The sequence below is a fragment of the Telmatherina bonti genome (assembly GCF_933228915.1).
Source record: "Telmatherina bonti genome assembly, chromosome: 6".
NCBI lineage: Eukaryota > Metazoa > Chordata > Actinopteri > Atheriniformes > Telmatherinidae > Telmatherina > Telmatherina bonti.
The window spans coordinates 32,578,371-32,633,077 of NC_136624.1; the positions used below are offsets into that span (position 1 = coordinate 32,578,371).

General features: G+C 37.3%; 5 protein-coding genes across 8 annotated transcripts; 3 read left to right on the top strand and 2 right to left on the bottom strand.

Annotated features, from left to right (window-relative positions):
* Nucleotides 1–2,084: 2,084 nt before the first annotated feature.
* Nucleotides 2,085–4,114, top strand: LOC306756653 (small ribosomal subunit protein eS26). The gene is made up of 4 exons (XM_079241472.1): nucleotides 2,085–2,148; nucleotides 2,971–3,148; nucleotides 3,634–3,764; nucleotides 4,023–4,114. The coding sequence occupies exons 1-4, from the start codon at nucleotides 2,146–2,148 to the stop codon at nucleotides 4,056–4,058; spliced, it is 348 nt and encodes a 115-aa protein (XP_079097598.1). The 5' UTR covers nucleotides 2,085–2,145; the 3' UTR covers nucleotides 4,059–4,114.
* Nucleotides 4,115–4,353: 239 nt separating this feature from the next.
* On the bottom strand, nucleotides 4,354–13,255 carry LOC306756695 (zinc finger protein Eos-like). 4 transcript variants are annotated; one of them, XM_079241526.1, is made up of 8 exons: nucleotides 13,203–13,255; nucleotides 12,172–12,229; nucleotides 11,979–12,083; nucleotides 11,345–11,596; nucleotides 9,610–9,777; nucleotides 9,371–9,520; nucleotides 8,978–9,109; nucleotides 4,354–8,338 (listed from the first exon to the last, which is right to left on the bottom strand). In XM_079241526.1, exons 2-8 carry the CDS (start codon nucleotides 12,209–12,211, stop codon nucleotides 7,458–7,460), a joined length of 1,728 nt encoding a protein of 575 aa, XP_079097652.1. In that variant the 5' UTR covers nucleotides 12,212–12,229; nucleotides 13,203–13,255; the 3' UTR covers nucleotides 4,354–7,457. The 4 variants fall into 4 exon arrangements, with proteins under 4 accessions (XP_079097652.1, XP_079097650.1, XP_079097653.1 ...); XM_079241524.1 differs by lacking the exon at nucleotides 13,203–13,255 and adding an exon at nucleotides 12,552–12,959; XM_079241527.1 differs by lacking the exons at nucleotides 8,978–9,109; nucleotides 13,203–13,255 and adding an exon at nucleotides 12,552–12,959.
* A 2,706-nt stretch (nucleotides 13,256–15,961) lies between these two features.
* LOC306756805 (GTP-binding protein Rheb-like) lies at nucleotides 15,962–25,290 on the top strand. The gene is made up of 8 exons (XM_079241678.1): nucleotides 15,962–16,350; nucleotides 18,837–18,908; nucleotides 19,015–19,082; nucleotides 19,261–19,343; nucleotides 19,587–19,643; nucleotides 19,738–19,785; nucleotides 22,611–22,692; nucleotides 23,691–25,290. Exons 1-8 carry the CDS (start codon nucleotides 16,299–16,301, stop codon nucleotides 23,781–23,783), a joined length of 555 nt encoding a protein of 184 aa, XP_079097804.1. The 5' UTR covers nucleotides 15,962–16,298; the 3' UTR covers nucleotides 23,784–25,290.
* A 3,267-nt stretch (nucleotides 25,291–28,557) lies between these two features.
* Nucleotides 28,558–35,842, top strand: prkag1 (protein kinase, AMP-activated, gamma 1 non-catalytic subunit). Its single transcript, XM_079241746.1, has 13 exons — nucleotides 28,558–28,676; nucleotides 31,146–31,197; nucleotides 31,276–31,376; nucleotides 31,465–31,546; nucleotides 31,639–31,697; nucleotides 31,847–31,892; nucleotides 32,121–32,175; nucleotides 32,443–32,569; nucleotides 32,727–32,892; nucleotides 32,992–33,029; nucleotides 33,222–33,368; nucleotides 33,967–34,066; nucleotides 34,225–35,842. Exons 1-13 carry the CDS (start codon nucleotides 28,668–28,670, stop codon nucleotides 34,233–34,235), a joined length of 993 nt encoding a protein of 330 aa, XP_079097872.1. The 5' UTR covers nucleotides 28,558–28,667; the 3' UTR covers nucleotides 34,236–35,842.
* Nucleotides 35,843–47,940: 12,098 nt separating this feature from the next.
* On the bottom strand, nucleotides 47,941–51,538 carry ankrd33ab (ankyrin repeat domain 33Ab; the record flags this gene model as incomplete). Its single annotated transcript, XM_079242125.1, has 4 exons — nucleotides 47,941–48,767; nucleotides 50,779–50,919; nucleotides 51,064–51,193; nucleotides 51,278–51,538. The coding sequence occupies 4 exons, from the start codon at nucleotides 51,536–51,538 to the stop codon at nucleotides 47,941–47,943; spliced, it is 1,359 nt and encodes a 452-aa protein (XP_079098251.1).
* Nucleotides 51,539–54,707: the final 3,169 nt, after the last annotated feature.

Below are 54,707 nucleotides of genomic sequence, written 5' to 3' on the forward strand. Positions count from 1 at the left end.
AAACTGAACATCTCAAGAGAAGTAGAGATTTACTGTTTCTTTGTAGTTAGTATTTGAGCTGTTGACTCACAGACTTATAGGTTAGAGTAGAAGGAATGCAGCATTTTAGAAAACATCCCTGACAAAAATATTACCCTGAACAAAAACATGCTTTTGACAAGCAGGACAGGATGTTAGTGCAAGGAAATTGAATGTAACTAAATGCCTTTGTAACAGCTTATCTGAGTTTTATTTTGTAGGAAAAAGAGAATTAATCTTTTATAAACAAAACAAAAAAAAAAACCCAACAATCAATGAAAGTAAAATGTGTACTGAAAAACTGTTGACAACAATTGACAGCAAATACTGTAAAACATAACTATTAGATTAAAAGAAAACTACAGCAAGAATCGTACAGTTTCAGATCTGGGTGTTTGGTATCGGGAACTGAGTATCCAGGGTGTGTTTGATCCTTCCTGTCCTCTGCAGTGCAGCTGACGAACCACACTGCAGCAAATATGTTTTATGCTTTAAGTAGTAGCTTTGTAAAAGTTAATCAGCAGATAGGTGGAGTTTCAGCTTCCTGAGGAAGTTAAGGCCCTGTTGAGCACCTGGTGGTCCAGATGAGGTCAGCTGTGATGTGGACTCTAAAGAACTTAGAGCTCTCCACTCTCTCAGCTTCCTGTCCTCTAATGAGGAGCAAAGTATTCTTAGATTTCCTAAAGTCTATAAGTTCTTTGGTCTTGGAAGTGATGAGATCCTTGTAATTGTGCAGACAGCTGTTTGTCAGGTGTTGGACTTCCTCGCTGTAGGCTGACTTGTCATTTCTTTCTAATCAGGCTTACAATGGTGGTGTCGTCATCAAACTTGTTGATGATGATGTTGGTGGGATGAATAGAGGAGTTGTCATGGGTACAGAGGGAGAAGAGCAGGGGGCTGAAAACACATCCCTGTGGGGTCTAAGTGTTCAGGATCAAAATAGAGAATGTGCAGTCTCCCATCTTGATATGCTGAGGTCTGTTGCTGAGGAAATCCAGCGCCCATGGACACAAGCCAAAGCTGCTCCGTCTTGTGATCAGTTTATTGAGACATGACTTTATAAATGCAGAACTAAAGTCTACAAACATCAACCTAAATGTATGTCCATAATACCCAATGATATGCTTGATTTATTATTATTATATCACTTATTTCAGTTGCAGTGTAGGTATTCATTTATATCACTATCCAACACAGATGGGCTCAATCACTCTCTGACACATTCAAGCACACACCAAGCAAAAAAAACCAAAAATGCATGACCTTTGACCAGGGCTTAACCTTTTTGGGCCTTGCACTAATGCCACAGTCCAGCAGGTTCTCGCTTTATCCCTCCTTCAACATATACCCTACTCAAATTAAGGATGCATAACGGGAACTTTATAAGCTGTTTAATCCATCTGATTTTAAGAAAGTGTGCAGGAGCAGGGATACATCGAAAACCCACAGTACTGAAACGAGGATCTCCTGTGAGCCAATCATAGGGCCCAGCATAAAAGTACCATAGACCAGTGCTTTTCCAACCACTGTCGTGGCACCCTAGTGTGCTGTGGGAGATCATCAGGTGTGCCATGAGAAATTTCACCTAATTGTTCTAAAAAGCAGCTATGTGTTCATTCAATTGGCCCTGGCCCAGGTGAAAGATAATAAAATTCCTTTTTCTTGTGTTTATCTGATTTATTTCAAGACACTTTGACTAGATGGGTCTTATATTAATAATATAGGCTTTAGAAAATTGTTGGTGGTGTGCCTTGTGATTTTTTTCAGTGGAAAAAAGTGTACCTTGGCTTAAAAAAAGGTTGAAAAACGCTGCCATGGACCAGAGGGCTCAAAGCAGGGCGGCTTTACTCAGAGTGACATTATAAACTGCCTGAGATATCCCTCCGCGGCTCACAGGCGTTTTTGTTCATATACAAAGAGAAGAGTAGTGTAGTTGTACGTATTATAAACTGGTTGTGGGCGACAGAATCGTACAACATTAAAGAAAAAACTGAATAAGTAGTCAGCAATTTATTGTGCGTGGAAAAAAAAAGAAAAGAAGAAGAGAAAAATTCAAAGGGCGGAGCAGACAGCGTTTGTTCTGGCGGTACAACCTCTTCCGGTCCTCTTTCCAGCTTCCCGTGCATCATGGTGAGTAAGAAACACGGGCAGCGGCCGGGCAAATACAGAATAAAGATATCTTTTATTCGAATACTGACATAAAAATCATATTGTTTTGTTATAATAAACACACAACCCAATCACAGTGTAGAAAACTTAACGAAACATCACTCAGAAGTACCAGAAAATATAAGCGGGCCTGTTGCTAACTGTTAGCAGGCTAGCTGTTTGGTGCATGTGTTCCGTGAGCTAGCCAAGCATTTTGCGGCTGCTAACATATAATGAGACGCATTGAACGGGTTTGGCTCTAAGCATGTGTGTAGTCTTTTAAAATTTTAATCACTTTAAATTAACCAAGTACAGAGATGCAATCTACAGTTTAACGTGAATAATGTAATGGTATTTGTTAAAAGGACTGCGGTCATACCACGCATATCATATCGCAAACGAGACGTTTTCGTTAATCGGGTTTTTCGTGTATTCAATAAAGATGATTTACAAAAAACATTCAAAAGCTTATGGTTATTTTCAGTGTTGCCATATTATCGTCTGAATTATGTGTCTTATAAGGCTTTGTGGAAACATGGTTTTGGGCTGAAGTTGTGTAATTGGCTTGTAAAGTGTCAGGAGTCTTTTCAGTAGCAATGAATGCAGAGTACCCTAACATTATACACTAAAGTCTACCCTGTTCTGCTGGTAGTTTTTACTACAGTATTTTGGAGTAAAAAGAATTAAGATTGAGCTGGCATTGCCCTTGACACATCAGATGGCATATAAACACAATACTGTAAAATTCCACTGATATTGTGTAGGCTTGGATATAGCTTATTTTAACTGTCCAATGTTTTACAGACCAAGAAGAGGAGAAACAACGGTCGTGCCAAGAAGGGCCGCGGGCACGTGCAGCCAATCCGCTGCACCAACTGTGCCCGATGTGTCCCAAAGGACAAGGCCATCAAGAAGTTTGTCATCAGGAACATTGTGGAGGCGGCAGCCGTGAGAGACATCTCAGAGGCCAGTGTCTTTGATTGTGAGTATGGTTCCTCAACTAAAGTGCTTTGAAACTTTGGTTGTTGTCAGCGTGCCATGGTATTCTGCATATTTAGGCTTCCTTTTAAAATTGTAATTTGTTAGGAATACTATTTATTTTCATGTTGGACTGCCAGTGCTATGTGTTCATTTACTGGCTTAAAAACTGCACCATGTAAAATAAACTGAAATCAAGAATTAGTCAAGATGACCCAAAAAGTAATCCCCCCCCCCCAAAAAAACTATAATCAGTGAGTTTAAAGCTGCTGTAACTCTACTGCACTGAAAATTTACTTTAAAAAGTTAAAAAAGTACATCCTTACCAACCTTAATCACCTGGCAGTGAATGTATTCAGATGCTGTTGACTGAAGCTTTGAAGCCCTAAAGATATCTGGCATAGCCCCAATATTCTTTTTTGTTGTGTAATAGTGTTTTGTTTGCATCTCGGTATTTTATTCTCATCTGTGCAATCCTCTACTTTGCAGCGTATGCTCTTCCTAAGCTCTATGTGAAGCTGCACTACTGTGTCAGCTGTGCCATCCACAGTAAGGTGGTGAGGAACCGTTCCCGTGAGGCCAGGAAAGACCGCACCCCACCACCCAGATTCAGGCCCACTGTAAGTATTTTCCAAAACAGAGAAACAGTTGGTTGTCACATCTTTTCAGACTAGTTCTACAAAGATGTTTTAATATGTCACACTGTGCGGCTGATAAAATTGACTGGTCATTGCAAGTAGCACACAGGTGTAAGTATGAAGAACTAAAAATGGCTTACTCCAGATCAATAAATTGTTCAGACTAGATGAGTTGTGTGTGTTGTTGTCGCATGTTGCCCAAGTACAGTTGAAGCAATACTTTTTCTTTCTCTCTCCCAGGCTGGTGCACCAAGAGCTCCTCCAAAACCCATGTAAAGGAGAAAATGAAGATGCTGTACATCTGACAAGGAAATAAAAAATCTTTACAAATACTTGAATGGTTAAAGTCATTCATCTGTCATGTTGTTGTAAAGACCATAAGATCAAGTATTTTTATTCGGAATAGACTCTGACAGTACAAAGCATACAGTAGTTTAAGATCAAATAAAGCAAATCTATAATATGATACATTTATAAAGGCTGTGCAGTTATTTAAAGCAACATTAGACAATAGTGCTGAGATTACAAAACTTCAGGGACCATATAATGTTTCAAAGAAAACATACCCCAAATTTGGGAACATTTTTACAAACATGGTTTTGCAATGAGGTAAATTTTATTTGGTCGTCTGAGATTTAAAATAAGGGTGACAGCTGAAAAGTAAACTTGCATTACGTTGAGAAACTCATTACTGTCCAGCAAATGACACAATGTGAATCTCCAAAACTGACTTATGAATGAAAATGAACAGACTAATCACTGTAGTGACATCTGCTGCTTGTGGATGTATGTCATGTTTTTAAACTGAGCAGAATCAGTTTTAGCTGGGTGTTGTCTGGTGTTAATTGCTAGTGTCTAGCATTACAACGTCTTCGCCCAATCAGTCAATATTCTTGACTAATGACAAGTGGATCTGACCAATAACTGGGTTGTTGGGATAATCTAAGATGGGACAGAATGATGTCCACCGTGATAGCACTGTTTTAACACACACTTGCAAATGTTTGAGGAAAAAATGTTAAAGCCCTCCAGCTAAAGGCACAACAGCAAAACGGACTTCATACACACCACACCAACTGGAAAGGAGTCTCGCATAGCGCACACAGTGAAGCAGAGTCATTGGTCAAAGCAACCCCCAGCCAAAAGAATACTAGGATGTTTCATTTGAGTTATTCATGCAATCAGTAAAATATCTCACACCTCTTCAGTCACAATCTGATCAAACAAGTCTTCTCATGAAGGCAAGACAATTTGATAAGTGACTTCAGAGGATATGGATTATTACTGTTACTTTGAAACCTAAACTTGCTGTAAAATGTTTTATGTAATTTTTAAAGAACCAAAAGTAAGAGAAGATAAACATCTGAAATGCTTTAATGGTCCTTTTCTTGTTCTCAAATGTTAATTCATGTTTAATTTTCCACCTTGCAACAATAATGAGAAAAAGGGCTGAACATTAGGAAACAATGGTTCTTTGGCTGATCTATAAAAATATTTGGTGCTGTGGAACCACACTTATGCCAATTTAATATTAAACCAGACTACTTTTGTTCTTTCCATTACACATAAAGCGAGGAGGACTGCACATCTAGACAACTAATGAAACTAATGATCCTCTTAAGAACTGGGTTCTGTACGACAAAACTAGGATCAAATCACCAAACTAAAGCCACTGTCAATATTCAGTAAGAGTTTCGAGCAGTCAAGTGGTTTCAGTGCAGCTTGAGCAAATTTTATCAAAAGAAAACATTCTTGAAGCTGAAAGAAAACAGATGAATTCAGATATGATAACAGTAACATGCAACATCGGGAAATATGCATAACTTATTGCACAAAAGCTCGAATTGGCTAAACATTTAAATTATTCAAAGCCATTTTCTGATTTAAGCCTTGTCATTTTACACTTTTCCTTAAATGAAAGATATGAAATGGGTCACACTCTTTACTGCCAACAATATCTGGAGAATTATGGATCAAACATCAAGTTGTGATCCTTGTATCCAAGTCAATGTGTCTAATAAGGGTTCAAACTGTCTGGACAGTAAACACTTTGTACTTCAACCTTGTAATGTCAAACGTTAGTTACTAGATAAGTAAAGCAGGTTATAACATGTAAACTAAGGGAATCAAGGGTGGGTGTGCTGCGAAAATACATTTCTCTTGGTGAGTATGTAATTTTGTACAGATTACCCAAATAATTTGTCATGGATCAGAAGAAAAATGTTGATTGTATTAATGTAGGATGACTAGGATGGAAAAATCTACTGTTCTAAAAAAGAAATGTTTTTACTTGTGATGACAGTAGTGGACTGTCACATCACTGCACTCAGGTCATAGCAGCAAATAGAGCATTGCATGCAGATTTAGCCTTAAATGAGCCTATTGACAAAATCAACCCAACTTTTTTGTTTAACAGCCTACTGTCAACTACAGACAACACACTGTGGAGCGTCTGGTAAACAACTTGAATGCTTAAATTATTTTGTCACTCAACCTCAAGCATCTCAAGACATTTTTCAAGACCCGTTGTGTTTGGTGACCAAGGTGAAGAAAGGCACAATACAATGACGTTACACCAAAATCATGTTTAAATATACCATAAATAAGAGTTGTTATATATATTAGTGTTGCTTTGCAGTTTAATTTAGTTTTAAAAGGGAAAGTACAAAAACCATAAACTTCATTAATCTCTTAAAATTGTGGCAGTGATGTCTGAACCCCTTTTCTGTGAGCAGAACGTTCCACAAGCTTTTTCTTTTTTTTTTTTTCACATTTTGAGAGTAATGTGCAGATCATTAATGTTTTCTATAAAATAGTTTAATATAATAATAGAATTCTGGCAGGTATCAGTGCAACAAAAGCAGACATAGAAGAGAGAAAAGAAACAATGCATACGCCGTCCCACATGGCATCAACACAAATAAAAGGCCATCATTTATCACTTTCACAAAACACTGAATCTATCAGCTTCTCTCACACTCAAACACTAACACTAACACACACACACATAGATCTTTTCATATCAACTCCTGTAAAAACCAAAGTGCAATTTTAATTCAAGGACAGACCCCATAAACATATGTCTATTTCATTTTGACCTGGTTTGAGTTTGGTCTGCACTTTGAATTATCTGAGGCAATGACTGTACAAGAATCCAGAGTTAAAAAATAAAAGAAACAAAACTTGATTGTGATTTCTTTTCAAAACCTTCTTCATAACAATCTCTTTCGATTCCACTAAGCTTCTCAAGGTGGCTTTTGACACCATCTTTGCTTAAGTGTATAAAAAGGACATTTAGAGGTAATGGACCAAAGTTTACCACAATTTGTGCATCCAGTCTGAATCCTGAATTTTAGAGCAAGGCACATCTGTGGTTGAAAAAGTGCATTAGCTCTACGTATACTCTAAAACAACTTCAATTAAAAGTGAATTTTAAATACATTTCTTGTTGAAGTACTACTGAAAATTAAGACTATTATTAACTTTTTAAAAATATAGAAATGTATTTTTCAAAGCCTTTTCTTGCCAAGTGTGCCAGCGCCTCTTCGAATATTCACAATCAGCTTCATGCCATCAGTTGGCTCCCTTTAGATGAAGTGCAGAACAAACCCAGCCAGATCCTTGTCTCAGTGTAAAAACATCTCTAGGTGAAGCTGGTCGTCCAGTTTTTTGTCCTCAATCAATGATATGCTCTCCACGGACGATATGTGAAGAAAATTCATAGCGGTCCTGGCAGCGATGGCCACAGATGTTGCACTCAAAAGGCTGGCGAAAACCATGACAGCCCATGTGGATGGTAAACATGACATGGTCCAAGAAAAGCACCCGGCAGTGCTCACAACGAAAAGAATGCACAGCCCTACCTTCCCCGTCTACAACCCGAAAAGCCTCCCTGGACGTTGAGGAAGGTGCTGTGGGTGAGCTGGGGGTTGGAGCATGGGAAGGTGGGAGGGCTGAGTGCCCTCCATTTTCTCTTTCCACCTCTCGGTCTTTGGCATGGCTTGTGTTGTGTTTGTCCCAGTTCCTATGGTGCGAAGTGGGAGGAGGTCTTGGGATGTGGTTGTTGGAGCGGAACAGGTGATGCCCGTTGTTACTGTGCAGGGTGGGAATAGGACCTGTGCTGTTGCATGGCTCATCTGGCATGCTTTCTGTGTCCGTAGAGTCCTGGCAACCATTGCTAGGTGATGCTGCATGACTTTGAGCAGCTGGAAGGTCTTCATGGCCCTCAGCTGCCTCCCTCCCACCTACACCAACATCTCCCAGCCCAATGCCAGTCCCTGTGCAATCCAACCTTGGACCTAGAGCAACTGTGTGAGTGGAACTGTGGGAAGGCCTGAGTTCTGATAAACATGAAAGGTGAGTGGTGGGAAAGTGTAGGGGCCTTAATGTGTCTGATACCCCTCCACCTCCATTACCTGCTACACCTGCATATTCTCCTCCAAGGCCAGTAAAGTGTGGGGCTTCAAGGTCCCCTGTATTCATGTCCCCATCTTTATCCAAACTAGCTGGCAGCTCGTAAGGTGCATCTGCAAGACTGAGGCGTAGGTGCTTCTGTCCTGCAACACCAAACACAAGCCATCTTATATTCTCTGCACTATTTATTGTAAATAGACCAATAATTGTAATGCTGTCGAAGGCAAATGAACAGCCTAATAAGACGTTTGCGTTCATTGTGATGATTCTAATGATGGTTGCTGGTATATTACCACATCACTCACTTATTAAAGCATCACTAAAGAGTCACCTTTTTTCCACTGGCTTATAACACATCTTAAGTGGTTGACTTTTTTATGTTTTATTTGATCCTGTTTTTTTGTTTTATAAACATGTTACTGTCACTAGTAATTTTATTTTTTTCATCGCATATTATTTTATTTTTTGCTATAATGATTTGTATTGGTTGTAAAGCCCGGGATTGTGTGCAGCACTTTGGTAAATAAATAAAGTTGGATTGGATCACTCGTGTATTACTTCTGTTTGAGTACAGTGATCTGCATATTTGGGTGAGCTCTGCTAAAAACAAATACTGCTGGCAAGTTATGCCAAACCACACTTTGACATTACATAGGGAAAACTGGTGGTCACATCATGATGACAAATAGATTACACATTATTTGCTGGGTATCTTATTTCAAGCTGATGAATGCTGCTTACTTAGTTTCCCAAAACAATCCACACTCACACCAAATGCTCACCTACAAATTTTTGTGGTGTGGATCTCTTGCGTTTGGTGATGCTGTTGGCCAGCCGATCGATAAACACCATCTTGTCTGAGGAGGGTGGTAGAAGAGAGTCTGGTATAAACCCTAGTTCTCTCATCTCCTCCCCTGCAGAGTACAAACAAACTGCAACGTTATTTTGGAGTTTTTTTAAAACCCAAACAGAATTTCTTGTAAAATTGTACACTGCCTCAAAACTTAAACCACCCTTTGAAACTCAAAATTATTATGACCACAGGATTCTTTGCTTCACCTTTTTAAGGAGGTAGGCTTCATTTCTCACTACTAATAGATACTATTAAAATCCCTTTCAGACGTGGATGTTGATGTATTACCATTTTGTGAATGTAGTAACAGTTTATACCACACCTGGATTCTGTGCACTGTTTGGTCGTTGTGACTCCATACTCTGTAAGTAGCTGTGGCAGCGCTCACGATGCTCCTCCAAGGTACTCTGCTGCTTGTAACTACGCCCGCAGTAGCTACATTTATACGGTTTCCCTACAGTTGGAGAGGAAACTGGGGAAGAAAGAATAAGATGGCACGATAAGTACATTTTGTCACTTATTGTAGAAAAGCAGCTATTACAAGACTTGAATATCTCCTACCTGCATGGGTACGAAGATGGCCAGTGAGGGCATCTCGTCGTCGGCAGGCATAGCTGCAGAAGGGGCATTTGAAAGGTTTCTCCCCCGAGTGCAGCTTGATATGACGGAGCAGGTTACCCTTTTGGGTGAATGAGGCACCACACTGATTACACTGAAATGGTCTCTCGCCTGTGGATCAGTCCAATCTGTCAGCCCAACTTCTGCAACTACATCCTCACTGACTGGCATTCAGTTTACATACACCAAGAAAAATGTCATAAATTGCAAGTGTATAAGGACATTTAACATCGTTGTTTAGTGTATAAGGACATTTAACATAGTTGTTTCCCCCCCCATCTTCTTGTGTAAAGACTCCCTCAAATGATATTCAACTTGGAAATACACTTTCTATCACCGTGTAGAGAGAGAGAGATCAATAGATCCATGAATACTGATCTATTCATTAAATCTATGCACTGTCAAATATTTATTAAACTAAAAAGAAGCCTCTCAAAAAATACACTCAAGAAAAACGTAAAACTCCTCAGTAAAAACTTTTTTTTTTTTTTTAGCAATAACCTAAGAACAACTAATCTGACTCCATAACTGCACAAATGCAAAATGTGATTTATAATATAAAATATGTAGAATTACACTGAAAACATTTTAAGATATAAAAAGATTATTAATTCCACTGAACAAAGAATTTAGAATCAAGATAAACATTGATGAGTTTTTAGAGGTTAAACCTGAAGATGAGTTTAGTAACTTATTTTAACATGGTTATCTCAGAAAGGCTTTTCATAAATACAGTACGTATGTATATGTCATTTATTTTCCACATATTCCTGATAGGATTGTAAACATACCTTATACGAAGGTAAATTCTTTGTACATGAGCAAATATGATCACAGAAGCATATTCAGAAATAGATGTCTGACATTAGGGCTGGGCGATATGACCTTTTAGTAATATCCCGATATTTTTATGGCAAGTCACGATATACGATATATATCTCGATACTTACCTTAGCCTTGAATTAATGCTTTGGTGCATACAATCACATCAGTAAGATGATTTTGTGTCTACATTAAAACATAACTGTTCATACTGCATTAAGATATGCTGATTTTAATCATTCATGCCAAAAGGATGAAATTGTAAATTCAACTGTATTTATGGAACAGTTAAAGCAGTGGCAGAAACATGTAATTTTAAATTTGTGGTACTACTACCTTTTGTGGCGACATTTTTACAACATACTTTGCATAGAACAGTTGTTTGGTCAACACCCTCTCTCCGGTATCCAAACCACCGCCAGATGATGGATCCTGTACTATTTTTCTTCCGGACAAATTCTTCCTCCAGTTTTTGTAACTCGCGCTGCTACTGCTACTGGAGTTCTCTGCAAGAAAAGCGGCTACACGCTTCCTCTCATGATGCAGCACGTAGCTCACGTTATGTACGTAACTAGGTGCGCTTGCTTTAACTTCTGTGCAAAGCGGTGCAGAGAGTCGAGGAGGAGTGAGAAAACCCTGCCAACAGCTAAAAACAACTCCAAGACAACAGGCTACTCGAATATGATGAATATAGACATTTTCTATATCCCACAGGGACTAGCCACGATATCTTGAGTATATTTGATATTTCGCCCAGCCCTATCTGACATGTGTAAATTTCTTGTATAAACTTTGTTTTTCGTAAAAGTAAAAGTACATCTTTTCACAAAAACAAGAAACTACAGAGATTACTTACCTGTATGGCTACGTTTGTGAACCATAAGAACATTAGGTCCAATGCAGATCATTCCACAGATATTGCATTTTAGCTTTCCATTTGGCAATCTGATGGCTCCAGGTGGCATGGTTTCAGGATAAGCAGGTTCTCTGTAGCCTCCACTAGACTCAGAACCCTGACCTGCATCTCTTTCTACCCGCTCTCCTCTTTCATCCTCTGTACCGTGACCTGGGTCTTCATCGCTGTACAACTCCACTTTAATGGAATTGGCTACAGAAGCACAGGAACCACGTTGAAGATTAGACACATCACATGAGCTTCCATAGTAACTTCATCACCTCTGCCAAGGAGGTTATGTTTTTACCAGCGTTTATCTGTTTGTTTGTCTGTTTGTGTTCAAGATAACTAAAAAATTTAAGGATGGATTTTCATTAAATTTTCAGAAGTTGTTGGAAATGTGAAAAGGAAGAACTGATTTAATTTTGGTAGTGATCTGGATCTCCATTTGGATCCAAGAATTTTTTAAAGGTCTTGGCGGAAGTTTGCACTTTCACAAGTGCTTTTCTAGTTAAACCATATATTTAATTTTAGAGTAATATACTATATAAAATATTATGGTACACTTTACAGGAATAATTAGTTTCCCACTGACCACTGATGCAACGACTTGGAGAGTTCTCCTTGCTATTTGGAGTGCTCACTGTTGGACCTCCAAGGGCTCCAGAAAACTCTCTTTCCATTGAAGAATCTCCACTGCCTGCAACCACAAAGAATACGACAGCAAGACCTCTCATTTCAATATCATACCAATCTTATAAAGTGGCTGTATGTAATTAAACTTTTACCTGATATGTAGGACCGTCCATTACAGTCATCAAGCTCCATACTAGCTCAGGCTGAATCCTGATATGACATTATTACCATAAGTAATCTTTCTCACAAACTCATTTTCTCACACAGAATGTAAAACACTGATTCACGGAAGAGTTTCATTTAAAGTAAAACATGGATCACGAAGGGCAATTTCACATCTCAGCTGGCATTCCCAAATATATAATAACTTAAATTGCCATGTATAACATAAGTCTTACTTCAACAGTCACTTCCACCAGCCAAAATGAACATTTAAACACTTACACAAATAATTAAACTATAAGAAACACAGCATACATCTGAAAAATTCTTGATGCAAATCTATGAAATCTTGATCCGAATCTAATCTTACCATTTAAAGACAATGCTCAACAACATAGAAACCATACAAAAGGGGAACTTCAGTTAAGATAATCTCATATCAGGTTTATCTCTAAACACTTCGTCTATCATTTAGATACAAAGAAATTGTATTGCCAGCGTTTACATAACGGTAAACGCTGAGATAACCTAAGTTTACGGCCTAGGAGGCTAACGTTAGCATGTGATAAAAATGATCGCTTGCTAACTTAGCTAAAATCAACACTACAGTGTAACAGCAGTTGGCGATAATCGTCAGCTTCCTAAAAATAAAAAAGCATTACAACCAAGTATTGAAAGCAATTATGCAAAGAAATACGTATGGTGTGTGTGACATTAACATACGACTGCTAAACTGGAAATTCAAGTCTTTTCGACGTCATGTTTAAGGCTAGCATAACAAACCACCGTTAGCTTGAACTCTGTGCACGAGCTAACGAGCGCAGACGCGACTGTTTCTCTGACGGTTGCTATGGCACCCACCGCCACCCTAAATGCTACAGCTAGCCAGCTAGTGGTTTGGCTGGTAGCTAACCCTAACTGAATCTAAACTGACTTGTTTTAAGGGGGGGGACAGAAGAAAAAGCACAAAAAGGTAACCATAAAGTAAAACTGCCCGATTCAGCAATGTTTGTGGCATTACCTGTCCCTGTCACGGCCGCGTCAGTGAGGTTATTCTGGATTTTCATCTGCCTGTTTAGGTCGGCAACATATACCGGATGGTTTTACCTCCAGCCTAAAATAATTTCCGGGTCATCCCTGAAAAGCAGCAAATAATTATTATTAAATAATTATTATTAAATAAATAATAATAATTATTATTAAAAGCAAACAAATAAACAAAACACACATATATAATATATTATAATATATATAATATATTACACACACACACACACACACACACACACACACACACACACACACACACACACACACTTCATTTTTGTGGATAACGGCAAGACAACTGAAAGCCTTACTTACCTTTTTGGCAAGACACTAACAAATCCATCCATCCATCCATTTTCTTAACCACTTAATCTGAAGCTGGAGCCCATCCCAGCAATAATAGGGCAAGAGGATCCTCTAAGGATAGGTCACCAGTCTTAGCTGGGCACAGAAACAAATGTTGTTCTATTAATGTTAAAACTACTAAAAGAGACACCTCAAAAAATTATTAGTCCATTATTGAACAAAATACAAGAAAAGAGGACTTGTGACTGTTGATTTGCAAAAATCTTAAATCACATAAGAACAGGGTAACATTTTGCTCTTAAAATCACAGTCTTTATTTCTAGAATGCAACACAGTGGTGAACAAAATGTCTACAGCATTTCAACTAAAAAATAATTAGTGCATTGACCAATTACATTCTATGAAAGCAGAAAGCCCAAAACATGTTGGCATATTACACCAAATCTGTTTATCATGTGAAAGATTATACTCACATTATCTTTTTTGTCTATATTTGGTCAAAGCAGTGGTAGAAGAAGAAAGAGAAGGGAAGAGAAGACTAAGCTGGCCAACTGAAGGTATAGTTGCACTTTTTATTGTAATAGAATAATTATTTCCCCCTCATTTCCATTGCTATACAGTCACCACGAGCTACATGATGATAATTTATTAGATGAATTACTTAGATAATTAACTCTCTGGGCACATCTCAGGTAGCAAGTACTTGGGATATGATTCTTACTTGAGATATACTGATGTATTTTTAGTTTGCACAATTTACACCTATCCTCTATAACATTTACTTGAATATATACTAGTGTTACAGCTTTTTAGTGACATTTTGCAGAAGAATAGATAATAAAGCTGACAGAAAACATGTTTACCCATGTCAGAAAGGATATTTGCTTTGCTGGTTCCTAAGTGATTTTTTCATATTATTCTTGATTTGTCTGTGAATTGTTATAATTGCACCACATGAGAACCCTAAATATGAAATGAAGACATTTAATTTCTGTGGATGGCATTACTTTGACTTCGAGAAAATCTATGACACTAACTAGGACCTTGGGGGTGAGTCTCTCCTCTACCTCACATGTAGAACAGATGCCGTATTTGCACTGTGGTTCATTCTACACCCACCTGCTTCGAGACACAAATATTAACAATATTACCATCCCATGCTATTGTTTTGTGTTACATGTATACTGTGTTAAACAGTATTTTCTAGTTTAGTAGGATTATCTGTATTGAAGGCCCTATAGCCTTGTCTTCGCTCACACCACAATTGATGGACGGAAGTACCTTAAAAAAATAAAAGCGTTATTGGAACGTTAACAGTAGCAAGTGCTAAAATAAAATATTACCATAAGAGATTACTTGGGTTACACATTACACATTATTATTTATTATATTTCTTTAACTAGTCAATGTTCCATTTTGGATCATTGCACCAATAAAAATAAAAATTCTTAATTTGTGAAACCCTTCACGACAATAAAACTGATTCTGATTACTAAAAATGTTCCTTTTGTTTTGTCTCTAAAACATTGTGGAAACTGGAAAGTTTCTGTTTCTCAGTGATGCAGAAAAATAATGCATTTGTCACTTTCAGATTTGACTATTGTAATTCTTAGTTGGTTGATTGTCTTAACCTTTTTCCAAACAGCCTCCAACTGATCCAAAATGTTGCTGTAAGAATAATGATGGCAACTGACCGGAGGAAACACATTTACTCAGTCAAGGCTTCTCTTCTTTGGCTTCCCATGAAATCCAAAAATATAAAATATAAAGCTGTTAATTAGTTTGCGCTATCTGATATAAAAAATCTCCTTGTAATATTGTTCAACAAGAACACTCCATTTCTACCTGTTCACCTTAAAACATTTGAATTAATTGTGTTGTTTAATTTTTTTTTTTAAATTTTGATGTATTTTCTTTCCTTCTTTCTTTCATGTCAAGCAATTTAAGATGTCACTGTGCTTGAAAGGTGTAAATAAAAACTTACTTGATCTAAAATGTGTTGAGTTGAATATTAAAGATTTTGTTGTCATTTTTATTTGTTTACATTTTAGTGCTTTATTCTTTCATTGATATATTCATCCAATGTACCATTGTGTATTTACTTTATAACCCTAGTTTGTTTCTCTAGTTCTGTTTTCCTGTTTGTGAATATGGGATTTTACTCAAGAAAGATAGAAAGAAAGAATAACATTTGTATACAAGACAAGCATGATTTCACACTTGTTGATGTGAAAAACTACAAATTCTCACTGGTGACTGTTGGTGGGCGGTCAGTCTGGAAAAGTCTGAAAACGAGGGTGGATAGAAACGTGCTGGGGACGAACAAAGACTGACCTCTACTGTACAAATTGGCCTGAATGCGTGTTCATGTCACTTCTGACGTATGAGCTAGTTTTACGACGGTGTGCTTACACAATGACAATTTCCGTCAGTTTGACTTGCAGCTCGCGACCGCGTTGAACTCACTTTTTTTTGTTTTCAGTTTAGAGAAAACCGACATTTTCCTGGTTTCAGATTTTCAGTAGATTTCGATTACATCATCACGTTGAAAAAGAGACGACGTTTAGAGATAAGCACAAGTTTTATTGGTTCATATGATCTCTAAAATTCAAGCTTGAGGCCCAAACGGAGCTCGAGCGGCAGCTCAAAAAGTTTGTTGTTGTCACGTGACGAGAGACGAATGTGGCGATAAAAGTTTGTTTATATAGTAAAAATAGGTGGCGTACTTCATTTTCAGAACATATTGAACGACGTTTTCACCGCAATGCCTCAACCAAAATACCGAAAGATTGCCGTCTTAGGTTACCGGTCTGTAGGTGAGTACACTACTTGAGCTCGTACGTGCACAGCTAATGTTAGATAGCTAATGGCTAACATGCTAACGTTCTGGCTTTGTTTTCCTTTAGCGTGTAGATCTATCATCAGCCAACGCTGGCTTACCTTTGTTCGTGTTTTCATGCCCACTTGTTTTTGCAGCGCACTTTCTTTTTAGCTTTTATGAAACTACTTCACATTAATGTAATGTTTTGTGGGGGTTTTTTGGCCATATGTTAGTGCTTACATAAAATATCAGCTCAGCCAGTTATGTCGAAGTAAAGGGGTTTACCTTTTGGTCTAACTTTCAATCGATCAATGTTTTATATATATATGTATGTATGTGTGTATATATATATATATATATATATATATATATATATATATATATATATATATATAACTTAATAGGGCTGTGACGATATGCTTTTGTCCCAATTCGACTCTATTCCGATTGTTTGGGTGCAGATTCGATTTAAATTGCGATTCTCACAATTCTTCGATATTGCTGGTTCTTATAGATTAAAATTAAGATAAATGTATCAAACTTTTTTTTTTTTTGCTCGTCATTTTTCTTAATTTCAATGAGGAAAAAAAAAAACCAAGGTAGCTAGACCATCATTTTGCTGCTATAATGCCCAAGAAGACAAGTAAAAAGATGAATAAAAATGACAAAAAAAATTGTAATGGATCATTTTTATTTATTTGAAAAAAAAAAAAATCGATTTTTTTCAAACAAAGAATCAATTTTAAAATTGTGAAACAAAAAAATCCAGATTTTCAATTTTTCGATTAAATTTCCCAACCCTAAAACTTAAGCGACATCACTTAACGCTAACCAAATAACACTTAGTCATATCAATATTCCAAAGTTAATTTCACAGTTTGAAAAATACTTTACTGCTGAAGTATATCTAACATACTTAAGATGCAAATAATAGAGAACTTATGTTATTAAACATATTTTTAATACTTTTGGATACAATTCACTCTCTAAAGTCCAAATAAATTGAATGCAGAACAAAGAATAACAGCATTTCTATCCATAAAAATATTTTTAATGCAGCAGTTTGATCGTATGACATTTACCTTTTGTATTTAAAATATAACTCAATACAAATTAAATATAAATTACTAGATTGTTTGGGGTTGCTAGAACAAAATGGCAACACAAATACACAATATTATGAACTTCAGTTGCTATTTTAAAAAAATACATTGGTGTGGACTAAAATTTTAACAGTTTAAAAATACTATGTTATGGGCATATTGTGCTCATTTGCAGGTTTGAAGTTATTTCAGGGGTTTCTAGGTTACAATTTTTATGTTAATCTTGCATCATAACCATAAATTAGCATGTGGTAGTAGTTGAAGAAATCATTAGATGTCCAATCATTTTGCCTCGATTGACTGTAAGGATGTGTTTGTTAGGATGGACATGTTCTACTGTTAATCTCCTCAACATGTGCATATTATTATCATTTTTCTTTGAATACATCACTCACACAGAGCATGTCAATATAAATCTACCAAAACAACACCCTGGATGGTTGGATATCTCTGGCCACCCTGGGCAGGTTTCACTGTTAATACAGCCTATAATGGCAGCTGTAAAGCCACATAAAAAGTTCAGTCTTTTCTGATTGGGAAGCTTCCATATACTAGATCTCAAGCATCCCATAATGCTACTTGGGAAACTTGCCCCAAATGTTTAACAATGTGATACAACGAATGACAGTGGTTGTGGAACTACATTACTCCTTTTGATGTGGAGTTTGATATTATTACTGCTACAGATGTTTTACAAAAGCTATGTATTGAAGGAAAAAGGAAAAACCCAAATGGTGGACTTGTAAAATTTGTGTGGTTTTTAATCAATCCATTCTTATACACAGTTTTGCTTGTGTGGCAATATAATTGACTTGCTTTTCACATCATGAACTGTTTTGAATTGAGTGTTTTATTAAACTACTTTCAGCATATTAAGCAGGGGGTGAAACCAGCTGACTCATTTAACAGTCTGTTGTCCACTTGAGGCACAGCTGCTCTGGCAGTACTAATGATGTAATTCTCTATCAAAAGAACATTTCTTTACAATTTGTATTTTTTTTTCTTCCCATATTTCCTGTAATAAAATCTCACAGGTCATAGGTTTCAATTTACCAAAATACTAAATATGAAAATGTGCAAAAAAACCAAAAAATCTAACCTAAAATACTTCCGGGGCATTATTTTGGCCGATGACTGTCCAAAGAAGCATTTAAAATAAGATAAGATGATTCTTTATATGGCACCCACAGTGTTATGCAAGAGAATATTTCCTGTAATGAAATATTCTTATATTCATAATTTATAGCATTTGATAAAAAACTTATCAGTGGTAGTATGATGTGTTTGTCTTTTTTCTGTTTTTATTTATTTATTTATTTTTTTACAATATATAAGTTTTGGACTTTTAACAACCACATTTCTTTTTACTCTAACACAGGAAAGTCGTCTCTTACAATACAGTTTGTTGAAGGGCAATTTGTTGACTCCTATGACCCAACTATCGAAAACAGTAAGCTTCATTAGATTACTCACGTACAGGCTAATGCTGAAAAAACACTCATTAATCTGGTTTAATGTGAAAAGTGTAAAACTTGTCAATTTTTTTTTCTTTACAGCCTTTAACAAAATGGTCAGTGTGAATGGCCAAGACTTCAATCTTCAGCTCGTTGATACAGCTGGACAAGTAAGATTTTTTGACCTTTCAGATTCATCCTAAGTCTCACTATTTATTGAATTTAGGAATGAATGACTTCATCATGTGAATGAAAGATGTATTAACAGAAATAAGCATTTTATAGCGGAGAAGAATGTTGTATTTAGTAAAAGTCACACCCAGAGAGAGACTATATTTGTTTTCACAGGATGAGTACTCAATTTTTCCACAATCCCATTCAATGGATATCCATGGCTATGTCCTCGTCTATTCAGTGACTTCCATGAAAAGGTGAGCAGGTAGTTTGAATTTTCTAACCAAGCCAAACAGTCTGATACGTTTCCATTTTATATGATTTCAGTTAATGTTCTGCTAGTTAAGACTAGTTTTTGTTTACATGTTGTATTCAGCGATGTGAGGTACCAACATTACGTTAACCAAATGTTGAACTGGTCGTCTGTTAACAAATTGTAGTATATTAGCGTTTGCTACTGTCAAATGAGCGCCTAAACTGACTTGTCCATCTCTGCTTAGTTTTGAAGTTGTGCAGGTTTTACATGACAAGCTGCTAGACATGGTTGGGAAGATTCAGTAAGTAATTCTTTCTTTAATTTTTCTAAATTTGTCATTCCCTTTATAAGTAAATTAAGTAATTCTTTTTTCTTTTATTTTTATATCTTTTTAGGGTTCCAACTGTTCTTGTAGGGAACAAAAAAGATCTCCACATGGAAAGGTAAGTCTTACTATAGGCTTGATATAATATAAAGCTTCTGCTGAGATAAGTTGACATTTAAATACACTTTAATGGAAAACTTAAGCTATTTTGGCAACAGTTTAGGGATGATTCTAGTCTAAATATTTTGGTGTGGTTTATCATGATTAACATCACCTGGTGTTTGGAAGATAAACCTGATCCCATAAATCAGAACACTTTCCATACTGTTTCAACACTCCAAGAGCCAAAGTGTTTTTTTGGTCTGTTTTGACATTTGAATAATCAATCACTCATTCAGATAAAATTATGAAGCCTTGCTTGCCGGTCCTTAACTTTTCCTTAAACTACAAAATATAGTATGTAAAGGACAGAGAACATTTTATAATTTCTGCCTATGTTGGCCACAGGTGGTCATTTTGGACTCTACAGTATTTTTGCGATGTACTAGTTTTAGTTTCTCATTTTTCATGATGATTTATTCAGTAAAGGGTAGAATGCAGAGGTGAATCATGCTGTATTTTAGAACATACGGGACCTTGTAGGAAAAATTTCCAGATCATCTTAAAGAAGTGCACGAAAATCCAAACGGTTCAAAGGGGTTCCTACAGTAGCTGACACAGGAATGTCTAATGGAGTTTGGAAAGGGAAGCAGGCAGAGTCCTGAAAAGAAAACAAAGTAGACTGCAGAAACAGAGAAGCTGGTTTTAAAAGCAGAAAATAAAATATAAAATTATTATAAAAATAGCCGCATAAGCTGCAGCAGGAGCAGAGATAAGATCTATGCTGACTGTTAGGATTAAATGGTTGTTTTAGCCTCGTGGTAAATAGTGCTGATGGTCATGACAGTGGAAATATTTTTGGCTTCATATAATCTAACTTTTACTTTTGTCATGTTGCCTGTGCATTCTTACTTTAGGCTCAATCACACCCTTTCTGTTTGTTTGTTGTTTTTTTTTTGTAAAAAATATTTAAGTTGTAAAAATTGAAGTCAAGATTTTGTTTGTGTCTGTGGCGAACAAGGCTGCGATTGTTGCCTTGGCAACCTGAATAAAATCAAACCTAAAGAAAAACAGAAATTAAATCTGATCTCTTCTAATCTTTGGTCAGCTTTCGTTCTTATTGAAGGAGAAAACACTCATGCTAATACGGTTTCTCAAATATTTTTGTAAGCCTGGCTGGTTTAACCTGCTGTATTTGTGTTTATCTGCAAAATATTGCTCACTTCAATGGATCATTTTGCAGTCTTCTTGGTACTGTTTACATTTTCCTGCATATGACTTTACGTGAAATTATACGACGCGCCTTACTCTTTAAGGTTAAGAGTATACTACAGAATGATATGCTACCATTTTAAATTGATACTATGTGAATTATTTGGATTGAAAAGAAGATAATCTGGGAAGTTTGTTAAAGTTGTGATGTAACATTTTAATATCAGCGCAGACAGATTTTTCTGGTGTAAACAAACAAATCCTCTGAAAGCCAGCATAACCATAAATTCCAAAAAGAAGCCCTGCCTGTAATGCCATTATTTAAAGACAGTTATTCTCCTGTATCAAATATCTGTATTTTCTTCTGAATGCTATTAAAACTCATTAGCAAGGGCAAGATGTTGCATTGGTTTGCATGTTCCTGCAACACAATGGGTGTGTATTTTTTTTAGATATGTTTATGATGAGGTATATTAAATATGCAACAAAGTAAAAGAGCTTTGATTAAAAAAAAAAACACCTGACTGGTGTTAAAACTAATATGTAAGTTTCTATTTATGCATTTCTCGCAATTAATCTCAGGTGTGGTGTATCTGTGGGACAAATGACACATTGTACTGCAACTGTAATACTGTTTTACTTTGGTCCCCTGACACAGGCAAGCATCTATTTGTCTCCTAAAAAATATATGTTTGCAGCTTTATGTTGTTGTAACCCTGATGAAAAGCAGTTCTTGGTCCCTGGATAACTGGAACATTGTAAAACTTTAGCCAGGGTGGAGATTTTTTAGAAAACCTTGGTTGCAGTGTTGTCATGTTGACAAGATAGTCGGGGTTTTTAGTCTGCTGTGTCAGAATGTTTATCTCCTCGGTTTGACAAGATAGCGCCACGTTGACCTACTTAGCAGAACTTTTTTTTTAACGTTAGCTCATGAAGTCCAGTTACTCTGAATACTTTGAAGACGAGAGGCATCAGAATGTCCTTGAGGGTTCATAACAACACAGAACCAACTTCTAAGAGTTACTTGTTTTGGATGAGACCTGATCGGACCTCTAGTTATGAGACAAAGTGGTTGTCGCTATAAAACAATAACTTGACGAGTTGCTTCACCTGCACATAAAGCATTTCACGAGGTATAAAAAGTGCCTTTTTCTAAGTAGTGCCATGATGTTTACAAAGGTGGGGAAATCTCTCTGGAGTATTTGTGTTTCTGTGTGCACGGCCTAAAATAGACTATTCCATATGTTGACCTCAGATACATTGATGCAACACAATGACATGACATAGTGAAGAACACCACAGCACAATATTTGTATATGCCAGTGTGGTTATTTATTTATTCTTATTTTATTTTGTTATGGATTTGCTCTACATAGAAATGAGTGCTTGTTTAGGTTGTTTTAGGTTTGGCAATTGCTGGTCCTTTATTTTTTCTTTTAACATAATTGGTTTGTGTATTTTTCTTTTGATTTGTTCTGCCTTGTGTTTTTAAGATGAAAAGCACCAACATGTCTTTTCCTTTTTTGCCGCATTCACTTAAAGAATTTTTAATACAGTACTCTGGATTAGTGTTAGTATCTCTCACAAACAAGTTTCCTCTTTTCATTTAATAATGTGTCCTTGTATTTTAAGGGTTATCAAACCAGAGGAGGGAAAAAAACTTGCTGATTCCTGGGGTGCAGCATTTATGGAGTCTTCAGCCAAGGAGAATGAGGTAATTATAGATATTTGTTCTCATTATCTCTGCTTACAGCCTCCCTGGTGCAGTCCACTTATGCTATGTCCACACGTAGCAGGGTATCTCACAAAAGGAAGATATTTTTCTCCGATTTGGCCTGTCATCTACACCTAAACGTAAATTTATGCACTCAAAAACAATGGTTTGAAAAACCTCCAACCAAAGTGAAGATTTGTGAATACTCCGTTGGCACGTTTGCATGTAGACATATATAATCGGAGGCTTTGGTTTTCAAACGTCACCGTCGGCAACAGAAAATGCCATGACATCACATGTGAGACATTTGTTTCTGACACCGAGGGTCTTTTTCATGCACCAATACTTTTATAATGTATAAAACAACGGCACAAAGAAGTTCTGTGGAACTGACACAGCCGCAGTCTTTTATTATTATTATTATTATTATTATTATCATCATCAAACATTCACCAACAACACAGCACAGACTTCCGGTCAGGTCTTTTCAAAATAAAACTGTAGGCACATCGCTTACTGAGTACATGAACTCTTTTACGACAGCATGGGCGTCCTCAAAACTATGATGGCGTTATCTGTTGTCCATGCACTTGTGTTTGTTTGTTTTTACAAGCTCAAATACCACTCCACATAAACCACCAACGGCAAAGGAAGACATTAAGGACAATTATTTTCAGCTACCTAACCAGATCACGTTGGAGGCATGTTCCTGTCTTGTGGAAGTGACATTTTGAGATGGAAAGTTATTCTGATTGGATTAGGGATGCTACCACCGCCTAAAGGTTTGATATGCTTATGAATGTGCTTAACAACACGGTTTTGCGGACATGTTTGGATGGATTTGTTTTTGAGAAACCAGGCTGTGTAAACTAATTTTTTTTTACTGGCTGGAGGGGGGGGATATTTGTTTTTTGAAAAAGCTCGGCCACGTGTGGACAAGGTCTTACTAGTTCTGAGAAAGATTCACTTGTATTGATGAAATTACTGTTTGAACACAGACTGCTGTGGAGGTTTTCAAGCGGATCATTTTGGAGATGGAGAAAGCTGACGGGAATGCACCTCCAGAGGAGAAGAAGTGTGCTGTGATGTAAAAGCGTATCCAGGACATCAGTAAGCTCATCTACTGAAGACAAGAGGCACAACTTCACCAGCTGGCCAATCATGACCTCACCGATACCAAGATGCTGCAGTGGAACATTTCTTTTCCATGATGATATCAGATTGATTTACACAGCAAAGCAGCTGTCCAGACAGTTGATGCCCTATCTCACTAAATGTAAACACAGGAAAGAGTTTCTAAGGCTAGATTAATCTTTGCTTTGGAAAAGAAAGCACACTCAGGGGAAACTTTTCCCTTTAAAAAGAAAAAAATACGATTTTGGGACAAAATCTTAATTTAGACTTCATGCAGATACTCATAAAAGAAAATGTATTGCCAAATTTAGTTGTAATTTTTGAGACATCATTGGCTTGAGTCTCATACATGACTTTATGTACAGTGAAGGCTGTTTGATAACTTTTCTCAAGACTGATGTATTATTTCAGCAGATCTCAGTAATTCAGTCATAGTTCACATTGCGTTAAATGTGTTAAAATGTCACTATTTCACACAGATAGTGGATTTCCTTGAACATGAATGAGATTTTGTATCAGAAATCTGACTGTGGTTTCACAGTTCTCACTGTATTTTTTTAACAACTTTTCTTCAGGTACCTTTCATCAATGAACTTATGGAGCTGCGCAGTCATAATGGAGGAGTCTGTTATTGTATGTTTACCAACTCATTTTTTAAGCTCTTCTGCTAAGCAGATTGACCTCCATATTTTCTATAGTTTCATTTCTCCCTATTAACTGTAATAACAATGTTATATTATGGACAGCACTTAGTGTAGATCGGAATAGATCTTTGCTATTTACCAATAATGGCCTTTTTATACAATATGAATAGAATATTAGAATTTGGTTTTGTACTTTTGGTTATATTTGGACTGATGGATGTTTGCGCTCCCTATATTACCAAAGTAGAGTACAAGCTTATTTGTGCATTAAAGTAATGAACCTCGTTGAATTTAATTTTTTAAATAGCATTTTAATATTGCATAAGACTATTTAAGTGGCATAATTCCACAAAGTTAGTCATTTTTGAGTTGGTGGTTCAGTCATGCTTGAGAAAACCAAACTAGTGTGTCATGCAGCCGATTTGACAAATGGACAGTCAGATACTTGAGATCTTAAATGATTTTTTTTTTTTCTTTTGTAGATTCTGTAGCCTTACAAAAACACGACAGGCTGTTGTTTCTTTTCCTATAAGCCTCACGTTGTACCTGTAGTGGATAATTCTAACTTTATCAAATGCTTTGCTTAAATAGTTAAATAATGGATAATTGATGATAGTTGAGCAGAAGCTGGTGATGCTGTCTTGTGCCTTACAGTTGTTCAAACTCCCTCATCTACTTCCTTTCCTTGACTCAAGGTGCTCTTAAAGTTTCCCCCTCTTGTGTTGACTTGACACCATGGGTGCAGGTGTTGTACACCTGAACACCATTATTCCCTTTTGGGTCAATGTTAATTCAGAAATCTTGCTGTAAACAGTTTTGTAAATAAAAAAATCTGTTACTCTGTTGCTGTGTCCTCAAAATTGCTTGCAGGTTACTTTGTGTTAAATATGGTGAGGATAAAAACAGGTTTCATCATGATGCTTTTGCAACTATGAATAATCGTTAATATTTATTAAATATAAACTGAACGTCATCATCAAACATAGATACATACATAGATACTGGCTTACAAAACAATAACTCAAACGGCTCCTGTCTACCGTCGCTCCCTAATCCAGGCCTACACTCCCTCTCAACAGCTACGTTCCACCAGTGAAAGACGCCTCAACGTGGGACTAAATTACTAGCCAGACTCTTCCTCTGTTGTGCCACGATGGTGGAGTGATCTCCCAAACTCTGTCCGCTCTGCAGAGTCCCTGTTTACTTTTAAGAGCAAGCTGAAGACTCAGCTCTTCAAGGAGCACTTCAACACTTATAGCTCTATTTATTGGAAAGTTGGAGAACTTAGCCCAGTTCTTTGCAACAAACATGATATTAATTCATTGTATTGTATTGCAGGTGATATTATGTGGTGGGGAGGGAGTAAACAAAAAACAAAACAAAAGCCTGTAGCACTTCATGCAAGGATCTGCATCCAAGTGGACAATCCACTAGCATCTTCCTACGATGTCCTCTGTTTGATTTTGTGCTTGTGTTGTTTTAACTCATATGTAAGTCGCTTTGGATAAAAGCGTCTGCTAAATGACTGTAGAATGGAATAGAATAGAAGATACACAGATAACACACAAATTAGTCCATGTGACTGTTAAAACAGTTTCTCCATCCAATGTTTCCTGAGATCAGAGGTATAGCAACAACAGCTCAGCTGAGGGTTTATGAAAGCCTGTATGATGGGAGTTTTCTGACTCTTGCTGCTGCATAAGTTTAAGCATTATTGTCATTCAATGAAGTCAAAATATGGAATTAAGGACCTGCGTGTTAGATAAGATAAGACTTTATTTATCTCACAGTGGAGAAATTCACTGTTACATAGGCTCTCAGAAACAACAAGGAGGGTGCTAATAGTAATGAAAGGTTAGATACCATTAACAGTGATATGTTTCATGTGTGAAGGCATAAATGTTATCACTATTCGGGGCAGTGGCGCAGTCTCTCCAAATACTTTAAAACTGTGTGCTTACTTGGTACATACTAATAAAAGTTTACTTCACCTATGCAATATTGCCAAAGTAAGCAATATCCTGTCTGAGAGATACAGAAAAATTGGTTGGGGATTTCTTTCTCCCAAAGGCCTTCAGCAGTGCTGCAGTGGGGTTTCTGAGACTTACATGACATTTCTTCTATTTTCCTTTTAGAAAATGGATTTCTTGTAAATTAAGGCATACTGTAGAATTTAAAATATTTTTTCCTCAAAAATAAAACCTGGTGACCAAGTTAAATTGGCTCTTTAAGACTTTGTTTCTTACGTAGAAATGAAAATGTCTAAACCAAATAGTGCAGAATTAGGGACAAAATATGAAGTTGTATTTGGTCAACTATCCTGCAACAAAATGTGTATTTCCCTCATTTTACTTGATTTAGTTGATTCACATATATCAACATTTATTTTTAAATAAAACAATGTTAAATTTCATATATAAGCCTGAAAAGAAATATTGCAATTAGTGCTTTTTATAATGATGATCTTAAAAAGATGTTTTAAAAAAAGAAGATATGTCTGTTTGTAATAAAATACATTTATTTTTCTACTTCTTCCTCATTCTGCTCAAGGCTGCAGCGAGGCTGCGGGTCGCTGTCTGCAGGCCAGACACCTGAAAGGACCTGGAAACCCTGAACAAGCCAACATAGAACAAATTTGACTAACAGTCATTCAAGTGACCAGGATGAGTTAACATGACAGGTGTGTTTTTAAACTAGAGGAGGAGGTTAAACAATCTGCAAAACCTTTGAGGGCATGGGGAAATGTCCCGTCTCCACAACAAGAGCCTTTCGCCGTAATTCCCCCCAAAAATCCTTCATGTTCTGAGATGACAGTGACACCATGACATTAATATATAAAAACCACAACAATCTTTTTTTCCCACTGTAGCTCCAAACACATCTGGGTATTTCACTTCTTGTTCATGTAATTTTTTTTTCTGTTCTCACTTGCAGGAAGATCTGAGTTTGTTAACTTCTTGAGGGATTACTCATACCTTCAGAGTTTATTTTGTGCAAAGCAAAGCACTGAGCTCCAAACTAGGCCTTTAAGTCTACAAAGGAAAAGCTGCAACAATATTGTCTTAGCTGAAGTCACTCCAAAGCTAAGGATTTTTACACATAAGACACAACAACTTTCCCAACAAAAACTGAGTTACCATAAGAATAAACCGTGTAAATATAATCTGAGAAATGTTGTTTTGGGAGGACTACTCCACAAACACATGGTTAGACACATACAAAAAAAAATATTTGGCTCAAAACTCAGTTGCATCTCAAGCACAAGGAACACTTTTTTTGAGACATTAATCTGTAATGCTTTTAATGTTGTTTTTTTTTTTTGTAAAGCACTGAATTGTCTTGTGCATGTATGTAAAGTGCCCTGTGACAACATTATTGTGAAGTGGCGCTATACAAATTAAGTTATGCCATGCCTTGTCTAATGTAGACATTTTGTGCAGAGTTCACACAAGTTTGGAAGAATATTGAAGGAAGGAATCTAATTTTAACTAAAGCAATAATCACCGATCAGGGTATAAGATACAAATAGTAGCTATGCATGCAGTTCAAATGTTATATATCTTTACGTTTTCACCATGTGACCATATGTCTCAGTCATGGTGGATAAACGACCAACATGTGACCATAACAACTTCAATGACCCACATGATTGTTAGTAGCATGTGGCTCGTGATCAGCATCCCATCTAGATAATGAACTCCCACTCTATCAGTTCAAGCTAAGCCTTTTGGATTGGTGGTGAAACTGTTCATAAACCAATAAAAACACCCAGTTTCTCTTTATTTTTTTTTTTATATATGGTTGTTACTTTTGTTCTTTTTATTTATATAGTGATTAGAATCTAAATCCATTAGGAAAAAGCTTCAACTCCCCAATGTTGCCAAAGTATTTATGATAAGGCATTACCAAATGTTCTCATTTTTGTCTGAGAAAATACCTGAAGCTTGTCAGTAATCACTTTTTTCATGTTTCAATATATGTGTAAAACATAAAATAATTTCAGCCGTAAAGCCAGCTGGGAAAGATTGGTTGTATATTTACAACTTTCATAGTTATAACCTAGTCCCCTTTGTGCGGGTCTGTTCGATGCGGCATTACAGCTGCCATTACGGTAACTCTGTTGCCGTAGCTTTGAGTTTCTTCGGAAGATTTGTCTGTTTGCACCCAGTCATAGGAAGGCAGTCCAGCCAATGGAAAATGGAGTGTGTAAGTTATGTTTTCTATAACTTCATTTATATTTGCAAGTCTCTAAATAAAGCCTGTCCACCTGATGAACAAAGCTACGACTCCTAAACATGCTAATGTTAGCGGCTAACTAGCGAGCTTTACCTTGAGATATACTTACATATACATCATTGTAGTGGGGGAGCTCCCTGTCAGTACATTTTTACTTAAGAAAGCACATATAACCGAGACTTCATCCTCAATAGAAGAGCTGCAATTATTACTAAAATGTGGCAGTATGTCACATAAGGTCCCTTCAATGTAACTAACGTCAATTACAAGCTTTAGCTAAAGAGGAAAGTCACCTCGACTCGTTAATGTCAACAAGATTGTGACGCTAGCTAACAAGCTAACATCCTTGATAATATTCTACTAAGTGCCGCGACTTCGCTTGTGCGGAACTTCAACAGCAAACTGTGTAGTCTGACAGCCATATACTTTTAAATCAATGTGATGTTTATGACTAAAACACTGAGGACTTAAACGTCGGATTGGCAGTCGACTTGTGCCTTTAAAATAGTAGCTACATGCAACAAAGTCTTGAATGGTGAAGCATACCCGGAACCCACAGCACACCGGCTTTTTTTTGTTTTTGTTTTTTTTTGTTATTTAAGCAATTAAATAATAATAATAATAAGTATATGGTTATTTTAACAATTCACCAGATACTTTTGGTTTGAGCGCCTAATACACGACTTTATTTTCATTGCACCTAAAATGTATTTTACACTTCAAGCAGCTCACAAACTACAGGTATACTGTGTATAGGTTGGTAGTGTTTTAATAGTGAATCTAACTGTTATTTTGTCAATAATTTGTAAAACAAACAAAAACCCTGACATTCAATTCTATTCAATTCAACTTGATTTGTATAGCGCCACTTCACAACAATGTTGTCCCAGGGCACTTTAGATACACGAATCAACATGCATATCATTTCAAGCCAATTCATACATATAATAGAAACCAACTGATTGCATTGGGTCATGACCTCGATCCAATTCCCCCATCCTGAGCATGCACACGGCGACAGTGGGAAAGAAAAAACTCCCCTTGAACAGGAAGAAAACCTCTGTCAGAAACCGGCTCAGGGAGGGCACCCATCTGCCTCGACTGGTTGGGGTGGAGACGACAGGAAAGGCAGATCAACATGTACAATTTCACTTATTCAGGAAGACCTGTGGGGAAAAAAAAAGGAGAAAAAAGTTAGAGACGGCAATATTGGCATATATTTATACATTGATATATTAGAGAAATAGAGCGAGGTACTTCTCAGTGCATCAGGTGACATTCCCAATGCTACATAAGTAATGGATGGCTAGACCACCCATAACTATAAGAGCAATGAGCATAACCTGGACAGTTGGGTCCTGTACATGCAGACTCCAACTCAGGAGATGCTCATATCCTAACTATAAGAATCATGAAAAAGGAAGGTTTTCAGCTTGATCTTAAAGGTGTGGAGGGAGTCTGCCTCCCGAACCCACAGTGGGAGCTGGTTCCATAAGAGAGGAGCCTGATAGCTAAAGGCCCTTCCTCCCATAGTACTCTTTGAGACTCTGGGAACCACCAGTAAACCTGCAGTCTCAGAGCGAAGTGCTCTATTTAGTATATATGGAACTAGAAGATCTTTTATGTACAACGGAGCTTGGTCATGGAGAGCTTTATATGCGAGGAGAAAAATTTTAAACTTTATCCTGGATTTAACAGGGAGCCAGTGTAGAGAGGCTAAAACTCTCTGAAATATGATCTCTCCTGCTAGTCCTCATCAGAACCCTCGCTGCAGCATTTTGGATCAGCTGGAGACTTTTCAGGGCATATTTGGGACAACCCATAAATAAGGAATTGTAGTAATCCAGTCTTGAAGTAATAAAGGCATGGACTAATTTTTCTGCATCTTTCTGAGACAAGATGCCCCAAATTTTTGCAATATTATGCAGGTGGAAGAAGGCGGTTCGAGAAACCTGTTTTAAATGTGAGCTAAAAGACAAGTCCTGGTCAATAATGACTCCAAGATTTCTCAGTGGTACTGGAGGCCAGATTAATGCCATCCAGATTAATTACATAATTAGATAGTTTTGTTCTAAGTTTTTCAGGCCCGAAGATGACAACCTCTGTCTTGTCGGAGTTTAAAAGGAGAAAATTCAGAGTCATATAACCTGAAAAGATAAATTGCTTTTATATTAAGGAGAACTGCAAAAGGTGTTTAAATTTAAATGATTTAAAATCAAATTGAGGCTAAATTAACTGTGATGTAAACACAGAATATAATCAAGTAATACTAAATGTTGTAACTCCAAATTTTCTCACTTTTTGCCTGCAATTTAGACTTTTTATTTATACATAATGAGTTACTTATCAAACATTTCTTTTAGCCAAATTATAGAAATGTAATTACCCTAACTGAACCTTAATGTTATTTTTTATTTATTAATTTTATATGTTTTTCAGATTCCAGTTGGTATTGATGATCTTGAGAGCAAAAAGGACCCGATCGTTGAAGGTAAATGATTTGTTCAAATCCGCCACAACTACTGTTGGCGAGAGATTGTCTTCATTGGTTTCTCTTCCATTTCCTCAGACCCAGAGCACAATGTCTACACCAGGTTTATGAAGTCCCACCGTTGTTATGACCTTGTACCTACCAGTTCCAAATTAGTAGTGTTTGACACGTCACTTCAGGTAAAACAAAAGCTTCAAATAAAACATGTTTTTATGGCATATTTTTCTCCTGTTATATTAAACTGAATCCCTTTTGTTTATCTTCCAGGTGAAAAAGGCTTTCTTTGCTCTAGTCTCCAATGGGGTACGAGCAGCACCTCTGTGGGACAGTAAGAAGCAGTGCTTTGTTGGTAAGAACCGTTTCCATTTGTCTGTGTTTTTCTCCGAGTAAAGATAACAAAAAAGTTTACCTAAATTTAATGCATTTATTTTTATTCTGCAGGTATGCTGACCATTACAGACTTCATTAACATTCTTCATCGCTATTACAAGTCTCCACTGGTAAGATGCACATGTTCCTTAAGTAGATGTAGTGTGTAAGTCTTGTACAAGAAAGTCATGTTGCTAGTCTAAGATGTTAACCACTTTACTGCCTTATTTTTTATTTCTGTATTAGTTCCTTAACCCTTTCTCTTATTGTAATCATTCAGGTTCAGATATATGAGTTGGAAGAACACAAAATTGAAACATGGAGAGGTGAGAATGTTTACTAAATACAGGAGCATTTTTTGTTTTGGCATTAGTGGTCTCTGTTTGAAAGAACCTGGACAGACGGATGACATGCAGCCAAAAAGGCCCCAGACCAAAACTCAAGCCTGTGATAGCTGTATTGAAGAGCACTTGCCTCTCTACGTATTATTTACTATTTGTCATTGTGAACAGTTTTTTTTCCCCTCTTATTTATTTTTTTTTTTTTTACATTAGAGGTGTACCTCCAAGACTCTTTCAAGCCCTTGGTTAGCATATCTCCCAATGCTAGGTGAGTACACATAGTAATTAAAAGGGTCTACATTTATTCGTCATTGCTTACATGGTTAAAAATTGCTGTTTCTAAATGTTCTTGTAGCTTTTTTCACGCATGTTGAAGTAGAACTGTTTGTTTCATGATTAATTCTGCAGAACAAACTACTGACAACCAAGTATTAGAATCTTTCTGTGTGTTTCTGGTATTTTCCTACAGCATGCTGCCTCCAAAGAACTTTATTGACGCAGGTCTCTTTGAACTTATTTATATCGTTTGTCTTAGTTTGTATGATGCGGTATCATCTCTGGTGAGGAACAAGATCCACAGATTGCCTGTAATTGATCCTCTGACAGGGAACACACTGTACATTCTCACACACAAGAGGATTCTCAAGTTTTTGAAGCTTTTTGTAAGTCCCTCTTGGCGGTTCTTCCCTTTTGTTGCTATATGAATATACCACAACAATTTTTTTTATATTTGTAGAAAGTAGAATCTGTTTTAAAAGAAAAAATGGTTTTAAATTTGCCTCTTCTTGTCATTAATTGCTTACTATTTTCTGTTTTCAGATATCAGAGATGCCAAAACCCTCATTCTTGAGTAAAACTCTAGAGGAACTGAATATCGGGACATTCCAAAAGATAGCCATGGTCCGTACAGATACACCCCTGTACACAGCGCTGGGTATTTTTGTGGAACAGCGAGTGTCTGCGCTTCCTGTTGTGGATGATAAAGGTGCGTGAGTTGGAATCACGTACCTGCAAAACCATCAGTTTTGCATTAATATCCAGAGATATGTTAAATAGCATATTATGTGCTGTCTCTGTCTCGCAGGACACGTGGTGGATATATACTCCAAATTCGATGTTATAGTAAGTTCAAAGCAGCTTCTCCATGCTCTTTTTTTAGTCTTTTATTTTTGACACTTTTCTTGCCACTAAAGCTCGAGATCCAAAGTTTAATGTTGAAGATTGTTAGTTTCAGACATTTTCCTGTAAATAGGATTAATGAAGAACATTACATTATTAAATATTATGCATTATTAAGGGTTTGTCTTTGCACAGAACCTGGCAGCGGAGAAGACCTACAACAACCTGGATATTACAGTGACCAAAGCCTTGCAACACCGTTCTCAGTACTTTGAGGGAGTGTTGACCTGCAACAGACATGAAACCCTGGAGGCTATTATCAACAGGCTTGTGGAGGCCGAGGTGAGAAGTGAACGCAAACCCCTTTTTACACAGGGCAAAACAAACTAACACCCTAAACTTTTGCCTGTTATCGTTAGGTGTTTAATTGTCATTTAATTCTGTGCTAAATGACCTGACGGTGGTCCTCTGTTGTGGTTCGGCTCCAGATCTAATCATCAGTAATCTAAACGTGATCCTCCTGTCAGCATGCTAGTTTTCACCGTGTCTACTGTAGTAGTTGGTATAGTTTTGTTGATTCATTTATTTTGTAATGTGAATCTTGCAACTAAGCCTCAGCAACAAATTGTGCAGAAAAGGGGACGCGATTGATTGATTTCCTCCTGTCTGGGCATTGCACTTATTGGAAGTTCTGGGTCACCATGGCCTGTAGGATGTAGTGCAATGCCAAGTCTCCTTTTTTTAGCAGCTAAGAGGAGATCATAGTTAAATAATATAACTTTTATATTCATTTGGAGCCTGTTTGCCTCCTAAATATAGGATCAAATACAGCTTCTACATTATTCCTCTTCTGTATCTTTTCTTATTTCTTTGGTCATGGTATAAATAGTACTGAAAGAAGCTTCGAGCAACATGGATAATGGGTCACTCTGTCCTTCAGGTCCACAGACTGGTGGTAGTTGATGAGCAGGAAGTGGTGAAAGGAATAGTCTCCCTTTCAGATATCCTCCAGGCACTGGTGCTTACTGGTGAAGAAGAGGGTAGGTACAGCTGTCAAACTCACTCATTTTTAAAGACCGCATACTTTTCATGCAAGTATTATTCATCTCGAGTTGAAAGCGTCTGAAAAACTGCCACATTTTCCTTTAAGTTTGTTTATGGAAAACTGTAAGCGATGGCTTGATTTTTCTGCCCACAGGCACGGCTTGAGGGAACAATGAGGTACACAGTTTTATGAAGAGACCAGAGCAAAGAGAGAAAGAAGAGACATGTGAGGAGGGAATTATGAGAGTAAATTGAAATGAAATGTAATCAGTCTTCTGTTACATCTACACATGAAGAATTATTCCTTTCGGTTAAAAAAAAAAAAAAAGTTTACTAGTTTTAGCAAGACAGAAATTTTTATAATCGGCACAGGATGTTCGGCCCTTCCTCTAAACTGAGCCAAGTTAACGTAGAACTGGGAGAGATTACTATTAGTTTGTTTTTTTTGGGGTTTTTTTTTTAAATGTAATTTTTCTTTTAAAAGCACAAGATGCTTCTGAAGAGGAGTTGTGGCCTCTCAGGATAATCCAGCATCATACTTCCCTCTTTGAATGTTTTGCTGATTTTGTTATCAGATCAAAGATATCCTCCCAGTAATACCACAATTAATTCCTTTCTGAAGGATGACTGATTTCCCCAGATTACCTTATGTAAGCCACATTTCAATTTTGATTTGAGAAGCACAGCAAACACAACAAGCCTGCATAAGACATTTGAAAATGTGAAACTGTGGCATATCATGAATAGTTCACTTCTTCCCTTAGGCTTGTTTTCTGTGTACCTTCGATTATTCATCTTAAATTATTTTTATTCTTCAGTTATTTGTTTATTTAAACATATTTCTTCCAAGTGCTCTCGCCTCCAGTTTGTAAAACCATGCTGATTAGTTACTCGAATATATATCAAGTATTTAGCTTAATTTACGATGAAAACACTAAACTATGAAGTCCTGAAAAAGTCTTATCAATTATATTTACAGATATTTGCTCAATTGAACAATTAACAATTCTAGTCCTAGTTTAAATTAGTTTTATAAATCTCCAATTTTTCCAGGTTTCAGCCTCCAAACTGGTTTTCCTGTTGACATCTAAATGGATTTTTTTGTGTTGAAAATTTTGCATTTAATCTGTTGAATCTGCTGTATAGCCTGAAAGCAAAATAGCAAAGTGGGAGAAAATTCAAAGCTCCCACCAAAACATCGTCAACAAATCTGTCGACATAAACCACTATTAACGTTCCTTTTTACTGCCCCACTCTCTGAGCTTCTGGGTTTTGCAGTTTTACGTTTTGTGTGCTGTTATGTATAAATATAGATGTTCTGGACTTTACGGTTTCTGTCAGAAACATCTTTCTCTCTGTTTTGTGACCCGTACTTTCAGTGCTGACAATATTTTTTGTTGAAAGCTATTTGCTGTTTGCTTCAGTGCTGCAAAATCTGTGTTTTTGTAAAACTGTCCCATTACGTTAAGGTCAAATTAACAACCTATTTGATCTATATTGATAGTGTCCTATGTTTTTGTTACAGTTACAGCTGTCAGATTATAAGATATTTTATGTTTATTATTTACAGTTATTTCTGTTCATTGCTTTAAGGGGATGTAATCACTAAAAGTAACTAAAAACCAGCATTTCCTTTTCATTTTCTAAGATAAGTGAGAAACATTTAATGTTTTGGTATGTGAGATGGAATGTGTACAACTGTATGTAAATGCAGAATTTTTGTACTAATCTGACTTAATTTAAAGCAACAATTAATTAAAATTCTTCCAAGAGTGTGTTTTTAAATGGCATTATTCACCTAGACATAATTTTGTCTCAACACCTACGAGAGAGTTATTGTTGCTGGTGGCTTATAGTTTCTCCTGACGGCGCTGGGATATGTATACTTCTGATCAAATACACATAAAAAAAAAAAAAAAAACTTTAAACAGCAGGAACAGATGTGAGTAAAACAAGTATTACAACAATAACAGGTTGTGTCATATGTGCAGCAGCCGAAGCAACTTGTCATAACTACAAGCCTATTATTATGTTTAAGATTCAAGACAACCTTATTGTTTATAACAGAACAGAAATATGGCTTTAACATCTCCAGCACATTTAAAAACCATTTGAACATTTACTTGTAGCCTGTTTTATTTTATTTAGACCATTTATTACAGATGGCATGAAAGATTTTTTTGTGAATCGTTTTTCCAGGCCAGTGTGGTTCAATCGCATCTGTCTGATGGTAGTATAATGAAGAAGTAGTGTAGTGGGTGGCTTTCCTCGCCACTAAGTGCCAGTGCAGTTTGGATTGAAGGAGTTGGGTTGTTCTGGTTATCTTACCCTACTGGCCTGATTTATTACGTGTGGCAGTTTGGATTTGTTGACAGTGGAAAGGAAGTTGAATCAGAATGAGACATTATGGGGGATCCTTATCCCTCCACAGAGGTACAGAGTATTTATAATCTGGTTTACTTGTGTTGATAAATGGTTTTCATATAGTAAACTTTTGTAGGCATCAAAAAGAAATCCAGCAAATGCATTTTTCCATTCAAACATTTTGTACTAAAGATAAAAAAAAAAAAACATGACAAGCACAAAAAACAATCAGTTTTTACTTTAATAAATTGTCTCAGAGAGCATAAGACAATCAGATCTGCCAGTTTCCAGCCACATGAGGAAGAGCTCCACAAATAGCTGGTGCTTTTTTTTTTTTTTTTTTTTTTTTTTTTGCAAGCGTGCTCATTTTTGGTGAGATGATCTTAAGTAAACACTGGTGCTCGCAGCTGGAGAGGATTCAGAGAATTGTTTGTTTTTATGCTGTGTCATCATGAGTAGAGCAGGTAAGGGTTGTACATGAGTCAAAGTTCAGTTTCTGTAGCTGTAGTAGTGGAAAATAATTCTCCAAACCAAGTTAAAGATCAGTTCTTAAGTTTAAAAAAAAAAAAAAAAAAAAAAAAAAAAAGTCAAAACTACATACACACGCTCAGTTAATGAGCCACAGATGGACAGGCAGTGGAAACTTCTTTTTTTTTGGGGGGGGGGGGTTCTGTTCTTTTTCATCCACTTGCTTTGCTTCACAGAAATAAACTAGAAAAGCTGCTTTTTCATAGCTTTTAGTTTAATTGTTTGAGAGCAATAGAGGCTGGAATCTGCATGAAGTGACCTAAGCTGCAGGATTTGCACAGAGGCCTCTGAGGCAAACTGGGAGATACCTTTTAAAGATGTTGGAGAGTTACAGATAAATCTTTCCAGGTCTAGACTAATACACTGGTAATGGCATTGTGATGGTTGAGAAACTGCAGATGAAGGAAGTAATGATTGATGTAGGATCCCGAGTGATGCCAGTATCAAGACAAAAGAACACAAGAAGCTAAAATACACAACTAAGGGCTGAAAGAGGAAATTTAAAAGATGTGACAAGTGAAAGGATTAGGGATGCCAGTCGTAATCAGAGACTCCAAACTGGGAGCTGCAACAGATCCCGTGAATAACATCAGAGATCTCTATCTAGAGCTGCACAATCCCAGTTAAAGCTCAAATTCTCAGAAGAATCTCCAAGCTCCCAGACCTCTAGAAGAAGATCCAAACATAAAAAAAGAATCATCCACACAAAGGAAACTAAACCCACATCAGCAGTGACCTCCTGTAGATGCAGTTCTTCTTTGTTACAAAGTCGCTTCATATTAGGGCATAAATGAACATGACAGTCACTGTAAAGATCCTCTCTGTCCTGGCAGGTTTTTTTTTTTAAATCACTTTGACAACTACACACTGATTTTTATAATAAAAAAAAACTAGTCACAGCATGTAAGAATAGTAAGAAGAGCACACTAAATGTAAGATCCCTGTCATTGAGATCAGTCATTTGCTTGCTAAAAATAACAAATGCTCCTCAGTTTGTGCAAAAAATGTGTCTTCCACTTAGCTTTTTTTCCATGGCTAATACACTCAGCAGGGAAAAGCTGTCAAAGATGATAACTCATAATCGTTTGTATTAGATGAAAACGTCTGTTCCTGCAATATTTTATATTTGGCCCGATCAAGATCATATTTCATTATCTGGAATATATAATGCATGCATCAGCTTAAAAACCTTTCTGTTTTGACAGGTTTACAGTATATGCAATCAGCTGACAAAAAAAAGTCCAAAATCTTTGTAAGTCGTCACTAATGTAATTTCGCGTCATGTTTACATATCTTCTATGTTTTTTTCAAAAAGGGTGAATAACACTTGACCAGAGGCTGATCTCTCTTGTGACATTTTGCTGGAAGACATCCAGTTACATCAGAGTTGTGAGGAAAATGGGAAAGTTCACTTGTCACAGTTGCATGCGTTATTTAGCTACTGGGATATTAAGCAAAATAATAAATGAGTTCCAAAAAGAAAATGCATGCAGTCAGCTCTTTAAAAAAGGAAACGTCTTTTTGGCCATAAAATTAAAATGCTCAGTATTATCAAAATTATTCTAAGACTGGTCAGAGGTGCTGAAGCTGGAGACTTTTTATATTAATTCATCCAGTGAAAGGGTTTGAAATGTTGACAGCTTTGCATTTTATGTAAGATTAGGTCAAAGAAACCAAACATTTTTAACTGCAAGTAATTAAAATCAAATATACTGTCTGACTAGAAAAGTGTCATATAATGAAACACAGTCCTGCAGCTCATTAAGGTGCCTATTAATGGCATTCCTTACTTAACTAATAGAGCCTAAAACCTTTTCACAATATTGCATATCTGTTATAGCTCTATTACAATCAGATCAGAGTGGGACACAGACTAATTGCAGCTACAGTCCTGATAGATACATATATATGCTTTAAAAATTTACAGCATAATTGAAAGATAGGTCTCTAACAGCTTTTTTTTTTTTACAACTTTACCTTTCTGTTTTTACTGGGATAAGTAATGTACGCAGTTTTCTGTCCCAGTGTCCGTACTGACTTTGACTCCAAAATATTTTTGGAAACTATAATAAAAACACCACTGAAAAATGTCTGGTCAGGAACTGAGTCACCAAGGAGTGTAAGAAATTCACAACAAGCACTGAGATGCTTTAAACAACTCCCAGTAGAGGGTATATTGAGGTCAGTGCTGTTCCAGTAGTTAGTGCCACAGCAGGGTGTTGTGAATACCTTCATACTTACTGAGTGGTTTGAAAGGTTGTCCAGGGGACACAAGACTGTCTGTTGCAATACAGATGCAGATGGGGTTCTGTTTACCATAGCTAAAAATGGAAACCATTCACACTCTGTTTGTCACTGGGAGGCAGTCTGCTGACACAGAGCAGTGGTTCTGTTACAACACACAGCTGCTGAGGCAAACAGGCAGATAAATAGTCACTTATAATCAATGCAGGAAACACCTGACTGGATCAGAACATCTTTTTTTTTTAAAGGTAAAAGCTTGAGAAGTGTCATGATGGCCCAAAGTCTTCCTGGAAATGATCCTGGAAGATTTAATGGCCTTTCTTTCTTCTGTTATTCTTTCCATAATATATTCCAACTCTACCAGGTTTGATAGAAAGTGGCCCTAACGATGTGAATCCAGGTTCAGGTTCAGAAGCCGCATCGGAAGTGTCATTGTGTTGTTAGCTTATAAATCTTCAATCCAGCAGTCCTTTGGCCATTTAGAAAAGGTTTTCTCTCTGGGCCGCTTCAGCGCATTACAGAATGATGCGGCTGGGTGACTGGAGTTCAGACTTTGCTTCCTATATGGTTAAGAGCTATTGTAAGGTACTGTGAGCAGATTCCCAGCTGGCTGTTGCAGGAATAACCTCTGCATGCTCACTCTACTACAAAGTTTGGAGTGTTTGAGTGCTGCTCTTACGCTAATCCTTATGTCTTGTCTCTCTAATCCTTAGTGACTAGTTGCTTGGTGGTCACCTGCATGAACAAGGTGTGTCATCCACGATGTTGGCTCATTTTTCTGTGAGTCCAGATCTAAGAAATGGTGTAAGGCAAGAAGCTTCTTCCATTTTAAAATCATGGATGCAGCTTTACTTTTGGACAACAAAATCTTCTGCTGGTTTGCAGACATATTTCTCCACCTTGCGCCTGGTTTACACTTTGCTTTGTGAATTCTGTCAGATTAATTCAGTTTGGCACAAGTGGACACTTGGCAAGATTTAGCTGCATCCCGCGACCAACTGATTGGAGCATCATTAAGCTCTTTGTGACATTTTAGTATTTTTTTTATTTTTTAATATAATAACACAAAGAAGTTGAATTTATTACTGGCTAACAAAATTAAAATTGAGACTCTATTGTTAGAGTTTTGTTTTGGTCGTCACCTAATTATAGATGCTTACAGTGTGTTTGGCAAGTGCTTGTCCTGTTAAAATCTGCAGATGGTTATCAGACCTTTGTTAGGAGTCCAGACAGTGAAGCTTATCTTCAGTTATTCTTTTATCTCCTCTGGAAGCGCAGCAAACATAAACAGCATTGAAACAATCAAATTTATGTTCTTCTAACCATCTTTCTGGAGTTGTGAAGTGAAAAAAAAAATTAATCACTGTAATCAGGGCCGGATTAAAAGTGCGCAGGCCCCTGGGCCCAGAGTGTTTCAGGGGCCCCCTTCCCCACTGCAGCATTGTGAAAATTGTGAATGATACACTGTGAAACAACATTTCTAACATCTTTCGGCCAGTACTACCCATAGCAATACACTAGACACTGTGGTGTAACTATCTGGCTTTTATATGCATTTTGTTTTATGTCCAAAGTCCTGGTGTTTTTCCTACCTGGGCCTCACATGGGCCCCAAGTGGGCGTGGGCCCCTGGCCCTTTGCCCATAATGTCCATTGGATAATCTGGCTTTGACTGTAATCCTTAAAATCACTGATAGTTGTTTCCCAGCTGGTCTTCTTGAAAATCCCAGTTCCTTGGCTTTTTCTTTTTTTTTTTCTCTTCTTGAAAAGTTATATTGGAGACATTGTCCTAAAGTGTAAGATTTGTCGATGTAAAAGCAGACAGATCATTAACTAATCTTAAATTATCATGGAAATTTAAATGTCTTAATGGGGTAAGATTTTACTAACAAATCAAGTTTTTGTTTAAAGGTGGTCATAAGAAAACATGTGTAATTCATTTCAATGGTGAGATATTGCTTGTAATTTGAATGAAATGAAATGAAAAAGACTTTATTAATCCCCAAAGGGAAATTCAATTTTGTAGTATATAATTATTAATTTGAGGAGGTCTTGTTCCGGAGGCTGATGGCTGCTGGCAGGAATGATGTTCTGTATCTGAAGACATTTATGAATTTGAAATACATGTTCAGCATTGTTCAGAAATAATAAGCATTGGGCCGTTCCCAGACATGCACGCATAAGAACTGAGCTCCGGCACTCGAGACTCCAGACTCGAGAATTAAATCCTACAAAAATAGTGTTAACCCGCAGCAGTAATGAGTGGGGGTAAAACTAAGAAAGCAAAATACAGACTACAAAACAATCCCGGCAGTGAAATGGAAAAAGAAGCGTCGGCTAACACAACGGAGCTAACATCAGAGCAACATGGCGACCACGCGGTTAGCCTAGATCTGATCCGAGGTGCCATGAGCGAGGTCATGACTGCTGAAATGGCCACTCTCCGAGCCGAGTTAAAGACTGACTTGCAAGATTTTCGCTCAGCATTTCATGAGGATATGAAAAGACAAATGGACGAGTTCACTAAAGAGGTACATCTAAAGTTGCAGGAGTCCGCTAAGCGAGTGGATCACGCTGAGGAACGCATGAAACAGATCGAGGATAACATGGCGGAAACTGAGCGATGGGATATTGGAGTGAAGGATGCACTTATTCAGCTGATGCAAAACCAACATAAACTGCAAGAGAAGGTCTCCGAGATGGAGGGGCGTGCCAGGCGCAACAATATCCGGATCTACGGAGTGGCGGAGGACTCGGAGGGCACATCTATGATTGCCTTTATTGAAAATCTGATTAAAAGAGAATTTGAGAACGACCTGGGCCAGGATTATAATCTCGGCATTGAACGCGCCCACCGGGCGTTAGGCTTGAAGCCCCCCGCAACAGCCCCCCCTCGGTCTATGGTCTATAGTCGTCTACTTCCTCCGCTTCACCGTGAAAGAAGCAGTGCTTCGCGCTGCATGGAAGAGGCCAATACACATCAACAACAAGCAAGTGTACTTCGATCATGACTATGCATTGGATGTGCAGAAGAGAAGAAAAGAATACATCCCTATCAAAAGAGCACTGAAGGCTAAGGGGATATGTTTCCAGACCCCACTCAGCAAGATGCGCGTTTTCTTTGACTCTGGAAGCATCCTCTACAATAGTGCCACTCAAGGTGCGGATGACCTGCAGAAAAGAGGCATCGCCGTGGACCGGATCACCGTCGTGAAGACCAGCACCGCACAGGCCGTGACTGAGGAGACGCTGAAGCAACTCCTGCCGTGGGAGACGCAGACTACACACCGCGAGAATTTCCACAAAAGTGTCCGAGAGAGGTTGAATCAGTTCCGCAGGACACCAGAAGATTCAACAGAAGATTCCTAAATACTGAACTGAAGAACCATACTGCGGTGAGAAATTTCCAGAACTATTCACACCTCAGGTATAATGACGTAACCCGTTTTAATTCATTGTCGTTAACGGGCTAGTGCCTCTATTCTCAGATTGGAGGTCTCCATTTTTTTGTATCCCTGTTTACCCATTTTTCTTTTTTATTTTCTTTTTTCTCTCTGACATTTACCCAAACGAGGGCCCCCACCTTGTGGCCTGCCCCCTCACCTTCGTAGGACAATATTGCATCCTCCGTAGTGGAAACCCAGTTCTGTGTTCTATTGTTTTTTTGTTCAATGAGTTCATGTTTTAATGTTGTTATTTTGAGGTCAGGGGTGACATTTAGGTCTCAATTGTTTACTTATGTCTTTTAAGAAATATAACGTACTGTCATTAAATGTTAATGGGTTAAATAATCCTATTAAAAGGAGCAAATTGGTTGTAAAAATGAAAAAAGAAAAAGTAGATATAGCATACTGGCAGGAAACTCATCTGTCTAACATGGAACACGACAAACTAAAAAGAATGGGGTTCAAAAATACTTATTACTCGTCTCATAGAAGTGGAAAAAAACAAGGAGTGGCTATCTTAATTTCAAACAGAGTCAAATTTGAATTCATATCTGAATTAAGGGATAATGAAGGTAGATTTATACTAGTGAAATGTAAAATTGACCAAAAAGATGCTACGTTGTTGAACGTGTACGCACCACCTGGGAGCAGTATGGGTTTCTACAAAAAGGTGTTTGATCTCATTATCACAGAATCTCATGGGTGTTTGATTTGTGCAGGAGATTTTAATCTGTTATTAAATCCACAACTAGATACTACAAATACAGGAAGAAAGCGTACTCCTATAGAAAAACGTGTAAACAAAGTGCTTTTAGACTTAGGCCTTATGGATGTGTGGAGGTCTGTGCATGGATCAGTCCCAGGATTCACATTTTATTCTGCACGCCACTCCCTCCACTCAAGGATAGATTATATTTTAATGTATAAAACTGATCTAAACAGAATAAAAGAATGCAGACTTGGTCAAAGAGACTTCTCTGACCATTCTGGAATTTACTTAAGTCTTCATTTGGATGCCAGACATAGAAACACGTTATGGAAATTAAACACTGGTATGCTAAATTATCCAGCGTTTATACAGACAATGACAACAGAATTAAACCTGTATCTACAGGACAACAACAATGGGGAGACAAACCCTAGCATTGTGTGGGATGCAGCTAAAGCTGTTCTTCGCGGGAAAATAATTGCTAAATCTGCCAGGCTTAAAAAACAAAAAACTTTAGAAATGCCCCAATTGCAGGAAAGACTGAAACTTTTGGAGGAAAGGTACCTGAAAGAAAAAAGTTCCACAGTGGAACTTCAAATGAGACAGATTAAACAAGAAATAGATAGAATATTAGGTGAAGCAGTTGAAAAAAATATACGGTACATGAAGCAGAGATATTACGAGGTGGGGCCTAAAACATCTAAACTCCTAGCATGGAAGCTCAGAAAACAACGAGCTGAAAATTCAATTCATAAAATAAAAGACCCTGAAAGCCGTAAGATTGTAACTGACCCAGATAGTATTCAAAAATCATTTGAGACATATTATAAAACTTTATATAGTCAACCTGTTTTGGCTGACAAAAATATAATGAAAACCTTTTTGGATTCTTTGGACCTTCCCTCACTCGGCAGAGATGCAAATAATAAATTAATGTCATTAATAACAAGTCAAGAAATTGATAAAGCCATTTCAAGTCTCAAACCGAGTAAATCTCCTGGTACGGACGGGTTCCCACCTGAATGGTACAAGAAAATGAGAGAGGGCCTAATACCCCAACTCGAGACCAGTTTTAATTATATTTTGAAAGGTGGCTCTGTACCCCCATCTTGGAAAGAGGCCTTCATATCTGTGATTCCAAAAGAGGGAAAAGATAAAACTGACTGTAAATCATATCGACCAATAAGTGTTCTAAACACTGATTACAAATTGTACACAACTATTCTGGTGAGACGAATGGACACAGTGATGCCCTCACTGATTGATGAAGACCAAACAGGTTTTCTAAAAAACAGACAAACCCAGGACAATATTAGGAGAACTCTCCACATTATTGAACAGATTCAAAACAGAAAATTAAATACTATGGTTCTTAGTCTTGACGCTGAAAAAGCTTTTGATTCGGTCCGGTGGGACTTTCTATATTTAGCAATGGAAAGATTTGGATTCTGCAGTGATTTTATAAAATGTATTCAGGTGCTTTACACCTCCCCCAGTGCTAGAATCAAAATAAACGGAAGCCTATCCAATCCCATACAGCTACAGCGCGGGTGTAGACAAGGGTGCCCTGGAAGCCCAAACTTATTTAATTTATTTATAGAACCTTTAGCACAAGCGATACGCCAGGAGACCCTATTAAAAGGTATTCAAATAGGTGGGAAGGAATACAAAGTCTGTTTATACGCAGACGATGTACTGATTACCATTACAGATCCCAGCTCTGGTTTACCAGTCCTAATGAAAATGTTACAATTATATGGTTCATATTCTGGGTATTCCCTTAACATTCATAAAACGCAGATCATGACATCTAATTTTCATCCTGAACAGGAGTTAGCGTCGAAGTATAATTTTAACTGGTACTCTGATTATATAAAATATTTGGGTGTGTGTTTACCTAAAGATTTGTCACAACTATATGATAAGAACTATAACCCTGCAACTAAAAAAATGATCAGTGACCTCGACAGCTGGAGCCTGCTTCCACTTGACATTGGCAACAGAATACAGGCAGTCAAGATGAACATACTTCCTAAACTATTATATCTTTTTTTGTCTTTGCCAATACCCATCTCTGATAAACAGTTTAGGGAATGGAATGAACACATTTCAAGGTTTGTTTGGCTTAAAAAGAGACCAAGAGTCAAATTTTGCACATTGCAGTTGCCGAGGGAAAGAGGGGGGCAGGCCCTGCCCTCTTAACGAGACTATTATGTATCATCACAGTTGAGGCCACTGGTCTGTTGGTGTAACCCATCTTATGATGCGAAATGGAAGGTAATTGAGTCGTCTCTATCTAATGTGCCAATTCAGTCAAGATTAGGCCATATTACTGCTGAAAGTGGAAACTATTTGACAACCAGCCAATGGATTAATTTGACACTTAAAATTTGGAAGTCAGAGGTAAAAAAATTGAAACTCCAGGAGGAGGTTAAAATTCTTAGATGGCCAGCATACGATCCTGACTTCTTACCTGCTTTACAAGATACCAGATTTAAACATTGGACATTATATGGCCTAACTGCTGTTTGCACAGTATACAAGAAAGCAAATCTGATGTCTTTTGATGCTTTATGTGAGTTGTACGGTTTGGAAAAACACGATTTTTTTAGATACTTACAGCTTCGCAATTATATTACTAAAAGAATACAGAATACCACTGTTGAAGAGTTTTCATTATTTGTTAACATCTTTATCAGTGCATATAAATCAGCAAGTCTCAAAAGTCTTATTAGTAAGCTATACCGTAGTTTGATCATACTTAAAACAGATTCAACAACTTACATAAAGCAAAACTGGGAAAAAGAAATGCATACTGTAATTACAGAGGACATGTGGACGGGGGCTTGGGAGATTCAGTTTTCATCCACCAACTCCAACACTTGGAGGGTTTTTTGTTGGAAAACACTTATTTGCTTTTTTATTACACCTAAACAAAAATCTAAGTTTAGTATGGGCTCTGCACACTGTTGGAGGGAATGTGGCGAAACAGCAGCGGACCACGGGCATATATTTTGGTTATGTCCAGTTATTCAACCCTTCTGGGCAGAGGTGACAAATGTAATCTCCAAAGTGCTAGGTTATAACGTCAGCTGCTCTTTCACACTACTATACCTTGGATGTAGTCCAGATGAGCTGACTACAGATGATATGTATCTCCTCAAAATCCTGTCCACATCAGCAAAGAAGGCTATCACAAAATGCTGGCTAAAGAAACAGCCTCCTACAATGAGACTCTTTATTTCCATCGTTGAAAACATTAAAGTTATGGAACTCATGACTTATACTTTGCGCCTTCAACAAGACCTAGGAACAAGACGCTGGAGAAAATGGCTGAACTATGACAGTACCTAAAACAAAAAAAAGGGTTAATCTTATGTAAACATTTTTTTGTACGTGCCAATTATTGTATTAGATACCCCCTGACCTCTTCTGTGTTTTGTTTTTCATAAATGAAAATGTTTACAAATAAAAAGTTACAAAAAAAAAAAAAAAAGAAATAATAAGCATTGAAATACAGAGTGTTTCACCATATGAAGCTTTCACAAATATAAAATGTTTGTCCCTTACCTTTGGCTGCATGAACTGGTTTTAAACAATTCCCACAAAACAATCAACATTTAAGTTTGGTAAAGACTGGTTGAAACTGAAACATTAACTTTCTTAACTTCATAGTTTAAGAAATTATAATTGTATAATCACTTATAATAACTCATTCTGCATTAAGTAGCCTTCTATTTCCCATCATACAGAAGTTTTGTGAATGTATGGAGCCTATATTTATTTATAGCTTAAAGTAAACTGAATCTGTGCACCCACAGAGTTAAAAAAAAAAAAAACAAAACCCAACAACAACAGAGTATATCATTAGGATATGTAGGTATAATAAAAAAAAATCCAAGGGATTAAACGGACCCTCCTCCATATAGCACGTACAGTAATTACAGTAATTTGAGAGCAAAAAATCTGATATTACACATGAATATAAACAAGCTATGAGATACGTGTTTCTGCATTCACACGCTGTATCAGGTACAGATATAAAAATGTATTTTCCCAGTTCTGTTTTATGTACCCGATGAGGTAGACATCACACATATCTATGGGTCTTATGTGTCGTTTTCTATCGAGGGAAAAGTTTCTTTTTCACGTTTTTCTTATCACAAATTCATGAAAAAATGTGCTTATTGTGTTGGTAATAAACCTCAAAATATATGGAATATTTGAACATCAAACTGTAAAATCCTTTTACATCCTGTGAAATTGCAGTGTTTCCCAGTCCTGGCCTTGGGACCTGCATGTTATAGATGTTTCTCTGCTCCAACACACATGATTCAAATGAACAGATTTTCTCTGCAGGTTATCATCAAGCTATTTGCAAACCTGCTAACTTCAGCCAGGTGTGTCAGAGTTCAGGATGAACAAACATTGTGTTATAGGTTTTTTTTTAAATTATTTTTTATTTTTTTTAATATCTTAAAAGATAATTTGTTTGGAACATTTCTTGTCTGCTTTGAAACTTTTATTTTTAATGTTACTGTTCAGAAAAGGAATTAGGCTATTCTCAAAGTCTCCAGTATTTATTTTTTGTTCTTCTTGCTGCATTTGTCCCTTTTCTTTTCTTTTCCCTCCTCCTTTTCAGCCTTCTCCTTCTCTCTCTTTTTCTCATCCCTCAGTTCTTTGTACTTCCAAATGGGTGGTTCTAGAAAACCCTTTTCCTTCCTCTTCTTCTTCTTCTCTTTCTTCGGCGTTGGATTCGATGGCTTGTCAATGCTGATGTTGGGAATGCATCCAGAGGGGAACACGCTGTTCCTTCTCGCCATACTGCGGGGAATGAATGTTGTCGCAACTTTCGCGGAGGCTATTGAGAGGATGCTGCCTCTTCGATCTGTCTCAGGACAACTTGTTGAAACAATCTTCTCTGCAGAGTTGATGATGATGTGCGACACAGAGCCATCGCTGTGGCACACGGCGCTTTCTTCCAGCTCCTTCTGTGGGTGTTTCTTCACCAGCTCTGGTACGGCAAGCCTCCTCTTCCCCACCTCCGGAGGGCTTGTGGGGCAAAGTGGACGGCAACCTGTTGATATCAGAGGACTGTGAACACTAGTGGTCATCTGCACTAAGTGGTCCATGACCCCGTTGTCTTGGGGATCACGTGGAAAATTGAATACAAATGTGTTTTTGATGCGCAGTGTAATTTTTTCAGCAGGACTTTTCTGAGCTGTTGCTTTGGCCACTCGCTCCCTGAGCTCAGGCCACTCGGGGATGTAGCTCTCACAGAACTGCACAGCTTTCGGCCGCGATGTGAGGCGGCGCATGCGCTGAAAGGTCTCAAAGCGACCTGTTTTAAGTGCCCAGTCCTTAGCACATTTTCCACGTCTAGAGTCTACTGCATTTATGTCAGCTCCTGGGAAGAAAGATGGGAAAAAGCAGGAGAGTGGGGGTTAATTTTTTTCTCAAATATCAATGAACTATTCAGTAAATCTGTTCTAGTTGATAGGAAAATGACTCTGTAAGACAAAACAGTAAATCAGTGGAACATCAAAACTGAAAGCCGCCTATCTAGTCACTAAATTTTCCCCAGTGGTGATTGTGAGCATGAGCTGTTTGTCAGTTTGAGCTGGTCCTGCAAAAAGACTGGTAACCTGTCCAGGATAGACTCAGCCTCTCACCTAAGTAGCTGCTGGGATAAACTCCAGTCTCCCTGCTGCCCTGCACTGGAATACGTTGGTAGAAAATAGGTGCATAGATAAACAAAACTGCAACAAAATGAAATACATTGGATATATTTAATTTAGGGGTTACTTTAGAGATAAAGTAATAAGATTACTTAATGTGAACCATTTATGGCTCAAGACATGGAAAAAAATGGTAGGAAAAGTCAGATGAATTGAATATGAAGTCTTTTTTTGGTCTTATTACAAAATGTACCAAAAGAAAACCTAAATTTTTTGAGAAAAAGTTGTTTTGTGAAATGTCAAAATTATTATAGTGCAATATTCTGCTTCGTGGTATATGTTGGGGGCAGATGACAAGTATCAGATTGTGTTCAACAGGATTTTAAACAAGGTTTCCTTGGCTAGGAGTAGCAGAGGCAGATGGCTGCCTGTCTTTGAGCCGGTTTCTGACGGAGGTTTCCTTCCTGTTAAAAGGGAGTTTTTTTCCTTCCCACTGTCGCCAGTGTGCTTGCTCAGGATGGGAGATTGAGTTGGACCTTCCAACTCAATCTGTTGGTTTCCTTATATAGGCTATTATGATTTAGCTTTCATTATGTTTTTTTCTGTCTTTAAAGCATCTTGAGATGGCATTGCTGTGATTTGACGCTATATAAATAAAGTTGAATTGAATTGAATTTTTACCTTAAAAGTGATGCAAAATGTCTCAAAAACTGATTAATGATTGATTAATGATGTAAATTCTGTCACAAAAATACAATTAGGGAAATAGCTTTAATATTTAGTGAGACCAACACACGAGGCTTTGCAACAAACCACATCCAACCAATCAATGATAGTTTGTATGCATCAACATGTTAAACTATTTGTCAACGTTAAAAAAAAAAAAAAAAAAAAAAAAAAAAAAAAAAAAAGGGAAAAACAGTTTTGACTTGAAGAGATTTTAGGTAATGTGAAGACTAAAAATAATCAAGTGGCTAATCTACAACAAGCCAGGATGACTAGTAAGTCAGAGATTACTGGAGCATCTGTTAATGCCCTCAGAATGATCCCTTAAACCGGTCTCGCGTCACTCCCTCATTAACTCATGAGTGGAGTTAGCTGGTTTCAAGTACGGACAGATAAAGCGAGGGGTCAGCTATTCTCCCCATCTGTGCTGTAACTGTTCGTTCTAAGGTAAAAAAGTTACGTGAAAAATGTGATGATAATGATACAACCTGATATACTCATAGAGTTTGAGTTGATGTGTGTCTAAGTAACTGCACTCACTTGAACTACACAGACATCTGACCATGTGAATCTACAGAAAGCTTATATAAACTAATAAACACTTATAAGTTAAAATATTTAAATATATTACACTGCAAAAACTGAAATCTAAGTAAGATTAAAAATCTTAAATTGAGACACATTTGCTTTTTTTTTTTTAAAGGTAAGATAATTCCTAGTTTTTATGCCAGAGAATTCCTCTTGTTTTAAGAGTATTTTTACTTGTTTTGGGAAGTCTTGACAAGCCAAATTTTCTTGTTCTGTTGGCAGATAATTGATCTTATTTTAAGCAACATTTACCTAATTTTTGTATATTTTTTTCTTGTTTTTTAAGGCTGAGTTTTTGCAGTGTAGTGACAAATTCACATTATTGATCTAAGGCAAGATGTGATCTTTTAAGTCAAACCTTAAGGGGGTATTAAAAGGAAAGTAATTTTGCCAGAAAAAACAAATATGTGCCATTTATTTACATACCAGCCATCACAAGAGCTGCCACCACATCGGTGCGACCACTTATAGCAGCTTTGATGAGGGCTGTGAACCCTCGGCAGTCCCGTATTTCCATTTCTACGCCAGGGTAGTAGTTTAGGAGAAACATTACTGTATTGATATGACCTGTGATTGGAACACAAGATTTAGAGATCAGATCATCAGTGAGTTAGAAAAACAGAAAGGCACCATATTTTATCCACTGTTATCTAAAATGTTATGGTAAAACTGTCGTGTTTTATGTACAACAACTCAGTATTCCCCACTTGCCTGCTTGAGCTGCGATCATCAGTGCAGTGTTGCCCTCATTGTCCTGTTGATTGATGTCAATGAAAGGACAGGTGTATAGCCCATGCACTATCTCCACAAACCCTTTGCAGCAAGCCACCATCAAGCCATTCTATTGTTAAGGACAATTATGAGGTTCAGTCACTTGTTTTTAAGTTTGTGATTTATTATTAAAAACCATGGATGGGACTCTTACCCAGCCGTTAATGTCCAGCTCCATCACCTCCTCTTTGGTCACCCCTCTCTCCAAAACTTCTCGCAGAGAGATGGGTTCGTTACGGGCGCACGCCTGATACAGCGTTGAAACCACTTTCCCATTTCTGGTCTCCTGTGTATAGACTGGAAGCACAGAGTCATCGGAGAGGACGCTGTCGGAATCAGAGTCCCCTCCTGATGAAGGTGCATCGTCATCGTCTGGGCCTGAGCCCAGATGGGGATCCTCAGCTGCAGTGGCCATCTCACACAGGTGAAGTGAAACCCAGTTTGGCTACATCTACTATTGTCTCAGAAGTGGAAACTGGTCACACAAAAACAGGAAGTGTTTGTTGGTAACAAAGGTGCAGTCACAAGCATTATTTTCTCCTCCTGGAAAAGAATAATTAGAAATTTCACAACTGACTGTTTATTAGATATAAAATCTGTCACATGTGGAAAATCAGAAGTCTGGTTTGCTCAGCAGAAGAGAAGGATTAAGAGTGTGGTATCTGTGACACAGAGTTGTGGCGTCAGTGTGACGAGCTCAGTGTGCCTTTACTGTTTAGTAAAAGGATCAGCATTAAATGCGCAGCTGAATGCATTGTGGGGCTAAATGAGGAACAACCCACCTCAGAATAACCTCAGTCACATGTGGCAGCTCTCAAGTCATTCTTTGAGTTTGTTACTGCTGTTTGAAGCCAGTTTGGTTATAAAAAATTAATGACAACTGCCTTCGTGCTTTTATCCCCCACTTCAGTGTGTATTACACACATCACAGGCAAAAGTTTACAAACTTTCCTTATTGTGACAGACATACAAGAGAATAATTGATTTGGAATCACAGTCTTGATACATTAAATCTTTTATTCAATCTGTTAAATCTTTATTCAGTGTTGTCACTTCCAGCAAACTAACACACACAGACATATACACACACAAGCATGTGAACAAATTGCATTTAGCATGAAATACTTACCATAAATGGTAATCAGTAAGTTGAATGAGTAGTCGTATTCCAGTGTGTGTCCCCTAAATTACTCCTGATTTCTCTCAAAAGCCTGAATATAATTCCAGAGCAGCTGCCACAGTTTCCTCTCGGGCCTGCAAGCAGACACACTTCACCCATTTCCATCCTGCATGTAAAACAAAGAGGAGGAGTCTTTACAGAGTCTTCACAGAGGCGCTGTAGGTTCATCTTCTATGCTTAGCTCATCCCACTTAAAACAGCTTTAAAGAAAGGATTACTTGCTGCTCAGGCCATTTTCATCTTTCCCCACAACAACAGTGTTTTATTCACTGAGTCTGAAAAATGATGCGTGCAACTTATTGTGCTTTGTGGTTGTAATCTTTATGCGATATATTTACTGTACACTGGCATTACAACACCATGACATAACAAAAAACAAAAAAGAAAGAAAAAAGAATTAAAGGTTCAACAGAAAAATACTGAATTTAAATAAAGCTACAGCACTATAACTACATAATCATGTCTTTCATCAGAAATGATTGAATTATTTACTTATTAAATCATTTTCGTCGTGAATTATTTACGATTAAAATGTACAGTATGTTGCTTTCCATCAAATAATAACTCAATAATCCAAATGGCAAAGCAAACAAACAAAAAAAACAATATCAACAAACAAAAGCAGCAAACCAGTCAGGTAAGAGGACTCTAATTCATTGATAAGATTAAGTAGCTGAAGGTAAAATCCCATCAGACGTGGCTAAAATGCTGGATGGGTCCGATCCCAGCCACCAGCCCTCCTCACAGCTGCAGCTGAGGTTGGATGTTTATTTATGTATTATGTATTTCTGAGATTTGATTGGAAAATCTTGCAGAGTCTTAGTTTTTCTAGAATGATCAAAGCAAAAGAAAGACTAAAATGCCAATAATGAGCGTCTGCAAAGTGTACAAAGATGATTTAAGCCTTAGTTGCAGCTGTTCTTACATGTTTGTTTCCACTCCAGGATGTTTTTTCCCCCACCAGCTTCAGGAATGGTTAAAGACTGAGTGAGAATCTGTAGGGCATGGCTGGACCTGTCTGGATGGATCAATCCACGTTCATACACAGTGGCCAGAGGAGAGCTCCCACCACAACAGACTGGTTACCTGATCAGACCGGAGGAGAAAAAGCAGCTACTGCAAAAAGCATAGATTTTCTTTTACAAAACTCTTTGTCTTTCTTTTTTTGATGATGCAGGGCAGCAGTGCAGGATGGTCCAAATCTTACTCGGAAGCCTTTTTTGTTTTTCTTTTTTTTTCTGTGCCTGTGATTAAAGGATAAACAAAACATTTGTGCTTGAATGAAAGGAGAATATAGTTCCACTAGAAGAAAAACATGTGTGACCACAAAACAAGCTTGTGAACCTGAAAAGTGCAGAATCTGAAATGAACACTTTGGCAAAAGGGAGGACTGAACATGTTCTGGGAGACCGCATCGATGAAGTAAGTGGATATGATCTGCAATAACATCATTTAGATAATGGATGTTTAACTCTGGGGCTGCTTTTGTAATCAGTAAACTTAAAGTGTTTGTGATAACTGAGTAAGAAAACTGTAAAAATGTGAAACTTAAATATCCAGTGTCTTTTTCAGATTTTTTCTCTGAAATCTTTAACATAAAAATTTAAATATCAAAATCTTGCTTATTGTGGATACTTTGATGTGTCTTGTTATTACCTTGATTTTGGTTTAGAATATACAGGTTTAACATCATCATATTTGATATAATTACATTTATTTGTAAGAAAAAACATTGACCTGCTAATATCTTTGAACATCACGTCTGTTCGGCTGTCAGGTGTGACACTGTGCAGCCTGCCAAGCAGTTTGGTCCCCTGGGAGAAATTCCACAGATCAGATAAGAGACAAGTTCAGTTGAAACATAGAAAAGAATGACAAAGCTTGATGAGGAAGATGAAGCAGTGGCAAGCGCTCAGTCACATAATCACTCATTTTTGCCTATATGGTCCATCTACTCATACATTCAGAATTACATCCTTTTTTTTTAAACATTTCAAATCCCTGCCATCTGGGGTGTGCTCATGTTTTACCTCTGCTATTCTATATTTAGAAAACACAGTTTTCATTTCCTCTGTTCATGGATGTTTGTTGGATTAATGCCCATTAAGCAGCAAGGGCACATGCATCAGCCAGCCTCTCCTGTCTTACTGACATTACAAGTTGGATGGCACTAACCTTTTATATTCTTAAGCAAAAGACAGAAGTCACTAACTTTTATCTGCTGAGACGATCTGCAAAAATCCAACTTTATCCAAAAAAACCAAAAAAACAAAACCTTAAAGGAAAGTCCCATAGTAAAACTTCCTGACTGGATCACTGTTCTGTTCTCCTGCTTGGGATCAGTCAGGCCTCCCTTTGGTCGCCTTCAGCTGGTGCAAAATACTGCAGACAGATTTTTAACAGA

Coding starts and splice junctions, on each gene's coding strand:
- LOC306756653 (XM_079241472.1), top strand. Junction 3,149..3,633: donor AGAGGCCAGTGTCTTTGATT/GTGAGTATGGTT, acceptor TCTACTTTGCAG/CGTATGCTCTTCCTAAGCTC. Junction 3,765..4,022: donor CACCCAGATTCAGGCCCACT/GTAAGTATTTTC, acceptor TCTCTCTCCCAG/GCTGGTGCACCAAGAGCTCC.
- LOC306756695 (XM_079241526.1), bottom strand. CDS start 12,211: ATGGAGCTTGATGACTGTAATGGACGGTCCTACATATCAG. Junction 9,778..11,344: donor TCACAAACGTAGCCATACAG/GTAAGTAATCTC, acceptor ACTGATCCACAG/GCGAGAGACCATTTCAGTGT. Junction 9,110..9,370: donor AAACAGTGCACAGAATCCAG/GTGTGGTATAAA, acceptor TGTACTCTGCAG/GGGAGGAGATGAGAGAACTA.
- LOC306756805 (XM_079241678.1), top strand. CDS start 16,299: ATGCCTCAACCAAAATACCGAAAGATTGCCGTCTTAGGTTACCGGTCT. Junction 16,351..18,836: donor CTTAGGTTACCGGTCTGTAG/GTGAGTACACTA, acceptor ACTCTAACACAG/GAAAGTCGTCTCTTACAATA. Junction 19,344..19,586: donor TCAGTGACTTCCATGAAAAG/GTGAGCAGGTAG, acceptor ATCTCTGCTTAG/TTTTGAAGTTGTGCAGGTTT.
- prkag1 (XM_079241746.1), top strand. Junction 31,198..31,275: donor AAAGGACCCGATCGTTGAAG/GTAAATGATTTG, acceptor CCATTTCCTCAG/ACCCAGAGCACAATGTCTAC. Junction 33,030..33,221: donor ACTCCAAATTCGATGTTATA/GTAAGTTCAAAG, acceptor GTCTTTGCACAG/AACCTGGCAGCGGAGAAGAC.